Source organism: Phytophthora cinnamomi (assembly GCF_018691715.1).
Source record: "Phytophthora cinnamomi strain GKB4 chromosome Unknown Contig98, whole genome shotgun sequence".
Classification (NCBI taxonomy): domain Eukaryota; phylum Oomycota; class Peronosporomycetes; order Peronosporales; family Peronosporaceae; genus Phytophthora; species Phytophthora cinnamomi.
Genome location: NW_027151031.1, coordinates 413,423 through 483,955, shown reverse-complemented (window position 1 = coordinate 483,955; position 70,533 = coordinate 413,423). Strand labels below are relative to the sequence as shown.

Here is a 70,533-nt window from a genome sequence, read left to right as displayed (position 1 = left end):
GTCAACAGTCATTGGAGAAGCGGCGATAGCTACAATGCTGCGTACGCTATCGCCGACGGAGCAACATGATGTTGCTCTAGGATTCATCATGAAGGAGCAGCGTGATGCTGCTTCCTCGGTGACGGCGTCGTCAGGGACGACACCACATGCTCAATCATTGAAATTGAGCGTAAGCAATTACGTGGGAAGAGAGGGCGAGCCTCTCCTCCGATGGCTTGTCGAGCTCGACACAGCCATAGCGGCTCGACACATCGTCAACCCGCTGTCGAAGGTCGCGTTCGCCATGTCCTGCCTTGGCGGACGCGCAAGGAGTTGGGCGTATAGACGCCGACTCTCCGATCCTACGTGCTTCAGCACGTACGAAGTGTTCAAAGAGGAACTCAGACAAGCGTTTGAGCACCCGCAAAACGAGTTCCGGTCGAGGGCGGAGTTCCTCGACCTTCAGCAGGGTAAGCATCACGTTCATGCTTACGCGCAGCGCGCACGATACTTGGTCTCAAATATCGTGACCAATCCAATTGACGAGGCGACTAAGGTCGTCACGTTCATGAAGGGACTCAGAGATGGGCCCGTGAAGATCTATCTCGTCCGAGAGCACCTGAGTACTCTCGAAGCTGCAATCATCCTTCCCATGCAAGAGGAGGTTAGCCGGCGGTAGGCTAACCTCCACGCGAACGTACCGAGGCCGCAACCGCGCCCGGTAGTGAGGACGGGAGGCGCGGAACCAATGGACCTCTCGAACGCAACGGTTGCTGGCTACCAGCAGCAAGGAGACAATGTACGATGCTTCCGTTGCGGAAGGATCGGTCACTTTGCACGGGAGTGCACAGCTCCCATGCCCCCTGGGGGTGGCCGTCGTGGCGATGCTGGGCATCGCGCGGACCAACAAAAAACGCGAACATCCAGTAGGCGCGGGGCGCCCTACTGGTAATGCAGCCACGCGTGCCGACATCGGGCACGCGACACTGAGGACTGCAGCCCCCAGGAGACTAGCTCTCGCTGCAAAAAACAAGATGACAGGCCGAACCTAGTCATCTTGGAGGTTTACTCGAAGAGAGCGAGTGACTCTCTTCGAGCTTTGGTAGATTCAGGCGCGTCGAACAACTTTGTTCGACTACGGAGCCTGCCGAGACTTGACTTCGAGGAGGTAAATGTACCTCGAAGTCTTTTGGAAGTTCGATTGGCAACAGGTGCCATCGTGAAGACCGAGAAGCGCGTCGTGAACATGCGCTTCTCGTACAAACAACGAGTGTTTGTCGAACACTTTATCGTCCTGGACCTGGACGATAAGTTCGACGTTGTTATGGGCATGCCGTGGCTTGCACGGCATGACCCGGTAATAGACTGGAAGAAGCGCACGCTCGTGCGCTTCGGCCGCGACAGCGGAACAGAGAGCGATGGCCATGTTACCGCAGCGCACGCACCAGCAAGTGCGCGCGACTCGCCAGTCGAGACAGCGCTTAATGCCGCTGTCTCGGAGTGCCCAATGGATGCGCGAGGATGCGCACAAGAAGAATCCACGTCGGCAATGCTGCCGACGTCGGAAGGAAAAGATGTGTCGGTTCCGGGAACCAACTCTCGCGTTCAAGTACGCATGGGACAGTCCCTGACCCGAAGAGGTCAGCTCCGGGAGTCGACGCACCCTCGGTGATAAGTGGCTCCGCCAATAACTGACGTCGAGGTGACAAAGGCGTGTCAACTCCGGGGGTTGACACTGCAAACAGTACGGACGGTTGCAAACGTCCCGTACTGACGCAATTTGTTTGCTGTCGTGCGGCCGGGCTGCACGACGAAGCGTCATGCGGTCAAGCCGGGCTTGATACTGCGCGCCTGCGGACAGGGTCCGCCGGCGAACAACCGTCCATGGCCGGGCCTGGACCAGAAGAACCACCGTGCGGAGCCGGACTCCGCACAACAAGAAGACGGCGCATGCGAAAAACGCTACGCACGTCTCGGCCCCGGACCGAGACGCCACGAGAACAGTCTGCTGAGCAGACTGAGGCGGTGACGCCGGACGTCGAGACGCTAAGCGTCTTGACGCGCACCGATACTGGATTCCAGTGTCGTGAAATGAAACTCGCTAATCCTCCGACGACGGCGTCGGAGTTGACTTCGCTTCCAGTCATGAGATGGAAGCGCTTCACGCGCGACTTGCACGATGGACGTGTCGAGCAGGTCTGCGTTCTTTCGAACAGCGAAAGAACGGAGAGCGAGAGCGAAGAACTGAGAAAACTCGTCATGGAAAGTACCAGTGAGAGTGAAGACACTCTCAGTGCGAAGACGAAGCGAGAGCGCTTCGAGGAACAAGGTTGGGACTCGCTAAAGTCGAGTCCCTATTACGAATTGTTGAGGGAGTACAAAGACGTACTCCCGGAAGATATTCCTGCGGAGCTTCCACAGGATAAGGGCATTCAGCACGAGATTGATCTCGTGCCGGGCACGAAGTACTGTGTCACGCGGCAGTGGCCACTGCCGCGAGAACAAGTAAAAGCGATCGACGACTTCTTTGAAAGTCGTCGCAAAGCAGGACAAGTGCGGGAATCAAAGTCCCCGCACAGTGCTCCGACGTTCTGTGTCAAAAAGCCACAGGGCGGATGGCGCATCGTTCATGCGTATAACAAGCTGAACGATGCGGCGGTACCGGCGCAGACGCCGATACCGCGAAAAGATGTTATCATCGATTCGATGGCCGGGAGCACCGTTTACAGTGCTCTCTACTTGCGAGACGGATTCTATCAGATCCTAATGCGTGAGAGCGATGTCCCTCTCACGGCAGTGAGCACGCCAAGCGGCATGCTCTGGGCATGGCTAGTAATGCCACAGGGGCTTAAGAACGTCCCTGCGACTTTCAACAGGTGCGTAACGCACTTGTTGCGCTCGGTGCGCGACTTCGCGCCGAGCTACTTCGATGATGTGTTCATCCACAGCCGAGCTGTGGACGGGAAGACCGACGTAGAGATGCACAGGGTGCATCTCCGGAAGCTACTTGAGCTTATGCGAAAGCATAAGCTCTACGTGAACCTGAAGAAGTGGATCTTCGGGGCAAGCGAGATACCCGTTCTCGGGTGTCTCGTAGGGAAAAATGGTGTTTGCCCTGACCCGGAAAGGTCAGAGTGATTAATGAATGGCCAACGCCTTCAAGTGTCAAGGAACTGAGGCAGTTCCTTGGCTTGGTCACGTACTTGTGCAAGTACGTGGAGGATTACGCGGGCAAGATCCGCCCGCTGTCACAGCTCCTTAAGAAGGAAGCTGTGTGGAATTGGACAACCGATTGCCAGAAAGCATTCGATGCAGTCAAGCGGGGCTTGACTGAGGCACCAATCTTGGCAGTGGCTGACCAAGATCGTCCATTCCACGTCGTATGTGACGCATCCGACTTCGCGATCGGATGTGCATTGATGCAGCACGATCACGAGGACCGTGATCGTGTCGTCTACTACCAATCGCGTCAGCTGAAGCCAGCTGAGCGCAACTATCCGGTGCATGACAAGGAACTTGCCATGAAATACGCACTCGCAAAGTTCCGAGTGTATTTGCTTGACAGTAGACCATTTGTGGTCTACACCGACCATGCTTCACTGCGCACCGCAGTGAAGTCGCCACACATATCACAAAGAATGGCGAGATGGCTCTCATTCTTTGCGGATTACAACTTCCGGGTCGAGTACAAACCTGGAAGATTGAATGTAGTGGCCGACGCGTTATCACGTCGGCCAGACTACGCAGAAGCTGCTGACATCAATGCCATTGACGTCACACGATCGAGCAAACCCACATCGTCTCTGCTGGACGATGTGAAGGCCGCGTACGCGCACGACGCGGACACGAAGCTCTTGCTGGCCTATGGCACAGCACCTTCTGACAAGTCTCGTCAGAAGTTGCCCAAGCACCTTCGTGCGCGTGCACACCGCTTTCGAGTACACGACGGATTACTGCTTTATAATGCAGTCGACGACAACGCGGATCACGTTGTCGTGCCGAATGACCATGACCTGCGACTCAGGATCATGTACGAATATCATGATGCCCCGACTGCGGGACATCTCGGACGTGAGAAGACATACGTCCTTCTCACGCGCGACTTCTACTGGCACCACCAGTATAAGTGGGTGCGCAAGTACATCCGTGCTTGCGAGGTATGCCAACGCGTAAAGCCTGCACCATTCGCGCAGGCTCCGTTACAATCACTACCGACTCCGTCGGAGTGTTGGAAGTCCATGTCTTTGGACTTCGTCTTTGGTCTTTCCCCGGACAGCGGAGGGAATACCGGTGTTGTGATCTTCGTCGACCGCTTCAGCAAGATGGTGTATCTTGCTGCGGTGCCGGCAGAGGTGACCGCGAAGCAGACGGCCCGTCTGTTCGTCGACATGGTGTTCAAACACCATGGCATGCCGACCAACATCGTGTCGGACAGAGACCCGCGCTTCACAGCGCACTTGTGGCAAGAAGTGTTTACACTTCTTGGGAGCCAACTTTCAATGTCGACTGCGGATCATCCACCGACGTACGGCCAAACTGAGCGCGTGAATTGCGTGCTCGTCGACATTTTGAAGAGCTACGCTCACTCGTTCCAATACTGGAGCGAGTGCTTATCGATGGCAGAGTTTGCCATCAACAACTCGGTGCATGCCTCGACCGGGCATACACCGTTCTACGTGAATGTCATGCGGCATCCACGTCTACCGAGTTTACTCGGAGTGATGGCTCCCACTTTAAGTGGGGGGGGGTCTACGACTGCAGAACAGCAGCCGCAGAAAACCGCTGACACTTGCACAGTGTCAGCTGCAACAATGGACAAACCACATGAGTCTGCGCAGGGCGCAGACTCCCCCAACAACAAGGACAACGCCCACGGGTCTGCACAGGGCGCAGACACCGCGAAGAACCACGCAGAGGCCGGGCCTCTAGCGGAGAACGAGCTGAATGACTTCAGCTCGGATGCAATCAGTTTCATCACCAAAAGACAAGCCGTAATTCGGTTTGTCCAAGACACAATAGCAGCTTCTGTTGATCAACAGAAGCTGAACGCAGACAATGTGGGCAGAGGCAACACAAATGAATCCAAGTTAGTTCATTGGTTTTGTTAGCTACACAAAACCTGCCTAAACATGCCGTTTCGGATTTCGGAGCAAGCCAGCTTGCTCCGCGCTTCATCGGGCCGTTCACTGTGTTGGCACGACACGGCAACGCTTACACGCTAGACATGCCGTCTAGCATGCGCCTCCATCCGACCTTTAACGTCGGACGGCTGAAGCCATACCTGCAGCACGAGCCATCTAGCTTGGCTGACCCGAAGCCTCGGCAGGAGCCGAGGCAGAAGCGGAAGCCTTGGCCTCGGCGACGAGCAGCCTCTCCTCCAGCGCGCGGACGCGCTGGAGCAACTTCTCATCTGGGTCCCCAGCTCGACCTGGATGTTCGAGGCGGTCTGCGAGACCGCCGCGACTTGGGCCTTCTGGTTCGCCAGCTCCTGTTTCAGGGCGGCGAACTCGGCGCCCTGGAGACGCTCCACGGCGGTCACCCGGTCGTGGAGAGACGTGTACTGATCAGCCCGGGGCTGATCATACCCGGGGCGTGTTTCCACCCCCGCCACCGCCGATCCGTGACACCCGCGGCTCAACCCGCTGGATTGTTGAGCGGATTGTTGGCCATAGTATCCCAAAAACGAACCCTCAAGGGGCTCGTTTTCGTATTCGTTGGAGAGGATTCCTCCCCATCAAGAAACACGGAAGCCGCGGAACGTCTGCTGGAGGACGTTCCGGAAATGGTGAGGGCGTACAAGGAGTAGTACCCGCTGGCGCAGCGGAAGTAGTGTGAGCGCTACGGTCATCGCTAGCACCCGAACCCTCACGTGCTAAGAACTTAGCACGGAGCTCCTTGAGACTCTCGGGCACACGGAACGACGTGTACCCGTTCAGGTCGCGGTCGCTCAAGCGGACCGCGCCTGGGAAGCACTTCGTGCACTGAAAGCCCTCGGGCACAGCGCACGGCACATTTGCCTCCTCAGCAGCAACATGAAGTTGCTCCAGCTTTCCACGCTTCGAGTACGTCTCGAAGCGACCACGCGCTTGCTTAATCCGATCACGGTAAGCACTCGGCTTCTTGTTGAAGTTCTCAACAAAAGCATTCCAACTTTGACAAAGTGCCTGCCACTCGGGCACTTTGCTGCGAGAAGAGGTCTTCTTGCTTTGGAACCATCGGAGCTCATGGAAGAGTCCGATGTAATAATCGCACCTTTGATGTGTCTCCGCATCAAAGTGCAGCTCGGCAGCCACGGCGTCATCTTTGGTGGCGCTGCACACGTATAACGGCACCTCATTCGGAGGTACCGAGTTCCCATACCGGGCCGTGATCTCGGACGCGGACGGCATCCACGAATCGCACGCTGCGCCTGCAGCGCGCGGAGAGTCTTGAGCTTTGGAATCTCGCGCTTGAGTTGCAGCGCGCGGAGTACTGAGAGCCCCATCGGAAGCGAGTGGGGTATCACTCTCAGTTCGCGAACGCTTCGAACTCGAAGCGTCCGATTCGTCCCCTTCACGCGGGCGAATGTTCTTAGCATGAGGGTCGAGCGATTCGCTCGACACTGAGTCTTTGCGCTTTGAGGACGAGTCTTCCTCGTCCTCCATGTCTTCATCGTCGTCGTCGAAGTCGAAGACGTCGCCATACTTCGCCTTCTGGCGTTCGAAATAGTCATCGATGGAGATATAACTCTCCACCGACTTCGGAGTCTTCTTTTCTTGAGGCGCGCTCATCGTTGAATGAGCGCGGATTTCTTCTCCAAACGCGGAGAATTGACGAATGGTCAATTCCGAAGATTGACGTGCGGAGACCCCGCGCGTCTAACCTTAAGGGGGGGTGGTGTAACGGGGTTACAAGCACGAGTGGCTACAAGCCACTTGTGAATTTAACAGATAGGATATCTGTTAAAAGTTTTAGATACTTCCTCACCTTGGTGTACCAATTAGAGACGTGCATATTGGCGGGGCTCTGACAGCTAGACGCTGTCAACCCCTTTCATAGATGATAAACAGTTTTAGCAGATTTAGGAGGAAGATCAATTTACAAACAATACAGTTCTCATTTTACCTAATCTAAGTCACTTGGAGTCTTATCTGATTTAAATAATATTTGTGTATTCAAATATAAGTAACCTAAGTAATTACTAAGTAGTTACGCTTCCTCATACACGTAGCGCAACGCGTAAGCAAAAGTATTACGTCAAATTAGACCCACTACAACGTCGAACTTATTGTCCAGGTCCAGGACGATAAAGTGCTCGACAAACACGCGTTGTTTGTACGAGAAGCGCACGTTCACGACGCGCTTCTCAGTCTTCACGATGGCACCTGTTGCCAATCGAACTTCCAAAAGACTTCGAGGTACATTTACCTCCTCGAAGTCAAGTCTCGGCAGGCTCCGTAGTCGAACAAAGTTGTTCGACGCGCCTGAATCTACCAAAGCTCGAAGAGAGTCACTCGCTCTCTTCGAGTAAACCTCCAAGATGACTAGGTTCGGCCTGTCATCTTGTTTTTTGCAGCGAGAGCTAGTCTCCTGGGGGCTGCAGTCCTCAGTGTCGCGTGCCCGATGTCGGCACGCGTGGCTGCATTACCAGTAGGGCGCCCCGCGCCTACTGGATGTTCGTGTTTTTTGTTGGTCCGCGGCGATGCCCAGCATCGCCACGACGGCCACCCCCAGGGGGCATGAGAGCTGTGCACTCCCGTGCAAAGTGACCGATCCTTCCACAGCGGAAGCATCGTACATTGTCTCCTTGCTGCTGGTAGCCAGCAACCGTTGCGTTCGAGAGGTCCATTGGTTCCGCGCCTCCCGTCCTCACTACCGGGCGCGGTTGCGGCCTCGGTACGTTCGCGTGGAGGTTAGCCTACCGCCGGCTAACCTCCTCTTGCATGGGAAGGATGATTGCAGCTTCGAGAGTACTCAGGTGCTCTCGGACGAGATAGATCTTCACGGGCCCATCTCTGAGTCCCTTTATGAACGTGACGACCTTAGTCGCCTCGTAAATTGGATTGGTCACGATATTTGAGACCAAGTATCGTGCGCGCTGCGCGTAAGCATGAACGTGATGCTTACCCTGCTGAAGGTCGAGGAACTCCGCCCTCGACCGGAACTCGTTTTGCGGGTGCTCAAACGCTTGTCTGAGTTCCTCTTTGAACACTTCGTACGTGCTGAAGCACGTAGGATCGGAGAGTCGGCGTCTATACGCCCAACTCCTTGCGCGTCCGCCAAGGCAGGACATGGCGAACGCGACCTTCGACAGCGGGTTGACGATGCGTCGAGCCGCTATGGCTGTGTCGAGCTCGACAAGCCATCGGAGGAGAGGCTCGCCCTCTCTTCCCACGTAATTGCTTACGCTCAATTTCAATGATTGTGCCCATAATCAAAAGTTCGGCTCGGAACTTGGTTCTTGCACATCTCAAGGAGTTTTAGCCAATGAGGTCACATGAAACGCCATGTTTATGCGTCCCATAATGATGATTATTCTTGATATTGACCAGTAGGATAGCATTTAACGAATATAAACCGTGCAATGTTTTATTACGCTGTACAGCGTAAACAGAAAGGTATGCATTAGCAATTGACGTGGTAGTCCTTTGCCATCTCATTGGCAGACGGACGTCCACGGCACAACAGACCCAGGAGCAAGAGTGAACTCGTACACAGCCACCCACGAGGAGAAATGTGGGTTGATCTGATAACGCAGTTCCAGTTGAACAGCTCCACTTGCCAATGATGTCAATTTGCGGTCATTGAGTTCATCTCACAGAACAACTAGGAAGCAACATACAAAATCATGCAGCGGTTAGCTTTTCGAACATACTTCCTCGCCCACTCCACCTTACTCTGACGTAGTCGACAGCACTGGCCCCAGGAATACTGTTGTAGGGTTTCACAAAGTCAGCTTGGTCCAAGTCACCGATATACCTGTGAAACTTTGCATCAGCTTACCAACACAAACCTAGTCAAAGACAGCTACATGTAACATCCTACCACTGTTTCTTCGACCCTGGTTCTGCCATCCAGATGCTTACACGCGCATTCTTCAGCGTGAGGGCATAGCGATATGTCGGTGCAGGAGGTGGGGTAAACAGAGCAACTCTCTCCACTTCAGTGTCAGTCGTTGCCTCCATCGCGCAAGGTAACGAGGAGGTCTGAGGCGTCGCGAAGAGATCCAACTGCCAAGTCTTAACTGGGACAGGTAAAGTGGAAAGAGAATTAGAGGAATTGCATATTGCTGCCCTCCTCGAAAGCGTTCAAGTGGTTAGAAAAAAAAATGGTTATGTGATGCCATAGTAAGCAGTGTTCTCCTTTCGAGCGCTCCGTCGAAGTAGATCCAATTATCCCCTTAGTAAGTCTACGTGGACAACACTTGAATAAAAACATCATACCTGAGCGAGCTTGCCTTAGTTTTTCGAAAGTTGAGATACTGTATTAAACAAGCTACTTTTCGTTTCAAGCCCGGTCCGATCTATGAAACGCAGGTGCTGCTCGGGAGGTGAGCTGGACCAAGTACTGTACTTCTGAAGTACGACACTACAGGTGTCCCCGCTGATTCTGCAAAGGTGGGACAAAAAAAAACTGCGAGGTTACAATATCTGCACAGGTGGCGCATAGACGCTAATGTACTGCTTTTATAGACGCTAATGTACTGCCCAGTCAGCAAGTGCGTGGATGCTGGAAGATCGGTTGCCGGTCTGCTTGTGCTCCATCTCGCACACCATGGCCTTCTCACTCAGCGTCAGGCGCACGTATGCCTTCTTGTTAACTTTGGACTGGTTCGTCATGAGGACTTTAGGTAAATGGAGTTGGTTGTTGTGCACACTGCATGTCCTGCAAGATATAATGTTCATTGTGGGCCTTTCATTTTCTACCGTGATCTAGCAACTCGATGTTTCACGCAGAGAGACATTTTCCCGCAATGATCTTACTAATTCAGTACATCTCACCAGACAGCTGTGGCAAATCTTGTGCACTGGAAGACTCCCGCACACTCTGTGTTCGCGGTAGATAGCCGATGGCAGTTGCAGATTCAGCGGGGACACCTGTACAACTAAATTCAAGCCGCTCGTCAATTCGTTGCAGACGACGATGCATGACCAGGCAACGGAGTACAGACGGGGGCGTGAATAAGGAACGCCTGATATATAACAACTTTCGAGTGGTATGAGCCAATTAGAGCGTACAAATTGCCATTGATGGGACAAAATACTTGATTTAGTTAATTATGTTACTAATCTGTGTCCAGTTCCGGCGTGGCGCCAACAAGATTTGATGGTGTCGGCGTCCAGCGCATTCCACGCGTTGCTGCACCACGTGACTGCGTCCGATGTCACGATTACAAAGGGGTCCAGCTCGCAGCACAGTCTCCAGACTGCCTCGGCGTACAGCACCATCTCGACGAGGCAGGAGTCCAAGGCCACCATAGACGCCCGCGGCACCTTCTTGCGGCAGCGAAAGTCGACCGCAATGCGCTTGAGCGAGCTTTCGTTGTCCAGCATCCTCTTGACGGACGATTTACCCGGCGCCTTGTCCAGCGCAAACTTCTCCCGAGACCATTCTCCTAGCGTCGCGAGGCTCCACGTTGGCTCGTGGGTGCGCATTGCACAGAGGTCGAGCTGTTGCTGCTTGGTGAGGCGCATTCTTCGTGCTTGCCGCTCCATCGTGTTCGTGTCAAATTCGAATTTCCCGCCCAGATTCAAAACCCAGCTCTGCAGGCGATGGCCAATGTCAGTGCTTCAAGCACTTCCCTCTAGAATTACATAATATTAGTTTTTTAAGGTTATAGGATGACACCCGTTCCTTATTGGCGCCCCATTCTGTACTTCGAAGTGCTGACCGATATGGATTTGCTGATTGTACAGGTGTCCCCGCTGAATCTGCAAAGGTGGGACCAAAAAAAACTGCGAGGGTACAATATCTGCACAGGTTGCGCATAGACGCTAATGTACTGCTTTTATAGACACTAATGTACTGTTTTCAATGAAGAATGTTACGGATCAACATAGCTGAGTTTGCGCTAGATACGATGCCAGAATGCATCCAGCAGTTCCTGATAGTGGCCGGAGTTACAGCATTCCAAGCCTGTGACGCCCAACTTAAGGCTGTGTAGAGTGAGATCTTCTCCTGCGGCAACCCTACTCTATACCGATCAATGCTATCCTCGACCTTAATGCGCGTGAAGAGACTCTTGACGCACGCAATGATGCCCTGATCTAAGATATAATGTTTATTGTGGGCATTTCATTTTCTACCGTGATCTAGCAACTCGATGTTTCCCGCAGAGACATTTTCCCGCAATGATCTTACTAATTCAGTACATCTCACCAGACAGCTGTGGCAAATCTTCTGCACTGGCAGACTCCCGCACACTCTGTGTTCGCGGTAGATAGCCGATGGCAGTTGCAGATTCAGCGGGGACACCTGTAGTTACAGGAATCGAATACACAGCCATCGAGTAGTCCAATGGAGCCATATTCCTTGCTGTACCTGTACACACAGCTCAGCACACGAATTCGGAGTAAAAGACTTCGTACATTCGTACATATCCCAGGTTATCCAGTCGCTCCATTGCTTCTTCGATACCGGGTGCATTAGCCACGCACTGAAGCGGTTGTTCCGAAGTGCTAAGGCATCGAGATAAGTTTGCGCTGAGGGTGAATGTCGCCTTTCATATCGATGCCAACCACTGGTTTCATCTTCCCACTAAGCTCGTGGCAAGGCAGTTGGGGATAGCGCTTCTGGTGGTTTTCCTCGAACACAATTGAGGAATGTGCGGCTTCAGCAGGTTGCGCATCTGGGAAACGCATCGGTCATGTTGCTTTTCAAAGGTTGGTTCCAACGGTTGTGTGTCTTTGCTGGCAGCATACCAGCACTAACATCCCTGTGTATAAGGGCCCAAAGTGCAGGCGTCGCTGCTTCTCGCATCAAAAAGGGCACATGCTCCCTTGAACAAATACTACAGTACCTACTGTAGTACCTCAAGAATAAACCCCCCTGATTCACCCACATATTATGTGGGTGAATCAGGGGGGGTTATTCTTAATAACTATTACTAGTACAGTGCGACCCCCCGTTTTCGCGGCTGCTGACCTCTAATAAACTATTAGAAATAATACTCCGCACATTTGGAGGCGCTCGGATGATAGCTTTTGGGATAGGACTGGATTGCGCAAGTGGCGTGCACATCTCCGTTTTCAAAGATTTTCCCTGAATCAAGGGAGGGATGACACGTTCTCTGAGATTGACTTAAACTCGGGTGCATAGACCTTTTCATACCCCTGCTCTCATTAAACATTTCTGTGTCGTACAAATGTTGCGTCGCCCCTCCTGGTACACTACGCTGACACTAACTCAGAAACACGAACTTTGTCTTAGCGCCAACATGGTATAAGACTGTGGATCTCGTCTCCGCAATGAAGTGTTGCTCTGAGGGCTTTAAAAGATCTCCGATGAACTATTCGCAACTGCTGGTGCCGCACAGGCTTCATTTATAAGGTTAAGTGAAATACAGTATCAAATAGCAAATCATTTTAATGTCCATGGCATAGTTTATTACCCTCTCGTTTCTTTTATGGTCCACCCTCCGCGAAAACGGGGCGTCGCACTGTATATTATAATAGTCCACGAATAAAACCCACTCAGGACATTGGGTTTGAACTGAGCAACACCCAACCATATGGGCTTTAATTCGACGATTTGCGTTAGTAAAAGTGACAACGGAGCAACTGTGCATGTTGAATCCATATTGACTGCAGCATAAACAATATGGATTGAGGACCCAAGGCTGTCGCACACCCTTTTGCTGACGTTCAGACTTCTCACTTTGATATCAGTCCATTCACCTCACATCGAAGCTCACCTCCACCCTACGCTTCAGAGCCACCAAGAATCCCTCCAACATGGGATGATATCTCATGGCTCTAACCGTCCATTCCCAAGCGCCGAAGCTTCCCCGCTCCGCGAGCGTTAAAAAAAACTCTGGGATCACCTCGAGGAGCCTCACGCGCTCGCAACCGTGATCATTCGCCCGTTTTATATTCTCCAGAGCGGGAGCCGCGATGCCACGACACTTGCGGATTTTGCGTGTGTTAACCCTTTTAAGCTCAGCAGCTCGATGGTCAGGAAGGACAAGGCGGACTACACGCGGTGGCTGCACTCGTTGGGCGCGCTGCTGTTGACGGCGGGGACCTGCTCCGTTCTGTGGGAACTGACGGCGCTGCATGCGCACAATGCCTTGTTCACGGACCAGATGCGGCCCGAGCTGTTCGCGTTGCTGGCGCCAGAATCCGTGGCCAGCTCGACGGAATGGCGGGCCATCGACGGCAGCGCCAACGCCGAAGTCTCACCCGACGACCTGCTGCACCTGAGCTTCCTGGAGGCAGCCTGCCAGGTGGAGAACGACACGGTGTTGCCGTGGGTCTTCGCGGCCCCGGGCAACGCCGCGGACCGGTCGTTCCCGAACCCGCAGACCAGCACGTCGCTGCTGCATAGAGGAGACCCGAGACTGCCGGAAGAGCTCAAGCAGTGTCCCGACGTGGACATCTACCTACCGTCGGAAGCTCGCGGTCCTGCGGGCTGTGGGGCTATAGTGGGGCCGCTCAAGTACTTGCGGTCGAGACTGCTGCCCGACTGGGCGCTGGACGCAGAAGTGTACGACGTAGCAATGAGAGAGAAGACCAGCTACTACGAGCTGTGTCCCCAGACGCCCATGCTCTTCTTGTCGCCTGATCACCTGCTTAAGTTAGTGAACTCGGCAGCCTGGCCCAAGACCAAGCCGGTGTACCTCATGGCGCCGACGGTGGACTTCAGCACGAAGCCTGTGCCTCATGCAGTCAACTTTACCAGGTCGGTCTTGGAGCTGACGGACGTCGTGCTATGCAGAACTATGAGATGCGACCAGGACATCAAGCAGTTCTTGATGCGACGGGCTATTGAGAAGAGCGCGGAAGATGGGGACACGGCGGTGAAGAACACCCGCGTGCTCTACACGAGCCAGATCACTTCGGACCCGGTCACCTTCGCGCGTAAGATGCGGGACGGCGATCCGGTGCGGAACAACATGGCGGATTATATCTACACCCGCTTCGCCCATACGACGTGGAATGTGTCGTCCAAGACCACGCAGGACGTGTTCAGCTGCTGGACCAACCACAGAAACGAACTGCCGCCGCTGGATGTGTATTTGTTGCGAGCACTGCATGACAAGATTCAAAATGACGGCTCGAGATTGTACAAGCCGTTCCCTGGGGACAACGAGACGGTGCAGGTGGTAGATGCGATCACGTTTTCCAAGAGGTTCGGCGATGCATCGTTCTTCATATGCCCAACAGCTGAAGACGACTGTCTCGACCTCGCACGGGCTTCTGGCGGCGTTGTCGTAACGGCAGATGCGTATCCGATGAATGAGTTCGTATCGGAGCCATCCGAGGGCGTGGTGTTTCCCACTCAGCATTCGACGGCGGTACCTCAAGCCGAGTATCGGAGTCTGGTACCTGATGACTCATTGTTGTTGCCACCGCCACCAGCAAATTATCGCAGTTCGGATCTTTGCTCCGCTGTATTGAAGGTGCGATCCTCGTTGAATTTGAACGAGCACAAGAACATCGGCTCGCAGACGCGCCGTCGTTTCCACGAAGACGCTAAGTACTTTATGCTCAGCATACTCGAGCTTCAGGGCTTTACGCACCATGTGCAAAACCTTCGAGATCGGGTGCGTAGTGAAGAAGAGCTTCAGGCGCACCTTCGCCACCATGACTACAGTAGAGTTATGCAGTAAAAACCAACCATATAATACTACTACTACTAGTATACGAAGTTACTTGGATAAAGGATTAATCTCGTGGAGCGTCATACTCGCTAGCAAGTTGTCCAAAAATATCATTGGTGCACTTCGAGGGGCGAAATCGCTGAAGACTTCCGAGGTGCGTAAAAGTGAAGAAAAACTAATTTCGATGCTGGCGTGTGGAACCAGTTGTGTCAGAGCGAGAAGATGCTACGCTGCAACCTCGAATTCTTGCTCGTTGTCCAACACGCGTCCCCAGACATGTTTAACTTGTGGTCGCAACTTAAGCTTCACTACTAATGCTGGTGCATATATCCATAGTTTTCAAGGATTCGTGACGAGTAAATTGGCTGCGATGATTTCCTGTCTCCATGGGTCACCCAAGCAGTCAGCCGCTCCCCCTCAGCAGTTGAAAAGGTGTTTCTGACCTGGCATCAATCCACTCATTCGTTATCGACCTGCAGCACCTACAGCACCACAATCAAGTTCAACAGCTAGCCAACGCTCTGACCTTTCTCGAAAGCAGCGAGCCTCGCCCTACTAGCGCGGCTTCGTTTTTAGAAACACTGTAGCAACACAGTATGGTTTTCCCAAGTGTAAGAAGCTGCACTTGGTAGTGAGTCGCAGAGGGCCTTGTCATGAAGGGAGCGAGAGAACTCACCGTGAAGGTAGGTTGGTAATGAATAACTACATTAGAGTAAAACGAGGTTAGAAAAAAAAAGTGAAGCTGAAGAAAGCCACAAAGGAGGAAGGCAATTTCGACAAATGGAACGGAGTCACCGAAAATTGTCTTCATATCAGCAACGTAGTTCGGTTGGTATCGGATTCGTCCCGGGGAAGGCACAGTTCGCAAGATTTTTAGCTGAGTGAATACCGCTGATAACCGCAGTCATGATTTCGTTCAGGACGAGCCTAAGTAGCTGTCAAGACTCCAAGAAAGATAAGACTGACTAGCTGAATTACCATTTTGCACATACGACATAGATGGTTCCGTTACCGTTAATGACTTGTTAAGCGTAAAATTAAAGTGGGTAAGTATGCGACCGAAAAAGCGAGTTGGCAGAATTACAATAAAGAATTGTAGCCCCGTGTACTGTGTTCAAGTCGTGAAATAAATGGCTGTAGTTACCCGTGGACTTCATTATGACTGGTTAAGATGGCTAGGTCAGAATTCGAGAATGTAAACGGCATTTCTGCGGCAAGGTTTCACAATGGGAAATGGTCACTGCATTCACCAAGCCAAAGCCTCGGTGATTTCACTCAAAGGTCGAGGCTCTGTTAACAGCAATCCCCCCTCAGGCCCCACCTATCTGTCGATCACCCGACTGAGCACCAAATCTCCGCATCACGAATTTCGTCCGATGAACTGAGGAGACAGCCACACAAGATCGATCAACTTGCTCTGTTTTGTTTTGTTAATCTCACTGCAAAATCAGATATAATGCTGCCTCAAGACTAGGACGTGACATGCACGAACGGAGCTGTCAGCTCGGTCAACTTCAACTTCTGCTGGCCGTTCTCATTAAAATTGCTCGACTCCAGCCAGCGCTCGTACTCCTGCTCCAGACCGCCATTCCAGTCGCCATCAATGATAGAGAACCACGTCGTGTCACGGATGCGGCTTTTGTAGACAACTGCTTGGCGGAACAGCCCTTCGTACGTGAACCCGAACCGTGTAGCAGCTCCGCGTGAGGGAAGGCTGCAGCTGTCGCATTTCCACTCGTAGCGTCGATATCCGAGCTTGAAGGCGTTCGCAGCGAGAAGATACATGGCTTCGGCTGCTGCACAGGTCCGTTGCAGCCGTGACGTATAGTAATTGCGTCAGACCTCCATCACACCGTGACTCGGCTCGACACGCATGTACGCGATCATCCCGGCGGCGTGTCCGTCCACGACGACGGCGTAGATCTGCGGCTCGCGAGATTTCTCGGTGCTCAAGCAGTACTCCTCGAACTCATTGAAGCTCGAGAAGGGTCCGTTCAGCACGTACGTCCAGCTCGCGCCTTTCGGGTCGTCCGACTGGGCGTCCCAGTCTCGAGCGTGACGGACCGCACTCAATGGTTCGAGTTGGCAGTAGCGTCCTACCAAAGTCGAGTGGGGTGGAAATAGCGGAGAGGTCCAAGCTTGTACTGCAAACCCAACCGGTTGGCCGAGTTCATTGACAGCAGGCGAGTTGCCCTTGGGATTCGCTTGTGGCTCTGGCGTCTGCACAGTATCGTGGTGAAGTTCAGCACAAAATCAATAGAGAATGTGTGTTGAGGGAGCGCGAAACGTACTGGAGTTGATCGTCTGCGTGGTACAGCAAAAAAACGTAGAATGGTGACCAGTTCCTACGTGCGAAGCGAAGTCATCGCCTGTATTCACGGCTTATAACCTGCAAATGGAGCCGTGAGCTCCGACAGCTCCAGCTGTTGCCCACCACACGCATCGATGTTGCTCGGTTCCAGCCAACGCTCGAAAGCTTTCTTGAGACCGAAGTTGCAGCCTCCATCGAGGATCGAGAACAAGAGCACATCGCAGTTGCGATCCTTGTAGATCATGGCTTTGCGGAGCTTCCCCACGTACGCGAAACCGAGTTGAGTCGCAGCAGCACTCGACGCCAGACTGCAGCTATCGTACTTCCATCAAACCTCCGGTACCCGAGCTGGGATGCGTTCGCGACCAGTAGAACCATGGCTTTTGTGCAGCGCGGGTCTTCGGCAACTGGAGGGTAAAGTAAACATGTTTGACCTCGATAATGCCTTGACTTGGATCGATGTGCGTGTACGCTAGCATCCCTAGAGCTTACAACGACGTAGATTTGAGGGCGTCCCCCTAGCATCAGCAGGAGAGCGTGAAGAAGGGCGATGCTCGTGGATGTATTGCGTCCGTAGCGGCTGGCTGACAGCAAATTCGACGGCAAGACTCGATTGACCTGCAGATGCGAGTTGGTCAGTGTGGAGCGAAACCGCGAAAGGTGAAGCTCGTGGGTAGAACGAACTGCTCACGTCAATGTCAAAGTGTGGTTCGCTGACTTTGAACTGGGTGTTTGGCTGAGAAAAAGGTGGTTTGGAGAACAACATAGAAAGAATAGGAGCTGCGCGGGTATCACCAGGTCCACTAAAAAATGAACAGCTCGGTGAGTATGGTGGTTTATAGCAGCTGAAGTGTTCGAAGTACCTGATGAAGATCGAATAAGATGCAGTGGCTTCGCGTTCGCAAAAGCATGCGCACGAGAAAATGTGAAATAGCGGAGGAATTCTGCGTTAAAACAACGGACATGCCAAGTGGAGCAAACGGATTCCTGAGGTGGTGTTCGCTGGAAGGAAGATTATTTCCCGGGTCGTATACCGGTCGGGTCGGCCGAATGAGTCGTGTGATTTTGCCGACCAAATCATCAGGCCCGATCCGTACTAGTTAAGATATCGTGGACTCTGCACGTCGTACAACTCACAAGAAAATCATGCATTCAATATATCAGGGAGTCCCTAGTTCATGGCGTCCGCTACGCTCACTACATCTAGCCCCCTACCACGACGGTTCAACTGCTGAGCGCGCAGCGATGTCTGGTTAGTACGTTGTGCGCTTCATCTCGGCCACTACACGTTTGCAGCTTGGATCTCATCCTCATCTCCGCACTCACTAGGCTCAAATCAGTAGTCCGGAAACACCTCATCACTTGAGACGTCTTCTCCGTCGTCATGATTGCCTTCATTGCCGTCATTGCCCGTATCTCTAAATTCATCAGGGGAAGAATCGTCACTTTCTTCAAATTCTTCTTCGCTTTCAGAGTCATCACAAGCATCCGCTTCGGAGAAAGACACTGGTTCTGGGAGCTCTATACTTTCCTGAATCGCCCGCTGAGCGTTCTTCCTTCTCTTCGCGTTTAACCTGTTGCCTCTTCTTCGCCTACCTCGAGCTACATTTGTCAATTTTGCAACATAGTTCTGGGAAATGTCTCTGATGACTCGCACGAAAGTGGCAATGTTGGGGTGCGGAGAAGGGAATGCTTGGTTCAACTCCCTGTTAAACCGCTCAAGCGGGTTGTTGGTCCTGGCCACCAAACTGTTTTCGAGCCCAAACACATTCCACGCCTCGACATTGTAGCGATCGAGCCACGTTGCACGGAAATACCCCCAGAACTGCCTCCATTTCGAGCGTGTGTACGTCACGCCGGCCGCAGCACACCGATCACGTATAGTTCGCTTTACCCACCGAATTCCTTGTCGCGGCACTAGCTCTGGGTCGATTACGGTTAGGACGTCTAGAACTCCTTTCTGCATTGCGATTCGGATCTCTGCCTCTGGGATGTGGTATGTAGTTTTCATCCGTCCTCGCACTGCCTGTTTAAAGTGAAACAGGCAGCCGATCACCTCAGCGTTTGGGAACAGCTTTTCAACCGCGTTGATCAACGGCAGCTCAAAATCACACACAACATCACATGGGTTCAACTTCTCTGCGGTATCTTTGTGAATCAATTCCAGTGTGTCCAGGTACATATCTTGTGCCTTTGCTGTGCAAAGAACAAAGTAGACCGGAACAAATAAATCGCTTGCTTGATCATGCACCATAAGAACCATGCACTGCTTGAACTCAGTAGGTACACAGCGAAATGTGCCGTCCAAAAACAGGGAAACACCGTTGTATAAGAGGAGTTGCCGCAATTCCGGATGAGCCCAGCTGATAATTCGATCAGGCTTAGAGGTGGGGTCAGACTTTGGTCTTGACTGGTGGAACTGAAAAAAACTCAACGACTTGCCTTCGATCATTGAAAGGGGTGGCACCTCGACGCGTCCGAGAAGGAAGGCCCCATAATGCTTCTGACGAACACGGTAGACACGGCTCTTGACTTGTTCTTCGGTCAAGCCCTTTCGAATCACGTCATCGTCACGATAAAACTCAGCGCTCACTTGCTGCCACACATCATGGACTGACCTCGTCAAGTCACTGATCGAGTAGTTGTCAACCCAGATCTTCATTGCAGTCGTACAGTCAACCATAGAGGTTGCGGGCACCATGGGTTGCCTGCACGTGTGTGTATTCACCAACTCGTAATCACTCTCAGTAGGCCGAATCGCTATACGAGCTTTGCAACCCGTGCCACGATATACGCTGCATCGGAAAACGATCTTGCGGCTCGAAGCCCAGCCCCGAGTGTAGGAGAAGCCCCTGTGGTTGATCGTGGTAGACGAATTTTTCGTTGATGCCCTCCTTCCCGGTGGGCTTTCTCGGTTTTGATTCGGATTGTCCTGCCTCGTCATTTTGCTGACTACGCTGCCCGTATAAAGAAATTTGAGAAGTGAGCGTTTAATGTCACGGAGTGTGTACCGCATCATGTTGCGATGATAGCTTCGGATCGTGGATAAGATGGTATTTTCCAGGGTAATATCGGCTGTGCAGATGACAAGACGAGATAAGGTCCAGGTAAGACAGCCATAAGTAAGCTTGTGAACAGATTGCAGTCAGATGTTCGTCGCAATTGGTATAACTTCCACCAAAGAGCGAGCCTGAGCCTCAAAGTATCCGATCATCAGCGACCCCATCCACGACCATTAAAACATACGGCCCACTTACACAGACGACCTTCTCGACGACCCGACCAGTATACGACCCGGGAAATAGTCTACCCGCTGGAATGGGACCGGCAGTTAATTTGTCGTGTCGCAGTCGGCGGCAATTCTGAGAGAGTCAGGAGCATGATAACATGATAGCGTTGTGGGTATGACGCGATCATCACGTGGCTAAAGTGGTCGTGTAGCTGACTGAAGCCGCACGTGTGATGGCTTTTGATTTGTTGAAGATATCGAGACAAAGCTAGTTGTCTCTACGGTTGCACAAGACGGTCACGAGTGGTGGCCTTGGTGCAACTTCACGCGATGAATTGCGTTGACACTAAGTAGTTTACGATGTGTTATTAGATTGGAGTGTGATGCAAGTGTGACGACCTGGCGGTGGGGCGATGAATTCGAGAGACAAATTGTTGTTCTATCAACGGAAGTTTATCGCCAGAGAAGTACATCTTGTTACGTGTGCACACCTGTGAATCACAAACTATGGCTGAAGTGTTGTAGTCTATGGTTTCGAATTGATTGGAGCCGTTAGTGAAGTGAAGTGTTTCACAAGCATCGAGAGGCATACCTGGGAGGTGATGACACGTGAGTGTCGTTGGAATAGATGCGTCTGAGTAACGCAACTCAGCAACCCTGAATGTATTTCGCCTTGAACACCGAGTGGTGAAGTCAAGTCAAGGACGCGATGGTGATGGCAAATGAGAAGTTGCTCGTGTGCAGCACTGACACCATGCAGCGTCAGAAGTTGTGAAGATGTTTGTATGTTGTGACCTCTGCAACGTCCTGGTCAGGGCGTCAACGTAGAAAGTGACCAGATTTCATCATGCGAAGGTGCGAGTACGGCGAAGATTGTGTCTTGGCGTGGATATCGTATTGCAATATTTGGCGGAGGGTTGAACTGACATGGTACGAGCCCTAGGGAACGAATCCCTGTATTCAACAGCTTGTCGTCAGAACTACTGTGCTATCAACGGTGGTGTGGTCGCAAATGTTTGTCTATGTGGATAGTTTGTGTGAGCCACGATGGTTCGCATTGCTACTACAGCAGGCAACGTGGAGATTCGAGCGGGTCGATTGGCAGCACGAGCACGCGCGGAGGCTCTGTGTCCGTGTCGTCCGGCGAGGACGGCGTGGCGGGCTTGTCGAGCGGCGTTCGTCGCAGTGATGTGAGCGGCTCGGTGAGCGTACTCCGCGGATCTGTGAGTGCGTCTACTGGAGTTGCTGGGCAGCGGCAACGTTAGTCTGGCAAGCAATGAGAGGGGACGTGTTGAGCGACTCTGCGACGATCAGGAGCGGCGCGTTGGTGGATGTGATGTCGGGCGTGGTGACGGTGGCTTCCGGTTCAACGAAGGCGGCTAGCAGCAGCGACGTGTCTGTTGCTTTAGCTACATCGGCGGGTAGCGAGTCTGTGTCGGGTGCTCCTCGACAAGCGGTGCGGTGTCTAGCGGCACTAGGAGCGTCGGTTACCTCCAAAATGGGTCGTATACGGAACTGATCGATTTTATGATCCGACGGATGTCACAGCGATGATCGGGTGTGGGATCGGGAAACTAGTGATGGAGAGGGTCTCAGGGCAGGCAGTGCTGGGTGCTGAATCAGTCAGGAAATTGCGTCAAAGGGTTCACGTGACATGGAGGAGGGCGCTAGTGCGGTCGGGAAGGACGAGGAGGTGGGGGCCGCGGTGGTGGGTAGTGAGGGTGCCTCTCGAGCTGAAAACGTAGCAGAAGTACCTGAAGATGGCGACGGGCAAGCGGCCCAACAAGCTGAACTCACTGGCAGCAGCGCCCCGAGACGTGCTGAGCGTACGACGTGTTTCTTCAAGGGGTACAAGTACACTCGCGCTTGGGCTTCTTCGAGGAAGATAGTTTATCGGTGTTCTTAGTATCGAGCGGGCAGCTGTGGCAAAATGGAGTTTACGTTTGCATCAATGGGCCACTCGTGAGTCCGAACGCATACTTGCAGCGAGACAGTTGTAGCTAGCTCCGTCGCCAACGTAGAAGCTGAAATGAAGGCACAAGCTGACCTATTAACGATTGAGCATGCTGCATGGCCTGTGCGTCGAGTCTGGGAGCTGCTCCAGCGCCGCTTCTACTCAACGGACAATCCTGATGTCGTGCGCGGCCTGTCGGAGCAGCAAGTGATACGGCGCGTGCACCATGCAAGAAACCAGCATTATTCGGTCAACGTACACGGCTCTATCGAGATCCCACCGCTTTCGCTAGCGCTCAACGAGGCACTTACGTTTTTCCAATTTCACTGTATTACACGAAACCGTGACGACTTGACTAAGCCTACGCGTCTTCTGGGTTGGGCGCACCCTGCCTCCGTCGGGCAATAAAGCGTTACGCTATACCAGATAAGAAGTGCCTCATTGCCATGACGCAGGGTGTGTTAGACGCACTGACTGTGATTCAGCATGATCAAGTTGAACGCGGCATTAAGTGGGTACGGTGTGATATCAAGCGGCGATGCACTATAGTTGGGGTGGCCTATTCTGTAGGAAAATGGGAGAGAGTTCTGTATTTTGAGCGCACATGGCTTGAACAGTACTCCATTGAGGTCTGGAATGTGTTTGGGCTGGACAACGAACTAATCGCGAGGACTAACATTCCGCTCGAGCGGTTTAACCGCGAGTTAAACAGTAGACCTGTTCCCAACGCCTCATCCCTCTGTGGCGACATTCGTCACGGTGATTAAGACGATCTCACACGAGTATGTGCGTCGTTTTACTAACGTTCCTCGTGGCCGTTGCCGTTCCCGACGAGTTGCTAGCGAAGTAATCCAGCTTCCTGGAGCCATCGACATTCCTACCGACGAGGAGATGGCTGAGGAGGTGACTCCCTCCGACAGCGCCACTAGTTCAGGCGCCACTGTCACACTATAGACATTGTTCGGTAGCTACTAGCACGTTCCTATAATGCAGCAACTTCCCTAATACACACTTGATTCACCGTCAAATCGATCAGTTCACATGCCTGATCCGCATTCCTGATCGTGGACAAGATCAGGTCGGTATACGAACCAAAATAATTCTTCCGGAGCGTCTTGGGCGGCGTGATGCCGTAGGAGGACAGTGTTGTCTGTCGAAGCTGGTGGCGAGTGCCATCTAGCTATGGTCCATGAAGGGCTGAGCGGCGCGATGCCGTTGATAGACTGAGTTATCTGTCACAGGTGGTGGCGAGTGCCATCTACCGAGTGCTTAGTCGAGTATAGGTCCACGAAGGAATATGCCGTGGTTGGACTGGACAATCGCCCGAATCCGGTGACGAGTGTCATCTAGCGAGTGCACTGGTGGCTATTGTGTCCTTAACCGGACTGTGTGACGGAACGCCATAACGGTGGGCAAGTGATGCTACAAATACTGTTGGCTAATATCGACTAACGGGAGTTGATGAGTGTCAACAAGCTGTGCGTCGACAAGTGTGATCATTGTATCTACAAACGCTGACGAGTGAGTGACCGTGGTTTGGTCGCAATTTCGTTGGACAGCGTTACTGGCGAGTGCCAGTCAGCGTGATCCTGGTGCTTACACTGCCAAGTGTGGTTCAAGAGGATACGTCATAGTCATGAATTTGTGGAGACGAAGTTGACCAATATTGGCGTGATGACTATGTGCATTGACAAAAGTGCGTCGACGGTGACGAGTGTCGCTGAGCATTTTACCTGGGCCAATCTTACGAGGTTGGGTGAGGCTTGAGAGGGGACTGTAGTAGGATTTTTGGCGTGAAAGCCTCACGCAACGCTACAGTTGGCTGTGATAAGCAGTTGCTGCAGGGTAAGACTGTGACGTCTCTCCCAAGCTACAACTGGATACCTCACCAGGGCTGGTAGGTACACAGTGCCTAGCGTAGATAGTCCTTACTTTAGATTTTACTGTGCCTTGAGGAATACAATCGGCATAAGTGTTCTGGGAGTGCCAGCTCCCCTAATAGTGTCTTCACTGAGACCTACTACACAGTCGCTCACTAGGATGGCGATGCCGCAGTCCTCACACATAATCATTGTAAAACAATTTTATTGCAATGCACTTTGAAGTACGATACAGTGTTATTAACCCTTTCGCGAGCCACCTCTATTAACTATACAATAAAACTCTAAGCCATTTAATTGTAAAAGGTCGCAAAATTCGCCCTTTGACGAAATCACGGTATTGCGGTTCGCGTGTCTTATGGAATATAGTATCTACTGTGATTTCCGCTTTCACAGTGTGCGAAACTACATCTTGATATTTGTATTGGACATGATTACATGATGATTACGCCAAGCATCTTTTCTGATTTGTTGTAAATGATGGCTAATTTGCAATTGAAGTTTGGTAAAAGGTCGAAAAATGCGCCCTTTTAGTGAGGGTATTCGTACCTTGTTTTGTAAAACATCGTAACCCCCCCCCGGTACTGAGGCTTGATATCAAGCATGTGAAAAGGCCATAAACCGGTCGATTTGTCCGATTTGGTACTCGATGCACAGGGCTTGGGGTGCCAACGGTAGGAAGAAACGTCCATGTATCCTCCTTGAACATGACCAGTAATTCCCAGTGCCCTAGGGATGAGTGGTGGGTGAGGCCCACTGGATCATTCAAGAACTTTCAGGGTCGAGTGAAGATACCTGCGCGCGGAGTGACCCGGCGCGAGGCTGAAGCATTTCTGCGCCGTCTGGAGGGGAGGGAAGTCGCCGATCGGGAACGCCTCGTACGTGAGCACCGCGAATACGCCGACGGCACGCGGGATCGCGATGCAGACTTCGGGGAGGAAAAAGAGAACGACGACGCATCGCCAGCGCCTCAAACACCCGGCAGGCGACCGAGAATGACGGCGCCAGTGCCCAAGAATTCAATGGAACGGCCTCAAAAGAAAGGGGCGCTATCTAACTTGTACAATATGTTAGCGAAGTCGCCAAGACTGCGTGGGAAGGCGCCTGTGGCTGCCCTCGATGCTGAGAAGCTGGCCGAGAGAGCCGCGGAAGCTGAGTCGGAGTTGGGCGACGACAGAGATGAAGACTACAACGACGCGGCTGAGGAGATGCCAAATGATGACGCTGAGTACGTGGAGGCGACCACGCCACCAGCTACATCGCGCAGTAAACCCTCCCCAAAGCAACTGCAGAGGAAAGCCAGGCTGCAGAAAGCGGTGAACACCATTGGAAAAGGAAAGCAGAAGCGGCTGGATCGAGAACAGTGCAAGCGGTGAAGAGGGCACGCACAGGAAGCCCCCATGTTCTGGAAGAGAAGATGCATGCAGGTATGACGCATCGCATGATGCGCAATACGTTTCATGTTCTTACAATGTTGCGCGTGTATTTGTTCAGCGAGGCATCGTCAGACGCAGGCTATGAGATTGGCGGCACCTATCCTTCTCCAGCAGAGCCTTCACTCCAACTCGCTCAGCAGACGCCAGCTTGTTCATCTCCCTAAACGCCACTTCGGGCCGCAGCCGTCAGGTATAGTGATCACATCCTAGATATCAATCATGGTATAAGCCGAAATCCTAACTACATGCTACGTATGCATCATGTCTCGAATGGGCGCTCGATATGGCATCGCTAGGAGATGCACCAACAGGTCTTACCTCTTCTTCGATGCCTGGTGACACACAAGCAACTGAAGATGACGGCGCTCTGAATTTGGACTACGAAGACTCTGACGCTGGTTCTGTCGAGTGGTATGAAGAAATGGATGATGTCGTGCTTTCCAACGGTCTTCCGTTGTGTAGTGACGAGGATAGTGGCAGATGAGGAGAGCGCGGATGTGGATTTCCAGTCTGCTGAAGCATCTCCTGCACTCAGTCCTGTATCGTCAGCCAAAACAAGTCCAGTACCCCAGGCCGTGGCACGTGCTGACCAAGCACCTGCAGCTGCGCGCCGTGCAACAGCAGCACCAAAAAGAAGGAGCGTGAGCGATGGAAAGGCGCTATCGACAACTGGCGTCAAATCGAAGGGCAAGACTTGACCAAGCTGAAAAACGACTGTGTTGCGCTGAAGCGGATGCGGAAGGAAGGTTGGGAAACAGGTGCGAATTGTATTTTGAAGCGATATCACACATCTCCACTACTGACACATGCTCGATTATACTGCATATAGATCCGGCCAACTTTCCAACGCACGAAGCGTTTCCAGGGCTGTAAGACGGGGCGTATGGACCTACCACCGAAATCTTAGGATTGTCCGAGTCACCGCTAGAGCTGTCCATATTCTTTTTACCGCGTGGATTCTGGCTCGGGGTGGAGAAGGAATCGAACCGGTACTACGAGCAAACGCTGCCGGACACAATGGAGGCAAAATTTAGGACGCAGACGGGAGAGAATCGGCTCACATTGGACCAGATATATGCGAACGAGAAGCGTTTGCACACGAAGATTCGGGCTCACAAGATTCTACATTGCATTGGTCTACTCCTGGCGCGTATGCTATGTCCGCATACTAGGCGTCTGTCGGATCACTGGGCCACAAGTACCGTGGGCGCGATACCGACCGGTACGTTCGGCCGCATATTGCAGAGGGACCAATTCAGTCGCATCATGCGATATCTGCATTTTTCCAATAATCGAGCTGAAGAAGCTGCAATCGACAAGGCGTGCAAGGTTCGGCCGATTGTGGAAACTCGACATCGGACATTTAGACGCGGATACCAGACTCCGCCAATACTCTCTTTCGATGAGGCAACCACGGAGCAAGTTCAACCCCATGCGTCAATTCATGAAGTCAAACCCCACCGTTGGGGAACCAAGTTGCTCGTGACTTGCTGCGCGCAGACAGCATACTGCCTAAGGTGTGTTCAACGATCTACTGTACACGTCTGCACCGCGGAGCAGACGTGTTTTTTTTATTGTGAAGTCCCACATACTGTATATGATGCGAGTTGTGACGCTGTCTATGGTTTACTTACTTATGTCATCTTTGTGTCTATGTTGCCCATGCTGTACATATACAGGATCGAAGTTTATTGTGGGGAAAAAGAGCAAGGAGCACCCAACGACGCAACTCCTGCTGATGACAACGCAGGGCCTGCTGCAACGTTGCGAAACCTACATGCCGTGCTCCCTCCAAAACAGGATGGTGTTTACTATGCGGTAGTCACCGACCGCTTCTACACGTCGATCCAGATCGCCCTACAACTTCTAGAGCGCAATGTCTACTCAGTTGGCACCATCCAGACCAACAAGAAGGGCTTCCCCACGGCGCTCGTACAGGAAAAGTCGAAGCGCCCGAAGAACGTCCCCAGGGGTACTACGCAGATCGTATCAATGCCTCAAATGAACGCGATGGTGCGGTTCGACAACACCATTGTGTACATGTCGGGTTGCGGAACCAGCACTTCAATGTCAACATCTGGTACGTGCTGATGCTGACTAATATCATGCATATTGATGCTAACGGCATGTTGGATGTTTGATAATTAGAATGGCGACTCCCCCGTACCCAAGGCCAAACGGAAACTTTCCCCTCTCCGTCGGCAATGAAAGCGTATCACCGCTGGATGGGAGGAGTCGAAGGGCATGACCAATTGCGTCTGCAGCGCTACTCGCTGCAGTTGTCACTGCGCTTCCGCAAATATTACAAGCTCTAGCACTGTAACTGATCGACATGGCTATCGTCAACAGCTTCATCCTTTATCGCGAAGCGTGCAGGATGCGAGGCGATCCTTCTGCTGATCATCCCGGTTTCATTACGCAGTTGCACGCGCAGCTTTTGGCTGTCGGCCCTGCAGAATTCGCTGACACGGTACGCAATGGTTTGGAATTCCTTTTTTTCTATCTCTGATTTTGTAGGTACAAAGCTGTATTCGCCAGGACCTGTTGCACCCACGCGTGGTGATGCGAGCTCTACGGCTGGACGCAACCGCCTTGAGATGGACGACGAGTGGGTCAAGGTCAATGGAATTCGCAAACGGCGCCAACGGCAGTGGTGCAACGTCTGCACTATTCGCACTAAGTGTCAGATGACTCGGTTTTACTGTCCAAAATGCAGCAAGGGCTCCAAGCGGTAAGTGTTTCATGCTTAACATATATCATGCTAACGGTAAACTGGTGCTTGAAATCACGCTAATGTGTACTTGTGTGATAAAGTGCGCCAAAGCCATTATCCCAACAACGACTTGAGTTGCTACGAAATTTGGCACCAGCTTTGGCGTAACGGAAGTGAGCGCCCGCAGCCGCGTTGTGGTCGTGGAATCCAAATGAGGGCCCCAGGGAAGAAGCACACCAACGTAGATGAAGAAGATGAAGACACCGAGGACACGTGAGATCAACCCCAGCGATGGACCTGACGAAGCCCCGGGCGACGCTGCCGAGGAGAGACCCGCCGACGGCAGCGACGAGGAGGGTGGTGGCGCTGCCAACGAGAACGATGGTGGGGCTGGTAACGAGGAACACGACGGCGCTGGCGATGAGGATGGCGATCGCAAGGAGAAGCCCACTCGTGCTGGCGAGGCTGTTGGTGAAAATGAAAGCGGCATCGGCGAAGAGGCCGGAGATGATGCTGCGTAGGAGTAGGAACAAGGATGGTCTGGTCGTAAGTAATCGATCAGCAGTGCTTGCATTTCATGCGTTTCGCTCTCTTGTTCAATACACAATTTCGCATTCGTAGTCGTTTTGCACGCAGTGTAGCAACAAAGAGATCTCACTCCCAGTAAAAGGGCCAATGCCATATCCGCTATATCAAGCATGAGCTCTACAGATTTCATGCGTGACGCTGGATAAGCAGTATGTGGTCCCATAAAATGGGCGGTCGCAATGTATTCGTACAGATGTACGGTTTAGATACGGTTTCTGTACTTTTTGCAACTATACAAAATTCAAGTGTAAACTTTCTCTAACATGCTTGATATCAAGCATGTGAAAAAGTAGTCCGTACATAGAAAAAATAGTCTGTACATAGGAATTCTGGCGTCGTACCGGGGAGTTAACCCTTTGACTACCAGCCAGCTGGAGTGATTTATAGGTCCATAGGGACCCATAAGAGGTCTAATCGCAAGATGCGATTGGCCAAAACTAAAAGCTACGAGACGACGGCAAAGCACTGTACAACCTAACAGGTCTCCATGGACCTGTAAAATGCATTACCGCACGAGCCACAAACAGTTCGTGTGACCTGCCATAATTGTTTTCTCGTCTAGCTAGCAGCCCCGCCTCCCCTTCGTGGACAAAAGAACTTCGATGCGTTGTTCAATGTAGCCGACGACGACACGTGAGACTGGGAGACCGACATGGACCCTGGCCTGGAAGGGTGCGGAGCAGGTTCGAATGTATACGAGCTAATATTCAAATTCATACATCAGGCAACGCTACAGAATCCTAACCAAACTAGATAAGCTTACAGTGATAGCGTTATAGCAAGCCAGTGTGAATGTTACGCAGGATTGCATGTGCAGGAGTGCGAGCGGTTGGCGGATGTAGATTGAAACTGCTACTACATCTACTACATGGGGTGCTCGGCTAAGCACGCATACTTGGGATAATGCTATAACGGAATGACGCTGAGTCGAGAGCGCGCGGGCTCCGACGCCACCGCTCGGAGGTCAGCATCCTCAGTGGGCTCGCCGTGATGTCCACCCCAAACGGCTCCTACTTCCATAGACCATTGCCGTTGTAGCGACACTGACCAGGGCGCGACGGCATGTAGCTCGACCTCTCAAACTTTTGATTGGGAGTACCGTGAAGTAAACCACCGTCGCCACGTGTAAAAATTGGTGTTTTTGATTGGTCGTTTTTTCCCCTGTGCGTTGAATTGATTTGCTGGAGCCATAGGTCCAAGGAGACCCGTAAGAAATCTCTGGTAGTGAAAGGGTTAAAGGGCGAAAAATGCGCCCTCCCATCGCGAAACGGTTAATAACGGGATTAATCTGTTCCCCAGATTATCACGTACATGTAGCTTGAAAACGAGGCGGCTGGAATCTTCGACATCGTATGGTATCTTCGTTCTCTATTATGCGCATTCTCGCTGCAGTTTTGTCGTACAGTAATGCATCGCAGTTGTTTTGAGACGGTCCTGTAAACCAGAAGCGCTGACGCAGCATTTCACTCAGTTGTGGGGCACAAAGCTTGATGTATTGGCACTGCCTCATGTACGGGTGCGGCGAGGAGGGTAAAAATAACTCAAGGAACTCGTAGGCTTGTTGAGTCGAAGACAAATTATAGAATGATCAGAGTGTGGGTACTTCCGCAGAGGCTCTGACCTTCTTGCCCTGCCGTCCAGCCGTAGAAATGACTCGTGTTCAGCGCTGAATTCGGTGAAGACGGTGTGCAATGCACCGAGTCCGAGCCCTCACCCAACCGCGCAAAAAGTTACTTCCACTGGTTTACGGCATATAGTTTACGGTACGGTATTAGTATTATACATACTGGGTAGTCGTGGAGATCTTACCTCGCAGAGCAACTACATGCACCATAGTTCATTCTTCGATTCGTCGCCCCAGTGTTACATCATTACAAGTCGCAGTTCAAACCCAGTCTTCCAACACGATGCTTCGCAGTATTCCGCTCCTCTTCGCTGTCTTTCTCGGAACCACCAACGCTGGTCCGTGCGATATCTACAAGGCAGGCAACACGCCTTGTGTTGCTGCACACAGTACCGTCCGAGCGCTTCTGGACGAGTTCACGGGTCCCATGTACCAAGTCACGCGCGCCTCGGACTCGAAGAGGCTCGACATCAAGCCGTTGAAGGCCGGAGGTATTGCCGACGCAGCTTCGCAAGACAAGTTCTGCGAGGGCACCACGTGCGTCATCTCGATCATCTACGACCAGTCTGGCAAAGAGAACCACCTGACGTCGGCCCCTGCGGGAGGATGGAAGAAGACGCCAGACGACCCGGCCAACGCTAACCGCTTACCGCTTACCATCAACGGCCAAAAGGCTTACGCCGTGTGGATCGATGTTGGCAATGGCTACCGTAACGACAAGACCAACGGCATTGCGACGGGGGATGAAGCGGAAGCCATCTACATGGTGACGAACGGCACGCACTTCAACGACGGGTGCTGCTTTGACTACGGCAACGCCGAGATAGACAACAATGACGACGGTGATGCCACGATGGAGGCGCTGTACTTCGGTAACAGCCGCGGCTGGGGCTATGGCGAAGGCGCTGGTCCGTGGGTGATGACGGACCTCGAGAACGGCCTGTTCGGTTGTGCCTCGAAGGGCCAATGCCCGAACACCCCATCAGTCCAATCCCAGTTCGTGACTGCGATGCTCAAGGGCCGCTCGGGTGGCACTTTTGCGCTGAAGCAAGGCAATGCGCAGTCAGGGAAGCTCCAGACCACGTACGACGGCGCCCGCCCGCGTGGCTACGAGGTGATGAAAAAGCAAGGCGCTATCGTTCTCGGTATCGGTGGTGACAACAGCAACATCGGCGTCGGCAGCTTCTACGAGGGCGTCATGGTGAGTGGCAATCCCAGTGACGCTGTTGACGAGAAGGTTCAGGCGAACATTGTGGCTGCTGGGTATGGCCGTGGTTCTTTCGCTTGAGGAGCGGACACAAAGAATTCGTGTCCCTCATCCTCAACAATCTAGAACGCCTTTCGAGAGTGAAAGTACAAGAAGATTGAACATTAGAGCATGGTGGTTGACAAATAGTGTTCGCTTGCCAAGGTTGGGCGCATCCTATGCAGTAGACTGTGATTGGTTGTCATAAAAAACATTGAAATTAGTGCGGTGTCCGACAGAAATGGTCAAATGCAGCCTTCAAGTGCTGTAAACAATAACCTAGGTAGCTCTGTAGCACGCATAGGACGCGGCATGCACGAACGGAGCTGTCAGCTCGGTCAACTTCAACTTCTGCTGGCCGTTCTTATTAAAATTGCTCGACTCCAGCCAGCGCTCGTACGCCTGCTCCAGACCGCCATTCCAGTCGCCATCAATGATAGAGAACCACGTCGTGTCACGGATGCGGCTTTTGTAGACAACTGCTTGGCGGAACAGCCCTTCGTACGTGAACCCGAACCGTGTAGCAGCTCCGCGTGAGGGAAGGCTGCAGCTGTCGCATTTCCACTCGTAGCGTCGATATCCGAGCTTGAAGGCGTTCGCAGCGAGAAGATACATGGCTTCGGCTGCTGCACAGGTCCGTTGCAGCCGTGACGTATAGTAATTGCGTCAGACCTCCATCACACCGTGACTCGGCTCGACACGCATGTACGCGATCATCCCGGCGGCGTGTCCGTCCACGACGACGGCGTAGATCTGCGGCTCGCGAGATTTCTCGGTGCTCAAGCAGTACTCCTCGAACTCATTGAAGCTCGAGAAGGGTCCGTTCAGCACGTACGTCCAGCTCGCGCCTTTCGGGTCGTCCGACTGGGCGTCCCAGTCTCGAGCGTGACGGACCGCACTCAATGGTTCGAGTTGGCAGTAGCGTCCTACCAAAGTCGAGTGGGGTGGAAATAGCGGAGAGGTCCAAGCTTGTACTGCAAACCCAACCGGTTGGCCGAGTTCATTGACAGCAGGCGAGTTGCCCTTGGGATTCGCTTGTGGCTCTGGCGTCTGCACAGTATCGTGGTGAAGTTCAGCACAAAATCAATAGAGAATGTGTGTTGAGGGAGCGCGAAACGTACTGGAGTTGATCGTCTGCGTGGTACAGCAAAAAACGTAGAATGGTGACCAGTTCCTACGTGCGAAGCGAAGTCATCGCCTGTATTCACGGCTTATAACCTGCAAATGGAGCCGTGAGCTCCGACAGCTCCAGCTGTTGCCCACCACACGCATCGATGTTGCTCGGTTCCAGCCAACGCTCGAAAGCTTTCTTGAGACCGAAGTTGCAGCCTCCATCGAGGATCGAGAACAAGAGCATATCGCAGTTGCGATCCTTGTAGATCATGGCTTTGCGGAGCTTCCCCACGTATGCGAAACCGAGTTGAGTCGCAGCAGCACTCGACGCCAGACTGCAGCTATCGTACTTCCATCAAACTTCCGGTACCCGAGCTGGGATGCGTTCGCGACCAGTAGAACCATGGCTTTTGTGCAGCGCGGGTCTTCGGCAACTGGAGGGTAAAGTAAACATGTTCGACCTCGACAATGCCTTGACTTGGATCGATGTGCGTGTACGCTAGCATCCCTAGAGCTTACAACGACGTAGATTTGAGGGCGTCCCCCTATCGTGCCGAGGCGCCACTTCTTGGAGTCACCAGGTTCATTTAAAAGGTCAATTTGTCATGCGCACTTAACAAGCGATAAGGCAACATGTCGTTGGCGTGAGCATTGCAGAAGTAAGCCTGGAGATCTCCTCTCAGGTTGAGATTGTACAACAAAAGTTTGGGTCCGTCGGCATGGAGCTTGGTGATAGCGACAACAAGCGAGCTTGCCTTAGGTAAGAGAGCTCTAAGGGTGAAACTCACTGTGGTTGAAGCCAGTCGCTCACTAGGATGGCGATGCCGCAGTCCTCACACAATCATTGCAAAACAATTTTTAAAATTGTTTATTAAAATGCGATACAGTGTTATTAATAATAACACTGTATCGTATAATACTCCAGGGCGCATTAAAATTGTTAATAACTTATTAATAGGGATAGTAAATAGCAAGCCCCGGGGGAGGGGGGGGGGGGGGGGGGGAGAGTGGGCAGCCAGGCTCCTGGGCTCTTGAGGGGAGTCCGAAAAGTCGCGAGCCGGGGCTCCCGGGCTCCTTCGTTAAACAAATTAAGTGAAAGGAGCCCGCCCAAACTGTGAGAACGGGCTCCCCTCCTCTGGTGCTAAATGTTGGTGTTAAATTATTTCCGTGTGATTGGCTGCACTGAAGGTTCTTCAAGTTCAAGTCTAGAGGGCATAGGAACGAAAGCCATGCCAATAAGGACAGGGATGGAGAATCAACGACATTGGGGTACTCTCGGCGCGACAGTAGTTGCCTTAGCACATGCTTGATGCTTTGGGACCTTCAGAATGGCGATCTTCGAGCGCAATCAAGCGAAAGTCTCAGGAAGAAGTCTAGTCATTATGGCTTTCACACATTTTGGCCAAGTCGAGGTCTTAAACCGGGAATAAGATGGCGAGACTAGGTCTAGGGTGGGATTTACTATGACCTGTGCTAAAGTTAAAACTCAGATTAGAGGCAAGTTAGCTGTATTCCATGGCAGAGCCAGGGAATTGTGTTTTCCACTTCTGAATTGTACTTCCGGTATACCGGTGCATACCGGTACATTGGGAGTGACTACACCGCAGACCAACCGATGGACGCGTGGCGTTTTCCCTCACTTTGTCTTCAGACCAACAAGCAAGCAACAAAGATCCGCCTCTCCTCGTCCCTTATCGAACTGAGCTGATGGTCATTGCATAAGCTCCCATTAATGCAATGTCGTTGAACCCCCAATGTGGTGGAAAGCAGTCCTTAGAGGACGAGAAAGTCCGAATGCCGCCAATCACCCGGCCATTCGGGGGTTTTATTGCTTAAAATGACTTACTCCGAAGACTTAACGCTTACTTTTTGCTCTATGCGTACGACATTCCGGTACATATGGTATCTGTCGTGCTCGACATTGCAGAGCATACACTTCGGCGGTGGCTACTGTGGCGAGGCGGGTGAGCGCCTTTTGCCGCCCAGGTGTATATCACGATGCCACGGGGCCGCCCGTCGGGAGAATTACTCCTCCTTCCGGATTTCCCAATGGGGTTAGACTCCGATAGCAGCACTAGGTGCTCCAAACGGACGTGGCGTGTGACCTTGTGAATCCCTGTAGGTGTCGTTTATCTTCGATAGAACGAACTTCACCTGGTGAGTTGTCTTCACAATGATAAGGTCTTGGGTGTAGAGCGCTTACGTTACTTCAAACGTAGGTCTCCACGATTGGGGTTGATATCACAAGCAGATCCTTCCAGCCAAACCTTCAAAATCAGATAGTTAATATGCAGATATACAAATATACAGCCGGTACTTATTCTTTGGGGGGGGGCCTGAGCGGGGGGGGGGGGGGCGTACACTGGTCTACTGGAGTTTCTTCCGGACCACTGGTCGAGTCCGACAGCACCCTTCACTCACGCGCACCAGCTCCCACAAGGAGATAATTAGCTCCAGGCGGAAGACTTTCCAAAACGTTCAACTCCAAAAGGAGAACAACCTCTGGTCAGACAATATACAATCCTATCACACAGTAGTCAATCGATTGGATCCAGAGGTGACTACACACAACCTCCTAGAAACGCAGTTAATATGAAATGGGACCTCCGAACGAAGGACCAACAACTGGAATATGAAATAGGACAGGTCACCTCGGAGCGCGCGTCGCCCGATCACCGCCTAACTTGGTCTTAGCCTTTGGGAGAGTTCCACGACGCGTCCAAACGCAGGTCTTGTAGCTTAGGGCCGCCGGCAGGGTTAATCCCTCCGGTCGAGGCTTGTTCCTCTCGCTTACTTGACAGCACACCTCGTCCCTGGGGACGGGGAAGCACTTGCGCCCTTCTTGGCAAATTGAACTCTCTGATTATCTTTTCTTAGGCTACTCTATCCACTGTTCTCTCTGGAATCAGCTCTTTTATCTTGGTTTCACTATAGTCGGGGCGTGGCGTAATCACGTCGCGTGTCGAGCATGTCATGGATAGGGCAGGAATCTGGTCGGTGCATAACATATCATGGTCGGTCGTCTTGGTCGGTCGTTAACATCTTGGTCAGAGTATACTTGAAACGTGGAAGGTTTTTCTGGGTACAAATCAGGCTGGGACAGGGCGCGACCGGTCGCCCATCGAAGATCTTCGTCTGGAGCCTGGTGTCTGGAATCCTGCGTCCGGGGTCCGGAGGCCAGTGAGTCTGGAGTTCGACTTGACTTCACTATGGCGGGAGTCTGGACAATCTTGAGCGATCTTCTTCGGCTCTCTGTCTGGACTTGCTTGAGCCTTCTTTCTGGCTTGGGTCTTCGCTCTTCTCTTGTGCTCTTCCGTCGCATGTCTTACGGGCCTGTCGCTGGCCGGGCCACTGAGCAGAGACTTGGGCAATTTTTCTGGAGCCACTTCGTGTCACTACTGCGTTTTCAATCGACTGGTAATGTTGACAAGAAGATCAGAGAGAAGCATCGCACATCTCGATAGCCGCTCGAAGTACTCGACTTCGTCGACGACTATGTAAAAGCTCACCCCTGCTTTTATTTTGAAGAAATAAAAGCGTCCATCATGGAACGTTTCCCCCAGCTTGACAATGTTTCGGATGCTACTGTATGTCGAGTGCTTCGTTTTGATTTGGACTTGTCGAGGAAGAAGTTAACCAAGCGGGCTTGAGAAAATATTCATGAAGAGCAAAACCAATACTTGGCACGACTAGCTCCATTTTATTCATGCCCTGACCGACTTGTTTTCGCCGATGAAACCACGAAGGACGGGCGATCTATGCTGCGCCAACACGCCTGGTCACCTCGTGGCCAACCTGCGATTGTATCGTCTCCATTTTCACGTGGAAAACGGTTTTCGTTACTGGAAGCAACTGATATCACTGGGGGTTTTGCTTGGGGGCATATTGAAGGCACATTTACCGGACACATGTACCAGCGAGGAGCTCTTGTATGTTGCTATCTAAAGTGGTTTTGATCGCTAAAGTTATTCGGACCGACGTCCGTTTTGCAGTTTCATAATCTGATTTTAGCACCATGGTGATTATGCTCAAAGTCCGATTGAGAAGCCCTGATAGGGTGGCAAAATTAGTGAAAGCGGCAATACTCGTAACCAATCAGATAAGGTTGCGAAGAGCCTGTCGATATTTAAATTTAAATTAGAGGAGCCCAGGCTCCTCGTTCTCGTACTTAGCTGAGTGGAGCCCGAACCGGGGTCCGGCTCTTTGACGGCTTGGTCAATACCTGGTAGTGGACAACCACTAATAGTTGTTGTCAGAGTTGGATACAAGTCGCCAGAAAAATAACGAAAGGAAAATATTTCCGGTCGATCGGCAGCAGCAGCTCCAAAGGCCGAACAGGACCGGAATGACCACGTGCAAGCTGAAAATATGCTGCCGCATGGAGAAGGCCACCACTGAAGACTCCTGTGATGTCACCAGTTGCGAGCAGAGCATTCATAAGATCTGTCTATCCATTCTACTCGTGTCATTCGACGCCGAGGGCTCGTTTGATCGGGTTGTGTGCAGCAAGCGTTGCTGCAGCGCGATTCTAAAGTCGGAGCGCAAGGCCTCAGCGCAAGCAGTCGGAAAGAGTACCCCGACACAACGACTAAAGCTGCGCGCAGCTCTCGTAGCGCCTCCTGGCGCGCTGTCGGGCGTGGCATCCGAAATGCTGCTCCGCAGAGCAAAAAGGGGGTCAAAGCTCTCTTCTCGCGATTGGTCAATAAACATTTTGACAAAAAAAATTAGTTGCTGCTGCGGACATTGACAACTCCTAATAACGGGATCAATCTGTCTCCCAGATAATCGCTTAATCCAGTAGCTTGAAACGAGCCGGCTGGAATCGTCGACATCGTATGGTATCTTCGATCTTCGTGTTCCATTATAATAATAAGCGCATTTTAGCTGCAGTTTTGTCGTACAGCAAGGTCAGGTTTCTTATGTCGTCCGGCAAAGAATAATCAGCGTCGAGTATTTTGGGCCAAGTCCCCAGGCAGAGGGAGAGTGAAATTTAGACATTCGGGGAAAACGTGTTTGGGCAGGAACATGAAGACCCGATACTTGCTGTGCTCCAAGGCGACGACCTGGAAAAGAGCGAGGAAGACCTACGCGCGTTCCTCAGCACGTTCAAAGCGAAGGAGCTTCGCTCGACGTGCACTAAGCTGCACCTTGGGGATCAAAGGCGTGCGTGTCGCCTCCACTTCTCCATGGTTCCGCGTGCTTGTCCTTTTGTGAAAATTTACGCTGCTCGGCGAATATCAAGATACTGGGCGATGATGTCGCCCACCCCGGTCTAGTCGAGATCGCCTGATCGGAAACGCGCGCGCGCACGACTCTCGCCCAACGCAGGATCCTGAGGAGGAAGATAAAAAATCCACCCTAATGCATCCCAGTTGTTTTGAGACGGTCCTGTAAACCAGAAGCGTTGAAGCAGAGAAAAATGCACACTTTGAAAAGGAGCGTTGTTCGTATCATTGCATCAAGGTGAACCACATACCGTAAACCACAGGTTCATTATTACACCGAGGAATTTCCATAATACAGTAGAAAACTACTGATTTGTTTCCCTGCGAGCCAGTAGTTACTAAGTTCGTTCATCAAAGCGAATGTACTTAGCCGTGTAAGTTCGTTCGTCAAAGCAAATGTATATAGCCGTCACCCTAGTGCTTCGCCTACTTAGAAGCGTATGCGGTCAGCGCCGCCCGCGCCTTCCTCTCGTTGACTGGTACACCCAGATGAAGTCGACAGCTTCTCGCTCGAAACTCACTCGTTGTTGCCATGCGATGTTTTGCGAAGGCTCCCATGGGAGCTCGTGGTAGCCCGCCCACTGAATCAGATAGCAGACGCTTGTGTTAACCCATCGCTTTGCACAGATTCTGTCGACGTTGAATAGCGCACCACCACCACCACGGCGAGCACGGCCGTCGCTAGCGAAGAGTCCACCGCCTTGATGGCGTTGTTCGAGGAGGCCTCCACCAAATTGGCGGCCTTGGTCGGTATTTTCGCGCACGGACAACTCTAGGTTTTACGGAGCTGCCAAAAGCGTGACGCTGGCGCGGGTTTAATGGAGGTATCGGGCAAACTGACGAATGGTACAGCATGCTCAGTTGGTGAATGGCCAGTTACATTGCTAGAACGGTCCGTTATTACTTTGCCGGTGCAACCGTTTTTCTCCATACACGTTGATGAAGAATGGGCATTCCAGCTCGATGGCGGGGCTGTTGACGTAAAAAAAAATTGCATTCAACTCTGCTTTTTGCGTTTTGTATTACCTGGGTTGTTGGATTTGACGCCGGTCTGCTTGAAAAAAATCTGAAAACCGCACGGTAGTGCAAACTCCTTACGTACGGACCTAGCTGCTTTTCTGACGGAAATTCAGTGTCTGCAATGTTGCGGCGCTGATTGTACACAACACCGTACTTGGAGCCCGAGTTTTCAATTGCAACGTCCCTTCGTAGAACCCCCCGACACTACAGCAGCGTCGATATCGAATGCATTCAGGACGAAGCGAGCGTTGCCGAACGTTGATTGAGTTTTTGTCCTAGAGTCTGCCATTTTGGCAATGAAACAAACCGGTCGTGGGTTTTCGTAAGGAAGTGTTGCCTTTTCTATCGGTCTATGCGTATTTTGTAACTACGTTTAAATATAAACCAAGGGCGTGCAGACGGATTTCTCGTAGCTAAGTACGCATCAGGACATGATCGCACTTTGTGAACTTCTACTGTTTCTGGGGCAGTCATAATCACCTGGAAAACAAAACAGTAGTTTTCTACTGTATTATGGAATTTCCTCTCATTAGACCATTACAATGAACCCGTGGTTTACGGTATATAGTTTACGGTACGGTATTAGTATTATACATACTGGGTAGTGGTGCAGATCTTACCTCGCAGAGCAACTACATGCACTATAGTTCATTCTTCGATTCGTCGCCACAGTGTTACATACTTCAACTCGCACTTCAAACCCAGTCTTCCAACACGATGCTTCGCAGTATTCCGCTCCTCTTCGCTGTCTTTCTCGGAGCCACCAACGCTGGTCCGTGCGATATCTACAAGGCAGGCAACACGCCTTGTGTTGCTGCACACAGTACGGTCCGAGCGCTTCTGGACGAGTTCACGGGTCCCATGTACCAAGTCACGCGCGCCTCGGACTCGAAGAGGCTCGACATCAAGCCGTTGAAGGCCGGAGGTATTGCCGACGCAGCTTCGCAAGACAAGTTCTGCGAGGGCACCACGTGCGTCATCTCGATCATCTACGACCAGTCTGGCAAAGAGAACCACCTGACGTCGGCCCCTGCGGGAGGATGGAAGAAGACGCCAGACGACCCGGCCAACGCTAACCGGTTACCGCTTACCATCAACGGCCAAAAGGCTTACGCCGTGTGGATCGATATTGGCAATGGCTACCGTAACGACAAGACCAACGGCATTGCGACGGGGGATGAAGCGGAAGCCATCTACATGGTGACGAACGGCACGCACTTCAACGACGGGTGCTGCTTTGACTACGGCAACGCCGAGATAGACAACAATGACGACGGTGATGCCACGATGGAGGCGCTGTACTTCGGTAACAGCCGCGGCTGGGGCTATGGCGAAGGCGCTGGTCCGTGGGTGATGACGGACCTCGAGAACGGCCTGTTCGGTTGTGCCTCGAAGGGCCAATGCCCGAACACCCCATCAGTCCAATCCCAGTTCGTGACTGCGATGCTCAAGGGCCGCTCGGGTGGCACTTTTGCGCTGAAGCAAGGCAATGCGCAATCAGGGAAGCTCCAGACCACGTACGACGGCGCCCGCCCGCGTGGCTACGAGGTGATGAAAAAGCAAGGCGCTATCGTTCTCGGTATCGGTGGTGACAACAGCAACATCGGCATCGGCAGCTTCTACGAGGGCGTCATGGTGAGTGGCAATCCCAGCGACGCTGTTGACGAGAAGGTTCAGGCGAACATTGTGGCTGCTGGGTATGGCAGCGGTTCTTCCACTGAAGTCGTTGATACTCAGAACTCTGGTGCGACATCTGCTGCCTTGGGCACTGTCGGTGCTGAGGCGTCAACGAGCTCGAAAATGTCCGCTGGTTCCAGCGTGTTCGGTTCATCGCAGCAAAAGTGCAAGGGCAAGCCATAGTAGCCCTCAGGGCAGCTCTTGTGCGCTTTTGCGTAGGCACCACAGTACATGTACTCCATGTCGTAAACTTGTCGTCGACTGAAAACATCGCTTTTGAATGAGATGAGTGTGATGTCGCTTCAATTCCGTTTGGCGCATCAGATAAGTGGCGATCGGGGGGGGGGGGGGGGGGGGGGGGGTACTGAAAGCGTGGTTTTGAAAATGCTAAGTACTCAACCTAAAGTCCGTCCTTTCTTGTGCTCTAGACCAGCTACTCACTTCCTGTCCTCTCATTGGGTCGCTCAACAACTCTGGATTAAAATCCAGGGAACAGCATTCTATTCCTCTATTTATCACTGACATTGTCACCGCATTTCATGCTGGCCATTAGAATCAAATTGGCGCCATGCCACGCAGGTGTACGGCAATCTCGGCTGGCGAGAAGCTGAGAGTGCTATCGGCCTGGGCGGAATGCGGTGATATCAGTGCGGTAACCTCCAGTTGGGGTCATATACGGTACAGATCAGTTATAGGATCAGACAAACTTACTCTAGCAGTGATCAGGAAGTGATCAGACAGCTCATCTAGGTAAACAAACGAGTATTACTCTCCTCGATTAGGTCTACCCGCCTGCTATAGCACCTCCTCATTCAGCCCGCAAGGCTCCTCATCGGGCTCGGCAGCGCTGTCAGTTGGCAGCTCGACTGCTGCAGGCTCCTCATCCTCACAGTCATCAGCAATGTCATTTGGTATCTCAACCGCCACAGGTAGCTCAATTCGTTCGCGTGGTAGGTGGCGGGCACGCCCACGAGGAACGTCAGCAAGACGCTGTACATACTGTGCAGATAGCGTTTTAATGACACCCAATAGCTCGCCATACTAGGGCGAGGCTTAGGAAACTAACTATTGAGCTCCCTATTAAACCTCTCAAGAGGATTATTCGTCCGCGCAATGAGGTCGTTGTTTAGGCCGGCAACATTCCAGACACTCACATCGTAATACTCCAGCCACGTTCGCTGAAAATACCCCCAGAACCCTCGCCACTTAGCTTTCGAATAGGATATCCCAGCATAACCACAACGCTGGCGAATTTGACGCTTCACCCACTTGATAGCTTGCTCTATCAAACTATGCTCAACGACAGTCAACATGTTGACGACACCACGTGTCATAGCGATGCAGCACTCCTCCTCAGGAATCAGAAACCTTTTCATAGCACGTCTGAGCGCCTGCTCAAGGTGAAATAGACACCCCAGCACAACTGCGTTGGGAAATTGCGTCTGAATCGCTTCAATTAAGGCGCTCTCAAAGTCGCACACGACTTCGGCAGGCTCTAGTTGCTGATCTGTACCTTGCATTACAAAATGCACCATGTCCCAAAACGAATCGCCACTACGAGCAGTACTCAAAACGTATTAAACAGGTACAAAAAGTCCTGAAGCTCTGTCGTGTACCATCAAAATTACGCACTGTTTGTACCCTGGCGGTACACAGCGAAATGTACCGTCAACAAAAATCGTAGTTCCATTGTAGCGTAGGAGGTTGATAAGGAAAGGGTGCGCCCAGCCGATCAGTCGTGTAGGTTTGCTGAGATTCTCGCGGTTCATCGTGATATAATGAAACTGAAAGAACGAGACAGCTTCGTCCAATACCAATGAAAGTGGTGTAATTTCATTCGCTCCCTGTACATCTCCACTGAAGTGCCTGCTTCTTGCTTGGTAAACACGCCGAAGCACTTGGGTTTCAGACAACCCACGCACCACATGCTCATTATTCGCATCGTAAAACTCGTTGCGGAGGTCTTCCCAAATACGTGCGCAGGTAGCGCAACCTGATCAATTGCTAGCATGTCCGCTCTATCCCTCATCAGACCGGTGACATCCACAAGGCTACTACCAGCAGCATCAACCTGGCGATAGGTGTGAGGGCGTCCTGCCGTGTAGCCCATGGTACCGATGAAGAAAGCCATCGTGCCACGGCAACCTTGGCGCCAATGAGAAAAGCGGTAGGATATCTTCCTGGACGACGCCCACGCGCGGGTGTACTTGAAGCCGCGAAAGCAGCACGTGGTCTTCGCTTGCCGCACTTAGCCCCTCGGGCGACTTGATATGACGCTGGACAGCGTCCCCACGTCACCGGGAGGTTCAGCGTTGCCCGCGATAGACTGAGTAGGTGCCTTCATGTTACCGAATGAGCGCTACTTCATAGCGGTCCCGCAGGGGCCACCGTTCCACGTGGTCGCCTTAGGACAGTGCATTTTCAGATCTTACACCTGACCATTTCAAAACCTACATCTGTTCACAAAGCAGATCTGTACCGTATATGACCCCAACGAGGTTTTACCATCAGTGCAGTTATTGCCACATTATACCCGGGGTTTGATTCGATTGCGCAGGAGCAACGGCGCAAACTCATCTATCAGTGGCGCAAACGCCATGGGCCGCATGCAAAACAGTTAAGGGCCGACGCCAGAAGAAGGCCCGGCACTTCGGAAGCGGTACTACCCTCCCCATGGACGGTGAGAAGGGCCTAGTGGTTTGGATCAATGACTTGAGAGGGGAGGGCGTTCCTATGTCGACTGTGATGCTTCATTTGCAGGCATTAGATGTTGCTGCTACGTACGGTGTGGCTAATTTCGATGGACAAGGCGTGGGGCGAGCTGAACGCCCACACGATCGCCGCAGGTTACTAGAGGGCAGAGCTCGATGTGCCCGAGGTTCGGGTGGTTGCTAGCACATTAGTAGGTGAGCTAGCTAGCCTAAGCTTGATTGACCGCAGTGTCGGGCAAGTAGACGATGATAGAGATTTTACTTGTTGTGAGAACAGCGATAACATTCTCAACGAGTCGTAGGCATGAGCCTCGCACAATCATGCCTTTTTGATCTATTTTCTTTGCACTCCGGTATCAACAACATTGCTGTCAATAACAAACAAAGGAAGTCGGTATTGTGAAAACCGGTGATTTTGTCACTCCGTATAGCTCTTTAAATCAGGGCTGTGAGCAAAAACGATACCTGGTAATTTGTACTGAATAGGAAGTTAATGTGGGTACTAATATGAGTAAGTCGGCTTAAATAGGAGTTGGGAACTGGGCTCTGAAGCCATCTTGTCAGAACAGGAGAGAGACAGCGGAGACACGATGTATGCCACAGAATTTCGATGTAGAGCTGTGGTGATGTCCAATTTGACTCAGTTAAAGCCACCCAGTCCTGCTGAGTGGCGCCTTGACTTGGCTTAGCGTAGAGATAAGTATCAGGGCGCAACGTTCTAATATCGAAAGCAGCTAGCGCGGCTACGATGCGCTCTTCCGCTCTCGCGTTGAGGTCATCAAAGCTGCCCTCTGGATCGAAGCGAAACTCCGCGTCCTCGACACGGACGCTGGTTCTGCTCGTCCTGTTGATTCCTCCTATTTTGACTGATTCTTGGCTTGTGTTTGCATAGCCGCTTGCTCGGTGGATTTATTTGTGCGGACTTCCTCGGAATGCCGAGGTTGGAGCTGACATTTCAGCCTATTTTGAGACCAAATCGATTCCGACTCTAAAATAGCTTTGACGCGATGCTGCATAAGACCGATTATAATTAGGGGTACACAATTCTAAATAAGGGATGGGTCGAAATAAATAAGGGTTCCCGTCTCTAAATAAGGCACTAAATCAGCCGATTTACTATCCGATTAGACATTCTGAGTGTTTTTCACAATACATAACTTCAGGGTAAAATTGTTTTGCAATGATTGTGTGTGAGGACTGCGGCATCGCCATCCTATTGAGCGACTGACTTCAACCACAGTGAGTTTCACCATAAGCGCTCTCTTACCTAAGTTGTTGCCGCTATCACCAAGCTCCATGCCGACGGACCCAAATTTTTGCTGTACAATCTCAAGCTGAGAGGAGATCTCCAGGCTTAATTCTGCAATGCTCTTGCCGACGACATGTTGCCTTATCGCTTGTTAAGTGCGCATGACAAGTGGACCTTTTAAACGACCGTGGTGACTCCAAGTAGTAGCGCGTCCACACGAGAGGAGAGTGCCCTCAAGCCTACATCGTTGTAAGCTGTAGGGATCCTAGCGTACGCGCACATCGATCCAAGTCGATGCATTGTCGAGGTCGAACATGTTTACTTTACTCTCCAGTTGCCGAAGGCCCGCACTGCGACGGAAACCATGTTTCTACTGGTCACGAACGCATTCTAGCTCGGGTACCGGAGGTTGAATGGAAGTGCGATAGCTGTGATCTGGCGGCGAGTGCTGCTGCGATTCGACTTGGCGCTTCACTCATGAGGGAAACTCCGTCAAGCCATGGTCTACCAGGGCCGTGCTGTGGTTCCCCCATCATCGATGGCGACTGGAATGCCCGGTCTGAAGCATGTAGGCGCGCGAGTGCTGGCTGGAGCCGAGTAACTTCGATGGGAACGGCCAGCAGAAGTTGAAGTTATCGGTTGCCTTTTTTGCGGCTCTTATTCAGAACAGGTCTCGAATTTGATCATGTCTATTCTGTGACCAGATATCGAGACCTGAACGAAACAGTCATAGAAGTGGGTCTTGACATCGCATTTCTTCTTGTAGGTGCTTCATTTTCCTTCATGCTCTAACCACAGCTCGTAGTGCTTATTGTACGAATGACAGGGCTCATTGCTACCGGTAATATTGAACATACACAAGCTCAAGTTTCCACTGGCTCCACTTTATTGACCTTAGTTTCTACACATCCATGTTACTTGCTAGAAAGTGATACCTTCGCCGAGAGAGTATACGTTTCACGGCGGCGTGGTGATTTAGCACGGTTACCTGAAATGTCGTGAAGCATTTGCACGTGGCGTCGTGCAAGAGCTTCAATTCCGGCCACAAATATAGGAAGGCTTGGGTGGGTGGCAAATGCCCCATTCATCTCTCTGTTAAAGCGCTCGAGCGGGTTGTTGGTACGAGCAACGACTTGCTTACTCATCCCATCAACATTCCACAAGTCAGGGCTGTACCGACGCACCCACTGTCGATTAAAGTAGGCCCAGAAGCTTTCCCACGTATGATGGGAATACGTAACACCCCGTGCTACACACTTCTCACAAATCAGTTTGCGAACGTAAGCGGTTACCTGAACAGCCACCTTTTCCTTTTCGACGACGGCCAAAATGTCTAACCCTCCTGATGCCATCGCGATCTGAATTTCCGGGGGCGAAATACGAAGTTTCTTCATCTGCCGACCTAGTGCCTGTTTAAAATGGAAGTAACATCCACTCACCTTGGCATCGGGGAATTGGGTCAACACGGCCTTGATTAATCCTGTCTTAAAGTTGCATATTACGGTGGAGGGGTTGAGCTTTTGATCGGTGGCTTGAATCACGTGGTCAATCACATTCCAGTACATGTCAGACTCTTTCGAGCTGCACAGCACGTAGAAGACCGGTAGAAAGTAGTCCGAGGCTTGGTCGTGGACCATAATCACAACGCATTTGTGGAACGCACCTAAATGTGCCATCCACAAACATACTGACGCCCTTGTACTTCAGCTTGTCAATAATCTCAGGATGGCCCCAGCCTGATGAGGCGCTCAATCTTCGTACCGCTGTTCCCTTTATGAGCGTATACACGTGAAACTGGAAAGAAGCTCATAGTTGACCCTTGAACCAATGCCAAAGGTGGCACTTCGACGAGACTATGCGTTGACCCACCAAAGTACTCACGCCGCGTTCTGTACACGAGCTGGCGTACCTAGTCACGACTCAGGCCTTGCACAGCAACATTGTCGGCAGCGTAAAATGTACCACGTACACTTTCCCACACACGCTCGACTGGCATCACAAGGTTTCAGAGAACCAGCTCGTCGACGGCGTCCTTCATCTCTTTTCCACCTTACGAACGTTAGGTACAACATTGCCCTGCTGGCAAACATGAGCTCGAAATTCGTAAACGCCATTTGCTCCACAGTGAAATCCACTCTGCCCTTGCATTTTTCCTTGCGCCGATAAAACTTACAACGATAGGTAACCGTCCTAGATGATGTTCCAGCTTTGTGTACAGAAAACCATTCAATCGGATGACGGACTTAAATTTCGTGCGCTGTGGCTCGCCAGAAACCAACAAGCCGGCCAAGCAGGATGTTTGACTGTCAGGTGAAGTGAGGCAAGCTTGACTGGGGGGACGGCAGGTTACCATCAGCTGCGCAAGTCGACGAAGTTGGTGACACGGCAGCAATGGCGAGAGGGACGATGGAGTCGACGCTGGTACCATACCGGTAGATTATGGAGTCGTAGTCTTGCAGTGGAATCATGGCGATGACCACACATGCAGCGGTCGGTGCAATGACGGTCCTGGTGTGGTGCATGAACCGGAAGATGATGCCGGCGATGACGCGGGCGACGATGGTGTGGGGGCAGCCGTGAACCATGAAGAATGCGGTGGTGCAGCTGGGCTGGCAACTACCGGTGATGCCGAGACTGATGCATTCGGCGCTTGTGATCTAACCACTCCCAAGCTAAGCTGTTACTTGGTGCGAGGTCGTGCAGGTTCTTGCCGAACTACCTTCCGCACAGATCGGGTAGGCTTCGTCGTCTTGATCTTTGCCATGGAGGTCGGTAGCTATCGCTAGGTTGGTGCAAATAGGAAAGTGGAGCAAGATGAGGAAATGCACTAGTTCCTAGGCCAGTAAACGTGATCCAATCACTTGTTCAAAGAAAAAGTACACTATGATCAAATCCAAGACCTGCCCTAAATAAGACCTGTTTAAAAATCTACCGAAGTTGTCTTAGCTGACAGCTCCGTTCGTGCATACCACTCGCTAGGCGTGCTAAAGAGCTACCCAGGTTATTGTTTGCAGTGCCTGAAAGTTGCATTTTGAACATTTCTGTGGGACTTCTTGCTTATTTCAATGTTTTTAATGACAACCAAACACACTCTACCTCATAGAATGCATCCAACCTTAACAAGCGAAAACTATTTCTCAACGATCGTGCTCTGATTTTCAATCTTCTTATACTTTCGAGACAGTACAAGCCGTTACGTGAGGACAACGAGACGAGGGTGCAGGTGGCAGATTCCTACTTTCAGGTTGAGTTCTCTCGTTCCCTTCACGACAAGGCCCTCTGCGACTCAATACCGAGTGTAACTTCGTACCCCTGGAAAATCCATAGTGTTGCTACAGTATTTCTAATAACGAAGCCGCGCTAGTAGAGGGAGGCTCGCTGCTTTCGAGAAAGGTCAGAGCGTTGACTAGCTGTTGAACTTGATTGTGGTGCTGTAGGTGCCGCAGGTCGATAACGAATGAGTGAATTAATGCCAGGTCAGAAACACTTTTTCAACTGCTGAGGGGAAGTGACGAATACTTGAAAACTATGGATATATGCACCAGCATTATTGGTGGAGATTAAGTTGCGACCACAAGTTAAACATGTCTGAGGACGCGTGTTGGACAACGAGCAAGAATTCGAGGTTGCAGCGTAGCATCTTCTCGCTCTGGCACAACTGGTTCCACACGCCAGCATCGAAATTAGGTTTTCTTTACTTTTACGCACCTCGGGAGTCTTCAGTGATTTGGCCCCTCGAAGTGCACCAATGATATTTTTGGACAACTTGCTAGCGAGTATGACGCTCCACGAGATTAATCCTTTATCCAAGTAACTTCGTATACTAGTAGTAGTAGTATTATATGGTTGGTTTTTACTGCATAACTCTACTGTAGTCATGGTGGCGAAGGTGCACCTGAAGCTCTTCGTCACTACGCACCCGCTCTCGAAGGTTTTGCACATGGTGGGTAAAGCCCTGAAGCTCGAGCATACTACGCAAAAGGGACTTCACGTCTTCGTGGAAACGACGGCGCGTCTGTGAGCAAATGTTCTTGTGGTCGTTCAAATTCAACGAGGATCGAACCTTCAATACAGCGGAGCAAAGATCCGAACTGCGATAATTTGCTGGTGGCGGTGGCAACATCAACGAGTCATCAGGTACCAGTCTTCGATACTCGGCTTGAGGTACCGCCGTCGAATGCTGAGTGGGAAACACCACGCCCTCGGATGGTTCCGATACGAACTCATTCATCGGATACGCATCTGCCGTTACGACAACGCCGCCAGAAGCCCATGCGAGGTCGAGACAGTCGTCTTCTGCTGTTGCGCATATGAAGAACGATGCATCACCGAACATAATCTTGGAAAACGTGATCGTTGGCAATGAAGAATTACATTAGAGTAAATCGAGGTTAGATTCGTTGAGGGTGAGCCTGAGTACCTGTCATAACTCCAAGAAAGATAAGACTGACTGGCTGAATAACCATATTGCACATTACGACATGCGTGGTTTCGTTACCGTGAATGTCTTGTTAGCATTAAAGTTGGTAAGTATGCGACCGAAAAAGCGAGTTGAGCCGGATGAATAAGAGTTGACAGAACTATGATAAAGAATTGCAGTCCCGTGTTTACTGTTTCAAGTCGTGGAATTCGCAGTTCGAAGAACTGTCGTCTGGGGCTGTTTTTCGGATGCCACCAAGTAACATTGGTGCAACATTCTCCTACCCAGGAATGTCATCGAGTAACATAGGTGCAACACTGGAATACAGGACGGTTAAACATCAACAGCGCCTGCGGTCGTCCAGAGATCTACGACTACTTCGGCATTCGACAACTCGTGGGTCATGAGAGACGAGCTGTTCTCGTCGCTACAGAGTGTACCTTCATGACGCCGCCGCCGCCCGCTCACTACGTCCACCCTGCCGGTTTCTTCGTCTGGCTCATCGACGTCTCGTCGAAGAACCCGCTATTTGGGTCCGAGGAGAACTATCCCGCCTACAGATCACAGGAATAACATCTGCCTATGCACATTATCCTTAGCCAAGAACCGGATCCGTTTGGACCAGAGCTACTACTCTGTCGCTGTCCACCGTGAACTGCTTGTGCCCAAGCGCAAGCAGTCGAATTATCCATTTCGTCACTCCGTCGCCGACCTCTACACTCACGCCGAGTTCGGTCGTTTCGACGAATCTCTCCGCAGTACTTTCGCGTACTCTGTCGACCAGCAGTTCCGCAACGTAAAGGCGCTTCGGAACTCAATTCCGGACGCCGCAAATTCAACTGACAGGAATATCCTACAGAAATTGTCAAACCTGTTATTGGAGAAACTCGGAGAAACCTCGGAACTCCTTTCTACGTACCTCGATAGACAGATCGTGAGATACGCGGTCGAGCGTGCAAACAAGCGTCGTCGTCGCAACTAGTGGATGCCCAAGAGAACTTTCGAGGAAGCCTGCGACTACCTGGACACAGAAGAGACACAACTGCTTCCAGAGCAAAACGTAAATCATTTTTGCGGTCTTGTCCGCGACTCGATCAAACTGCTACACGACACCAAAGAAGAAATCTTCGAGCCGGTTCCGGACACCGTCCGTTCAGGCGATCTGAAAACTCGTCTTCAATCTTGCAACAAACGTATTTTCGACGCTCAAGTGGAGCTAGAAAACCAAGTCCACCACTTTAAGCTGACAGAGCTCACTCTTAAGAAACGACGCTTTGAGTAACTGAATTATTCTCTCTATCATGACTTCGTTAAATCCTCGAGGATGGTCTGCCGACACCATCACGCAGAAATTTATTGAAATGGTTGACTAGCAGCAACAGCTGCTCGAGGCCATGAATAAGCGTGAGGTTAAAGTGGAGGACATACGCCTACCACAATTTTACGGCAAGATGGGAGAGTCAGTGGATTTGTACTTTGAGCAGCTTGCTCAGTACTTGAAGCCAAATATATTGATTTGCAGAATGATGATCAAAGTTCTCGGATTTTGGCCATTACTACTGCAAATTTTATAGGAAATGCTGCCGCTTGGTACAAGCTGAACAAGCGGGAGATCAATCCCATGCAGGACCTGATCGCCAAGTTGACAGATGCGTTTGTGCCTCCAGATCTGCAAGAGCGTTTGCGAGATCAACTCTACGCTCTTAAGCAAAAGAATTGTCCAATTTGGAGGAATATTTATCTCGTTTCCGTGAATCTATAGTAAGCAAGGTGTAACTTTTACAACCGTTCCACCTTGCGCAGACGACGAGGAAGGCCAAGAATGCAGTGAAGAGGACTACGACAGCTGACATGCAGTGGACAGCGGCGACGGACGACAAGATGGCAGCAGCGAGGACGGACGCGAGGACAGCAGCGCGACGGAGACGGATGACGACGAACAAGACCCAAGGACTGAAGATGACAGCGGCGAGGAGTGGCAGCCATGGATGGTGTGCTAAGCCTACTGACTGCCGACGAAGTGTGGCAGCTGCGGAAGAGGAGACCGCGTTGCCTGAAGAGGCGCAAACCAAAGATCTAAGTGAGCGTGCGGCTGAGCGCGGCCGTGAACAGTCGCCGTTCACCCAGGTACATTCACAGGAGAAGCCGAAGGAGCAGCAGCAGCGGCAGTTCAAGATTTGCCTGGTGGAGCGCAAGCCACTGAGCAGGATAGAGTGTTGCCGGTCTGCTAACGCGCTAATACATTGCTGTTTGAACGCTTGAGATAGCCGCAGAGTTGATTCGACGTGAACCAAGGGGAGGCAGGTATCAGCAGCCCTGCAAGGAGGTGGCGGTATCAGCAGCCCGCGCGTAGAGTGTGACAGAGGCTAAGAGAGGTAGATTAGCCCCGGTGGTATCGTAGCCCTCCTCGCCCGGCACCTACACACACTCTTCGAGCCCTGCGGTGGACGTGATTGCGTAATCTGCACAGAGATAGCCGGCCAGTGGTCGTACATATTTCGTGTGTAGTGTATATCAAGAGGCAGCTTGCAGGTTCGCCCACCAGACACCGTCCCGCGGCCGCTGGACAAGACTGGCGTGAAGGAGCGTGAAACACAGAATCAACACGGTTGCTTACCCTATCATGCAAGTCACGGACATGAGTGAGTTGGACAAAATCACTTACTTCACCCGTGGATTAGTGATCCCACGCGTGAGGAAGTGCAATATCGTCGCTGTACGACCCGTGTCGCAGCAATGAAGATTGCATTGGAGTATGATCGATCCCATCACATTCGTGGGAAAAAACTTTCGCCCGTCGTTCGTTCCACAGGACCGGTCGCGCTCTAACGCAAACGACAATCACCATCAGCAGCAGCCCGCACCTGCTCGTGCGCAAGAGAACGAACCCGAACCAATGGAGATTGACTCCGGGAGTACCAGAGGAATCGTTGACCATCTTCATCTTCAATGAGATGTCGCTACTGCAAGAAAACTGGCCATGTGATTTAGCAATGCTTCAAGCTCAAGAACAAGGAGAAGTATGCTCGTCAAAACAAGCAAAACAGACACGAACAGTTTGCTGCAAACTTCAATGCTGCTTCTACTTCTTCGCATAACGCTGCTACGCAAGAGTCTACTGCAAAGTCAGATGACGAGGATGAGGTTGTTGAAGTGGAAGTGGGAGAGATCTCCACGTCCATCTTGTCACCTGTGCATCGTGAAAACGAGCTGATCCGTAAACAAGGAACTTGTGATGGAAAACCCGTCACCATCATGTTCGACAGTGGTGCCACGTGCAATGGCATTCGCCTTGGCCTAGTGGAGAATACCAAAACCTCTGGTGTATCTCAAGTCACTCGCTTCGATGGAACTTCAACGAAGGATCGTTCCGTGAAGAAAGGTGTCGCTACAATCCCGTTCGGTCGCTTTCGCTTCAAGAAAATGAAATTCATGGAGCGGCCACTGGGCACTGCCCAAGATGTTATTCTTGGAAAACCATGGTTTACCAAATTCCAACCATCGATTGATTGGCATTCACACGAGATCCTATTTCAACTTTTGCCAGAAGTACCACCTCCGCAAGTTAAGAGTGTAACTCCTGTGGTGTGGACTTCAAGCGTAAAGTCAAGAAGCACGCATACCAAGAAGTATTTCACGTCAAGATCTGTGCTGTGCCAGAGAGTACGGACATACCAGAACCAATTCGCGTTTTAGTCACCGTCTATCCTGATGTATAGGGGGTTACACGCACAAGTGGCTTCCGGATCGCATTGACGTCGCCGATGCAATGGAGCAGATTGAGAACATCAGCGATATTGAGCACACGCAAGGAAGGTCGAGTGTAATCGACGCAATGCAGTGATGCACATTATTTATGCGAACGGTCCAGCTCGAGTAATAAAGCTTCATTTTCCCCCTACCTAGTCTCTCGTCTGAAAGCCTAATATGTGAAACTATCTTCATGCGCTGTATCGTCATGCTGTAACGGGGTTCCACGCACCAGTGGCTACAAGCCACTTGTGATTTCAACAGATAAAATATCTATTAAAGGTTATAGATACTTCCTCACATTGGTGTAAGGTACACCAATGGATACATTGAAGTGACCACCACAATGAGTGGTCCACACATAACCCAAGATCCTATTGGTAGAAAGCAGCATCTTTCTACCAATTAGAGACGTGCGTATTGGCGGGGCTCTGACAGCCAGCCGCTGTCAACCTCTTTCATAGATGATAAACAGTTTTAGCAGATTTAGGAGGAAGATCAATTTACAAACAATGCAGCTCTCATTTTACCTAATCTAAGACACTTGGAGTCTTTATTTGATTTATATTATACTTGTGGACTCAAGTATAATTAAGTCAAGTTATTACTAAGCACTTACGCTTCCTCATACACGTAGCGCAACGTGTAAGCAAAAGTAGTGAGTCAAGTTAGACCCAATACACCTGTCGTCTTTTCCAACTCTCTGCCAGATGGATTTCCGCCATCACGCCGTGTGGATTTCGAACTCTACATGTGTACCGTTCCGCCCTTCCAAGGTTGAGCAAGATATGCTCGACCTCTTCGTTGCTGAAAAGCTCAAGAAAGGCTGGATCGAAGTTTTTGACTTCCGTGGGTGTCCAATATCTTTGGAATTCCCAAGAAGGATCCTGCTACTAGAGATCATTTGTCTCGGGCTAAGTGGTTACGCTCTGGAAATTCAACTTTGCCTATTCGTTGGGTCATCGACTATCGCTACGTGAACTCGCAGTCGATTGTTCCGAAAATTCCACTTCCACGCATCGACGAACTGTTCGATCAGATGGATGGCTGTGTGCTTTTCTCAGTTCTCGATTTGGCTCAAGGATATCACCAGATGCGTATCGCTCTTGCTAGCCGCAAGTATACCGCCTTCAGGACGCATGCCGAAACCTATCAGTGGTGTGTTGTACCTATGGGTTTAGCAGGATACCAGGTGTCTGGTCTCGCCTCATGAGAGTGCTCTTCGCTAAGTGTGACTTCATTGTTGTCTACGTGGACAATATTTGTGTTTTCTCCAAGAATGAACATGTGGAGCATTTGCGTACACTCTTCGACATTCCGCGTAGTAGTACTGCCACCTCTCGAAATGTCACTTTGGACAAACTGAAGTGAAATTCCTAGGTCATACGATTTCGGCCTAAGGACTTGCCGTTGATACTCGCAAAACGGAAGCGATTGCCAAATGGCCTATACTAGTCAACCAGAAGCAGTTGCAAAGCTTTCTGGGACTCGCACGTTACTATCGTCGCTTATTCGTGACTACGCTACACTCGCGTTGCCGCTTGGTCCTCTGGTAAAAAAAGAACATGTCTGGAGTTGGGGCCCAGAACAAACTCGAGCCTTTGAGGAGATCAAGTCGTCTCTACAACAAGCACCTGTTATTGAAGTTGCCTGACCACGCGAAACGCTCTACAAACGATGCCTCTGGCTATTGTGTTGGTGGCGTTCTCGCTCAAGTGCACGCAGGTCACGATCATCCGATCGCGTTCTTCTCGAAGAAGCTGGGACCTCACGAGATCAATTGGCCGACGCATGAAAAAGAACGCCTCGCTATCAAGCTAGCGTTGGAGAAATGGCGTCATTACGTGTATGGTCGCGAATTTGGCATTTTCACGGACATCAGCGCCTGCAAGTGGTTTTTGCACCACCCAAAAGGTTCGCCAAAATTGGCACGCTTTTTAACGTTTTTCGCGCAATTTATCTTCAAGCTGCACCACGTCAGGGTCACCTGAATGTGGTTGCAGATGCTTTATCTCGTCAACCTCAGGTTCGATGAACAGTGTCTCATTTCATCCGTGCAAACCGTGTTGCCAAGAGCGTGCTGCGAAGACTCTAACGTCTCACCGGTTTGTTGCTGGTTTCCGCAGTATCAATCAACAGTTGGTTCAACCACCCTCACTTACTCAATTTCGTGGGGAGGAAGATATGGAGGCAATTGCTGCTGGACAGTACACAGTCCGAAACTTGTCTCAGGCCTATCAACACGTACCACTGGACACTCAGCGTACGATTGCCGCCGTTGAGGCAGCTAAAGCCTCCAATGTGACGCAGCAATCTCAAAATTCGAGTTCGCTTGGTTGGTCTGATTCAGTTCGTAAAGAATTCCAAGATGGTTATCGCACTTGCCCAGACTATGCTGAACGTTTCAAGCATCCTGAAGAACCATTCGTAAAGAAAGATGTTCGTTTTTCCGCAAGTCGCAGACGATGATGTGTATATGTGTTCCCTACACCCGGGACAATCACCTTCGAACTTCCATCATCGAATGCTTTCACGATTCCAATGTTGCCGCTCATCCTGGAGTTCATCGAACATACCTTCGCATCTCACAATGGTATCATTGGCCAACTCTAGACCAAGATGTTCAAGAATATGTGCAAAGCTGTGAAACCCGCACACGCTGGAAGCACAGTAACGCTCGCAAGAATGGCAAAACGATCCCCATTCAGAGGCATGCGGGTCTGTCGTTTCCATGGACTTTTTCACAGGATTACCCGATTCTAACGGTTTTGATGCAATCATGACTGCTGTCGACAAGTTATCCAAGCACCCCAAATATCGTGCGTGCAACCGCACCGATGATGCACAAATTCCTGCATTCAACTTCTTTGATTGTGTCGTTCACCATCACGGTTTACCGTCGATTATCATCAGCGATCGAGATTCCAAGTTCGTCTCCAAGTTTTGGTCGTCTATGGCTAAGTTTATGGGAATTCGTCTTCACATGACAACCTCCCATCGTGCTCAAGCTGATGGACAGACTGAACGTCAGAATGTGATTCTAGAAGACGCTCTACGCTGCATGATATCGTATCACGAACGTGACTGCTCGGAACATCTAGGAACGATTGAGTATGTTCATGCTACTCTCGTTAGTGCATCTACTGTGTAACGGGGTTACACGTACAAGTGGCCGCAAGCCACTTTTGAATTTAACAGATAGGATACCTGTTAAAAGTTTTAGATACTTCCTCACCTTGGTGTAAGACACACCAATGGATACATTGAAGTGGGCCACCACAATGAGTGGTCCACACATACCCAAAGATCCTATTGGTAGAAAGCAGCATCTTTCTACCAATCAGAGTCATGCATATTAGCGAGGCTCTGATAGCCAGCCGCTGTCAACCCTTTCTTCAAATATAATTAACGTAAGTAATTACTAAGTACTTACGCTTCCTCATACACTTCGCGACGTGTAAGCTAAAGTAGTGAACCAAAGTAGGCCCACTACAGTCTCAAATATCGTGACCAATCCAATTGACGAGGCGACTAAGGTCGTCACGTTCATGAAGGGACTGAGAGATGGGCCCGTCAAGACCTATCTCTTCCGAGAGTACCCGAGTACTCTCGAAGCTGCGATTACTCTCGCAATGCAAGAAGGGTTTAGCCTGCGGCAGGCTAAACTGCATGCAAATGTGCCAAGGCCGCTACCGCGCCCGGTAGCGAGGCCGGGAGGTCCAGAACCAATGGACCTCTCGAATGCAACAACTGCTGGTTACCAGCAGCAGGGAGGTAACGTGCGATGCTTCCGTTGCGGAAGGATCGGTCACTATGCACGGGAGTGCACAGCTCCCATGCCCCCTGGAGGTGGCCGTCGTGGCGATGTTAGGCATCGCCGCGGACCAACAAAAAACGCGAACATCCAGTAGGCGCGGGGCGCCCTACTGGTAATGCAGTCGCGCGTGCCGACATCGGACACGCGACACTGAGGACTGCAGCCCCCAGTGAGACTAGCTCTCGCAGCAAGAAGCAAGATGATAGGACGAACCTAGTCATCTTGAAGGTTTACTCGAAGAGAGCGAGTGACTCTCTTCGAGCTTTGGTAGATTCAAGCGCGTCGAACAACTTTGTTCGACTACGATGCCTGCCAAGACTTGACTTCGAGGAGGTAAATGTACCTCGAAGTCTTCTGGAGGTACGACTGGCAACAGATGCCATCGTAAAAACCGAGAAGTGCGTCGTGAACGTGCGCTTCTCGTACAAACAACGTGTGTTTGTCGAACACTTTATCGTCCTGGACCTGGACGATAAGTTCGGCGTGGTAATGGGCATGTCGTGCAAGCCACGGCATGATCCGGTAATAGACTGGAGGAAGCGCACGCTCGTGCGCTTCGGTCGCGACAGCGGAACAGAGAGCGATGGCCCTATTACCGCAGCGCACGCACCAGCAGGTGCGCGCGGCTCACCAGTCGAGACAGCACTTTATGCCGCTGTCCCGGAGTGCCCAAGGAGTGCGCGAGGGCGCGCACAAGTGAGACCCACGTCGGCAATGCTGCCGACGTCGGAAGAAAAAGATGTGTTGGTTCCGGAAACCAACACCCACATTCAAGCGTGTAAGGGACAGTCCCTGACCCGAAGAGTTCAGGTCGACAACGACGCGTCGGCTCCGGGAGCCGACGCACCCTCGGTCATGAGGGGCTCCGCCAATAAATGGCGTCGAGGTGACGAAGGCGTGTCAACTCCGGGAGTTGACGCTGCAAACAGTGCAGACGGTTGCAAACGTACCGCACTGACGCAATTTGCATGCTGTCGTGCAGCCGGGCTGCACGACGAAGCGCCATGCGATCAAGCCGGGCTTGATATCGCGCGCCCGCAGACAGGGTCTGCCGGCGAAGGGACACGTTACCGTGCATCCTCCGACGGCGTCGGAGTTGACTTCGCTTCCAGCCATGATCTGGAAGCGCTTCATGCGCGACTTGCACGTTGGACGCATCGAGCAGGTCTGCGTGCTTTCGAACAGCGAAAGAACGGAGAGTGAGAGCGAAGAGCTGATGCAGCTCTTCATGGGAAGTACCACTGAGAGTGAAGACACCCTCAGTGCGAAGACGAAGCGAGGGCGCTGCGAGGAACAAGGTTGGGACTCGTTAAGGTCGAGTCCCTATTACGAATTATTGAGGGAGTACAAAGACGTACTCCCGGAAGAGATTCCTGCGGAGCTTCCGCAGGATAAGGGCATTCAGCACGAGATTGATCTCGTGCCGGGCACGAAGTACTGTGTCACGCGGTAGTGGTCACTGCCGCGAGAACAAGTAAAAGCGATCGACGACTTCTTTGAAAGTCGTCGCAAAGCAGGACAAGTGCGGGAATCAAAGTCCCCGCACAGTGCTCCGACGTTCTGTGTCAAAAAGCCACAGGGCGGATGGCGCATCGTTCATGCGTATAACAAGCTGATCGATGCGACGGTACCGGCGCAGACGCCGATACCACGAAAAGATGTCATCATCGATTCGATGGCCGGGAGCACCGTTTACAGTGCTCTCGACTTGCGAGATGGATTCTATCAAATCCTAATGCGTGAGAGCGATATTCCTCTCACGGCAGTGAGCACGCCAAGTGGCATGCTCTGGGAGTGGCTAGTAATGCCACAGGGACTCAAGAACGCCCCTGCGACTTTCAACAGGTGCGTGACGCACTTGTTGCGCTCGGTGCGCGACTTCGCGCCGAGCTACTTCGATGATGTGTTCATCCACAGCCGAGCTGTGGACGGGAAGACCGACGTAGAGATGCACAGGGTGCATCTCCGGAAGCTACTTGAGCTTATGCGAAAGCATAAGCTCTACGCGAACCTGAAGAAGTGTATCTTCGGGGCGAGCGAGATACCCGTCCTCGGGTGTCTCGTAGGAAAGAATGGTGTTCGCCCTGACCCGAAAAAGGTCAGAGTGATAAATGAATGGCCAACGCCTTCAAGTGTCAAGGAACTGAGGCAGTTCCTTGACTTGACCACGTACTTGTGCAAGTACGTGGAGGATTACGCGGGCAAGATTCGCCCGCTGTCACAACTTCTTAAGAACGAAGCTGTGTGGAATTGGACAGCTGATTGCCAAAAGGCATTCGATGCAGTCAAGCGGGGCTTGACTAAGGCGCCGATCTTGGCAATGGCTGACCATGATCGCCCATTTCACGTAGTATGTGACACATCCGATTTATCTATCGGATGTGCGTTGATGCAGCACGATCACGAGGGCCGTGATCGTGTCGTCTACTACCAATCGCGTCAGCTGAAGCTAGCGGAGCGCAACTATCCGGTGCATGACAAGGAACTCCTTGCCATGAAGTACGCACTCGCAAAGTTCCGAGTGTATTTGCTTGGAAATAGACCATTTGTGGTCTACACCGACCATGCTTCACTGCGCACCGCAGTGAAGTCGCCACACATATCACAAAGAATGGCGAGATGGCTCTAATTCTTTGCGGAGTATAACTTCCGGGTCGAATACAAACCCGGAAGATTTAATGTGGTGGCCGACGCGTTATCACGTCGGCCGGACTACGCAGAAGCTGCTGACGTCAATGCCATTGACGCCATGCGAACGAGCACACCCACGCCGTCTCTGTTGGACGACGTGAAGGCCGCGTACGCGCACGACGCGGACGCGAAACACTTGCTGGCCTATGGCACAACACCTTCTGACAAAGCTCGTCAGAAGTTGCCCAAGCACCTTCGTGCGCGTGCACACCGATATCGGGTGCACGACGGACTAGTGCTTCATAATGCAGTCGACGACAACGCGGTCCGCGTTGTCGTGTCAAATGATCATGACCTGCGACTCAGGATCATGTACGAATATGATGATGCCACGACTGCGGGACATCACGGACGTGAGAAGACATACGTCCTTCTCACGCGCGACTTCTGCTGGTACCACCAGTCTAAGTGGGTGCGCAAGTACATCCGTGCTTGCGAGGTATACCAACGTGTAAAGCCTGCGCCATTCGCGCAGGCTCCGTTACAATCACTACCGACTCCGTCAGAGTGTTGGAAGTCCATTTCTTTGGACTTCATCTAGGGTCTTCCCCTGGACAGCGGAGGGAACACCGGTGTTGTGGTCTTCGTCGACCGCTTCAGCAAGATGTACCATCTTGCTGCGGTGCCGGCAGAAGTGACCGCGAAACAGACGGCCCGTCTGTTCGTCGACATGGTGTTCAAACACCATGGCATGCCGACCGACATCGTGTCGGACAGAGACCCGCGCTTCACAGCGCACCTGTGGCAAGAAGTGCTTACACGTTTTGGGAGACAGCTTTCAATGTCGACTGCGGGTCATCCGCAGACGGACGGCCAAACCGAGCGCGTGAATCGCGTGCTCGTCGATATGTTGAAGAGCTACGCTCACTCGTTCCAATACTGGAGCGAGTGCTTATCGATGGCAGAGTTTGCCATCAATAACTCAGTGCATGCCTCGACCGGGTATACACCGTTCTACGTGAATGCCATGCGGCATCCACGTCTACCGAGTTTACTCGGAGTGAGGGCTCCCACTTTAAGTGGGGGAGGATCTACGACTGCAATACAGCAGCCGCAGAAAACCGCTGACACTTGCACAGTGTCGGCTGCAACAATGGACAAACCACATGAGTCTGCGCAGGGCGCAGACTCATCCACCAACAAGGCCAACGACCACGGGTCTGCGCAGGGCACAGATACCGCAAAGAACCACGCAGAGGCCGGGCCTCTAGCGATGAGCGAGCTGAATGACTTCAGCTCGGATGCAATCAATTTCATCACCAAAGACAAGCCGTAATTCGGTTTCTCCAAGACGAAATAGCAGCTTCTGTTGATCAACAGAAGCTGAACGCAGACAATGTGGGCAGAGGCAACACAAATGAATTCAAAGTTGGTTCATTGGTTTTGTTAGCTACTCAAAACCTGCCTAAACATGCAGTTTCGGATTTCGGAGCAAGCAAGCTTGCTCCGCGCTTCATCGGGCCGTTCACTGTGTTGGCACGGCACGGCAACGCTTACACGCTAGACATACCGTCTAGCATGCGCCTCCATCCGACCTTTTACGTCGGACGGCTGAAGCCATACCTGCAGCACGAGCCATCTAGCTCGACTGACCCGAAGCCTCGGCAGGAGCCGAGGCAGAAGCGCAGGACTTGGCCTCGGCGACGAGCAGCCTCTCCTCCAGCGTGTCCGCGCGCTGGAGCAACCCCTTCATCTGGGTCCCCAACTCGACCTGGATATTCGAGGCGGTCTGCGAGACCGCCGCGACTTGGGCCTTCTGGTTCGCCAGCTCCTGTTTCAGGGCGGCGAACTCAGCGCCCTGCAGACGCTCCACGGCGGTCACCCGGTCGTGGAGAGGCGCGTACTGATCAGCCCGGGGCTGATCATACCCAGGGCGTGTTCCCACCCCCGCCACCGCCGATCCGTGACGCCCGCGGCTCAACCCGCTGGATTGTTGAGCGGATTGTTGACCATAGTATCCCGAAAACGAACCCTCAAGGGGCTCGTTTTCGTATTCGTTGGAGAGGATTTCCTCCCATCGAGATACATGGGAGCCGCGGAACGTCTTGCTGGAGGACGTTCCGGAAATGGTGAGGGCGTACGAGGAGCAGTACGCGCTGGCACAGCGGAAGTAACACGAGCGCTGCGATCATCGCTAGCGCCCGAACCCTCACGTGCTAAGAACTTAGCACGGAGCTCTTTGAGACTCTCGGGCACACGGAACGACGTGTACCCGTTCAGGTCGCGGTCGCTCAAGCGGACCGCGCCTGGGAAGCCCTTCGTGCACTGAAAGCCCTCGGGCACAGCGCACGGCACATTCGCCTCCTCCGCAGCAACGTGGAGTTGCTCCAACTTTCCACCCTTCGAGTACGTCTCGAAGCGATCACGCGCTTGCTTAATCCGATCACGATAAGCACTCGGTTTCTTGTTGAAGTCTTCAACAAAGGCGTTCCAACTTTGACAAAGTGCCTGCCATTCGGGCACTTTGCTGCGAGAAGATGTCTTCTTGCTTTGAAACCATCGGAGCTCATGAAAGAGTCCGATGTAGTAATCGCGCCTTTGATGCGTTTCCGCATCAAAGTGCAGCTCGGCAGCCACAGCGTCATCTTTGATGGCGCTGCATACGTACAGCGGCACCTCATTCGGAGGTACCGAGTTCCGGTACCGGTCCGCGATCTCGGACGCGGACGGCATCCATGGGTCGCGCGCTGCAGGCGCAGCGCGCGGAGAGCTTTGAGCTTTGACATCACGCGCTGCAGCAGCAGCGCGCGGAGTACTGAGAGCCCCAGCGGAAGCGAGTGGGGTATCGCTCTCAGTTCGCGAACGCTTCGAGCTCGAAACGTCCGATTCGTCCCCTTCACGCGGACGAATGTTCTTGGCGTGAGGGTCGAGCGATTCGCTCGACACTGAGTCTTTGCGCTTTGAGGGCGAGTCCTCCTCGCCCTCCATATCTTCATTGTCGTCGTCGAAGTCGACGACGTCGCCGTACTTCGCCTTCTGGCGTTCGAAGTAGTCGTCGATAGAGAGATGACTCCCCACCGACTTTGAAGACTTCTTTTGAGGCGCGCTCATCGTTGAATGAGCGCGGATTTCTTCTCCAAACGCGGAGAATTGACGAATGGTCAATTCCGAAGATTGACGTGCGGAGACCCCGCGCGTCTAACCTTAAGAGGGGGATGGTGTAACGGGGTTACACGTACAAGTGGTCGCAAGCCAACTGTAAATTTAACAAATAGGATATCTGTTAAAAGTTATAGATACTTCCTCACATTGGTGTAAGACACACCAATGGATACATTGAAGTGGGCCATCACAATGAGTGGGCCACACAAACCCAAAGATCCTATTGGTAGAAAGCAGCATCTTTCTACCAATCAGAGACATGCATATTAGCGGGGCTCTGACAGCCAGCCGCTGCCAACCCCTTTCATAGATGATAAACAATTTTAGCAGATTTAGGAGGAAGATCAATTTACATACAATACAGTTCTCATTTTACCTAATCTAACACACTTGGAATCTTATCTGATTTAACTTAAATTTGTGTATTCAAATATATTTAACCTAAGTAATTACTAAGCACTTATGCTTCCTCATACACGTAGCGCGATGTGTAAGCTAAAGTAGTGAGTCAAGTTAGACCTCTACATACTGTTTTTTGCCATTTGAAGTTGATACTGGCCGCAAGGAACGCAACCCATTGAATCCACTCGACAACCCAAATATGATGAACCAAGTGCAACGTGGCGTTGCTGAATGTGCAAAACAGTTCAAGGAAAAACACCAAGAGATAATTGAAATCGCCAAGAAACAAGCCCAAGAACGTCAAAAGAAGTACTATGACAGGAAGAGATCATCGATCACGTTCAAAGCTGGAGATTTGGTCATGCTGAATACACGTCGTATCCCGTCGGGACATGTTACCCAGGACATTGAAGGAAAACGTGCTAAGCTCGCTGCTCGCAAAGTGGGACCACTTGATATCATTAAGATGGTTAACCCGAATGTTGCCAAATTTCAACTCCCGCGAAGCATGAAACGTCTGAATCGTACGTTTAACGTGGATGTTCTGAGTCCATAAATCGAAAACCCGCCTCGTTTCAAGACTCATTCTATTCCCAAGGCTTCTCGACTGATTATCGATGACGACAATGGTGATACATTGCTTGTCATCGAGAAACCGCTCCGAAAGCGCCAGTTTAACCGCAAACCAGAATGGCTTGTTAAGTGGCATGGATTACCTGACCATGAATCCACGTGTGAGCGCGAGAAGGACATCAAACATGGGTCGCACTGGAAGGTTCTCGTTAACGATTTCAAGAACCGCCAACGAGAAGTCAAGACCGGGAGGATGTAACGACGCACCAGCGTCATGGCCATCTACCAAGACGCTGAGGCGTCGAGTGCCACTCGTTCTAATTTCAACCACTAGGTTACCGTACTGGCGCACGTCTGGACACAGATAATCTACATGTTTGGACGAACATAATTAAAGAGTGCACAACTTCTACATTCATTCTTTTCACTAGGAATTACTATACACAGTTCAAATAAGACCTTGGACCGGTTCAGGTGAACCGCAGTCATTATCTACCTTCAAGATTCAACTTCATGGACTACGGAGAATCTAGTATAGTGAAACGCATATAATTACATAGGGTAACAAGGGAGTACCTCCTCGAGGTAGACCATAGCCGACAAACAACTAACCATTTCAATCTCACTTTCCATTTTACCAACTTCCGCTCGAGTCTCCATAAAGACTCTCAAACCTCCTCCTCCAAGACCTCACCTCACGACTCTTCGAGTTATCCTCCGTGGATCTTCGCTCTAGTCGTCTTCTTCCTCTGCGCCGTTTCGCCAGTCGCTACGTTATCGATGGGATGCCTGTTCGAGTTACTCAAATTTTCTACCAAAGGTACCGCTAATGGTACTTTGGGTACTCTAGAACATGTCGCCTTCTCTGCTAATATGGCCTTCAAAATTATTCATGACTAAAACGCTGGTATTGATGTGAAGATTGCCTCCAACCCACCACTTTACGTACTCGTCCGTATTGCTCGGGTCACCAATGCGGTCGCTATTCATGCAGACTCAGTTTCTCCAGTTTCCCACTTTTCTTCGACGCACAGGCGTACTCTAAGACTTCTATCGCTCTCTCCAAGTATGTCACTGGTGGGAAAAGATCTCTTCATTTGCAACAGCTCCCTATCATTTCTGCAGTCACTTCTACCATTTATAAAGTGCAAGGGGAGACACTGGAATCTATGGTTGTCTTCCAATGGAAATCGTCGGTCGGAATCACCGATAAGCCCCAGCAAACATACCTGTTGGTTTCTCGCGTCGTTTCTAGTTCGGCTTTCTCGACTTTTCTCCCTTTACTCCAACTCTTGCTCAGTGGCCCAAGCCTCCAACATCGGCATTGCAAGAAGAAAAACGGTTATGCGCTCTATCCGCTGTTTTGCAATCTTTTAATACCAATTAATATATTCCTTTTCAGTCTATATGTCGTTTGTTTCAACCTTCGAAATGCCCCCCCCCCCTCCACCACCCGGGTCCCCGAATAAATTGCTGCAGTTACCCGTGTACTTCATTGTGATGGGTCAAGACGGCTAGGTTAAAATTCGAGAATCATGTATGCGTAAACGGCATTTCTAAAAGTTGGGGCGGCAAGGTTTCGCACTTGGAAATGGTCACTGCATTCACCAAGTCAATGCATGGCTGATATCACTCGAAGGTCGAGGCTCTGTTAACAACTATCCCCCCCCCCCCCCCCCCCCCTCAGGCCCCGCTTACCTGTCGATCGCCCGACTCCGCATCATGAATTTTGCCCGATGAAAGGAGGAGAAAGTCCCACAAGATCGATCAACATGATTTACTGTGTTTTATTTATCGCTTTAATCCCGATTCATATCCGATTTACTGCTGTCGCAAGTTATGACGCAACGGAGATGCCAGGCTGGCCGTTCTCATTAAAGTTGCTCGGTTCCAGCCAGCGCTTGTACTTTAGACCGCCATTCCAGTCGCCATCGATGATGGAGAACCACGTCGTGTCACGGTTGCGGCCTTTGTACACAACCGCTTGGCGGAACAGCCCTTCGTACGTGAACCCGAACCGGGTAGCACCTCCGCGTGAGGGATGGTTGCAGCTGTCGCATTTCCACTCGTAACGTCGATATTCAAGCTTGAAAGCGTTCGCAGCGAGAAGATACATGGCTTCGGCTGCTGCACAGGTCCATTGCAGCCGTGACGTATAGTAAACGCGCCCGACCCCATCACACCGTGACTCGGGTCAACACGCACGTACGCGATCATCCCGACGGCGTGTCCGTCCTGGGCGTCCTAGAAGTCTGGAGCTTAGCGAACCGCGCTCAACTGTTCGAGTTGGCAGTAGCGTCCCATCAAAGTCGAGTGGGGTGGAAATGGCAGAGGGGTTCAGTCTTGCGCTGCAAACCCGACCGGTTGGTCGAGTTCATTGGCACCAGGCGAGTTACCCCTGGAATTCGCTCTAACGTTTTCTTCAGACCGAAGGTCCAGTCTCCATCGATGACGGAGAACCCCAGCACGATCCTGGTAGACCATGGCTTGGCGGAATTTCCCTCCTGCGTGATGCCGAGTTGTGTAGTAGTAGCACTCGACGCTAGGTTTTAGCTATCGCACTGCTATTCAAACCTCCGGTACCCGAGCTGCTATGAGCTAGCGATCAGTAGATAGATGGCTTCCGTCGTAGCGCAGGTCTTCGGCAATTGGCGAGAAAGTAAAAACGTCCGATCCCGACAACGCTACTACTCGGATCGATGCGCATGTACGCCAGCATTCTTACAGCTTTACAACGACGTAGATTTGAGGGCATTCCCTCTCATGTGGAGGCGCCACCTCTTGGAGTCACCATGGTCGTTTAAATGGTCCATTTGCCATGCGCAGTTAACAAGCCATAAGGCAACATGCCATCTGTGCTTGCATTGCAGGATTAATCCTGGAGATCTTCTCTCAGGTTGAGATTGTACAGCAGAAGTTTGGGCTTGTCGGCATGGAGCTTGGTGATAGCGACAACAAGCAAGCTTGCCTTAGGCAAGAGAGCTCTTAGGGTGATACCGCATTCCTCACACACAATCATTGCAAAACAATTTTAATGCACCCTTGAAGTATGATACATGGCAGCTGGAATCTTCGATATCGTATGGTAACTTCGTGCTCTACGCGCATTCTCGCTGCGGCTTTGTCGTAGGATAATGCATCGTACATTAGTTGTTTTGAGACGGTCCTGCAAACCTGAAACGTTGACGCAGAGAAAAATGCACACTATGAAAAGGAGTGGTGTTCGTAACATTGCATTGCATGATTTACAAGGTGAACTTATTAGTATTATACATACTGGGTGGCGGTGCAAAGCTTGCCTCCCAAAGTAGACGACTACTTGCACCATAGTTCATTCTTCGATACGTCGCCACAGAATTACATCATTAGAAGTCGCAGTTCCAACCCAGTCTTCTAACACGATGCTTCGCAGTATTCCACTCCTCTTCACTGTCTTTCTCGGAACCACCAACGCTGGTCCGTGCGATATCTATAAGGCAGGCAACACGCCTTGTGTCGCTGCACACAGTACGGTCCGAGCACTTCTGGACGAGTTCACGGGTCCCATGTACCAACTCACGCGCGCCTCGGACTCGAAGACGCTCGATATCAAGCCGTTGAAGGCCGGCGGTATTGCCGACGCAGCTTCGCAAGACAAGTTCTGCGAGGGCACCACGTGCGTCATCTCGATCATTTACGACCAGTCTGGCAAAGAGAACCACTTGACTTCGGCCCCTGCAGGAGGAAACAAGCCGACGCCAGATGACCCGGCCAACGCTAACAGTTTACCGCTTACCATCAACGGCCAAAAGGCTTACGCCGTGTGGATCGATGTTGGCAATGGCTACCGTAACGACAAGACCAACGGCATCGCGACGGGGGATGATGCGGAAGCCATCTACATGGTGACGAACGGCACGCACTTCAACGACGGGTGCTGTTTCGACTACGGCAACGCCGAGATCGACAACAACGACGACGGTGCTGCCACGATGGAGGCGCTGTACTTCGGTAACAGCCACGACTGGAGCTACGGCGAAGGCGCTGGTCCATGGGTGATGGCGGATCTCGAGAACGGCCTGTTCGGCTGTGCCTCGAATGGTCAATGTTCGAACACCCCATCAGTTCAATTCCAGTACGTGACTGCGATGCTCAAGGGCCGTTCGGGTGGCACCTTCGCGCTGAAGCAAGGCAATGCGCAGTCGGGGAAGCTCCAGACCACGTACGACGGCGCACGTCCGAGTGGCTACGAGGTGATGCAAAAGCAAGGCGCTATCATTCTCGGCATCGGTGGTGACAACAGCAACGCCGCCATCGGCAGCTTCTACGAGGGCGTCATGGTGAGTGGCAATCCCAGCGACGCTGTTGACGAAAAGGTTCAAGCGAACATTGTGGCTGCTGGGTATGGCAGTGGTTCTTTCACTGAAGTCGTTGATACTCAGAGCTCTGGTGCGACATCCGCTGCCTCGGATTCTATCGGTGCTGAGGCGTCAACGAGCTCGAAAATGTCTGCTGGTTCCAGTGTTATCGGTTCATCGCAGCAAAAGTGCAAGGGCAAGGCATAGTAGCCCACAGGGCAGCTCTTATGCGCATTTACGTAGGCATCACAGTGCATGTACTCCATGTCGTAAACTTGTCGTCGTCACCATCGCTTTTGAGTGAGTGGCTGGAAAAACAATTATTGCACTCATCAATATATTGTGATTGTTAGATGGAAATATTGATTGTGCTGCGGTGGCGAGATTGAGATTAAGGGGATTTGCCAATTTAGTGCACTTTTCAAAGGGCATCAGTCAAGGCGCGGTAGCCGAAAATCTACTATGAGTTTCAATGTGCAATATGCATGCCCAGACAGGTGTTTGTTTACTCTCTTTCACAGATTAATTCTGGTATGGAGAGGCTCTTATTGGGTAGTTTGGATGGATTGTATTGTGAAAAGCACTCAGAATGTCTAATCGGATAGTAAATCGGCTGATTTAGTGCCTTATTTAGAGACGGGAACCCTTATTTATGTCGATCCGTCCCTTATTTAGAATTGGGAACCCCTAATTATAATTGGTCTTATGCAGCATTGCGTCAAAGCCATTTTAGAGTCGGAATCGATTTGGTCTCTAAATAGGCTGAAATGTCAGGTCCAACCTCGGCATTCCGAGGAAGTCCGCACAAATAAATCCACCGAGCAAGCGGCTATGCAAACACTAGCCAAGATATCAGTCAAAATAGGAGGAATCAACAGGACGCGTCCGTGTCGAGGACGCGGAGTTTCGCTTCGACCCAGAGGGCAGCTTTGATGACCTCTACGCGAGAGCGGAAGAGCGCATCGTAGCCGCGCTAGCTACTTTCGATATTAGAACGTTGCGCCCTGATACTAATCTCTACGCTAAGCCAAGTCAAGTTGCCACTCAGCAGGGCTGGGTGGCTTTAACTGAGTCAAATTGGACTGCCGTTGTGGCCACGGTCCGATCCAACTTCCAGCGGCATCGCAAGGACACAGGGCCGCTCTGCTTGGAGCTATTCTCAGTTGCTGTCAGGGAAAATCAGGCAGGCGACACAACGTGGCGACGAAATTCTGCGGCATACATCGTGTCTCCGCTGTCTCTCTCCCTCACCACGCTGTTCTGACAAGATGGCTTTAGAGCCCAGTTCCCAACTCCTATTTAAGCTGACTTACTCAGATTAGCTCCCACATTAACTTCCTATTCAGTACAAATTACCACGTATCGTTTTTGCTCACAGCCCTGATTTACAGAGCTATACGGAGTGACAAAATCACCGGTTTTCACAATAGTGAATGGCCTATTCCCTGCTGATTGCCAGTTTAGTGCTCCTTTTTATCTTGGTATTTGTATGAACCAGCAATTCTCAAACTGGGACAGTGTTTCTTTCGTTCAGTGGTTAGGTAACCTATAATACACGATAAAAACGCAAACACATCAGTATTGAAAGGATATGTATCTTGGAAATAATTTGTCATTTCGACAGTGCTGACAGCTCAGTCGGTTAACGCCGCTGGCTTAATGAGGGCCCTACGGAAGCAGGGTTGTCGCGGGTTCGAGTCCCCTCGGACACGTTCATTCTCCGCACTGTTATAAAGGTACGATTATCTGCTCATCTGTGTGTGCAATTGACTTACAGTAACTAACATTGATTTGCCTGTCTTATCTCTTGACTAAGCTATTGCTTCAAACAGCGATTGCTCGGGTGCGCCTGGAGCATTTTCAACCTGCGTATGGACCGGTGTCAGTGAGGAACCATTTTGCCGTGCCTTTCGAGGCTTTGCTTGTAGGTTCTCTAGTAGTTCACGGGTTAGCAATCGCCCACCAACTGTCGCTGTCTTCCGCTTCCTGCCTATCGTGCGTGGTGGTGGGAGGACGAGAAGCTGTTGTTGGACGGTTTTCTTCACGTGAAGCCAACCAACTTGCTTAATCGACGCCGGCGCCGCTTCATAAAGCGCCTGCACCAGCCGCTACCAACGCCAGTGCCCGTAGTCATCTCAACGATCGTGCTGGCCTTGGCAATGATTTCCCCACGCTTGGCCGGCTTCCCGATAAGCTGTCGCCCCATTATCCACTGCGAGATGATCGGTCGCACTCGCAGCACTTCGTCTATGTGGAACAGGTAGTAGCGAGATGGTCACACATGCCCGAGCGTCGAGTAATAGAAACAAGTGTGCGATTCGAGAGAAAACTGATTGTGTCATTGTTGTTTAAGTTTTGTTGTAGGGGAAAGCACCTCGAGCCACAAAACCCCCGTTGATTACTCTTGACTACACCGACCGCAGCCTTAGAAGAATTCTGCACGCATGCAGAAGCAGTTCCCAGAAACCCGCAGGTATTATCCGGCAGAACACTATTAATTCTCTCATAGTCACAGGCATCATGGTCAAAGACCTCAACCACCACTCTCTACTTCAACAAGTACACTAGTCGGTACTCAACCAACTTCACCTTTCAAACATGCTGTAGTAACCAGAGTGACCACGGAACGCACTCAGCGTCTCGTACTCCCACTTCACTTTGGTTGCTCACCGTGCTTCATTCGTGT

The 70,533-nt window shown here is 51.6% G+C and overlaps 10 protein-coding genes across 10 annotated transcripts; 6 read left to right on the top strand and 4 right to left on the bottom strand.

Moving 5' to 3' along the window:
• Nucleotides 1–13,126: 13,126 nt before the first annotated feature.
• IUM83_16298 (NPP1 protein) lies at nt 13,127–14,788 on the top strand (the record flags this gene model as incomplete). Its single annotated transcript, XM_067941171.1, has 1 exon — nt 13,127–14,788. One exon carries the CDS (start codon nt 13,127–13,129, stop codon nt 14,786–14,788), a length of 1,662 nt encoding a protein of 553 aa, XP_067783590.1.
• A 1,461-nt stretch (nt 14,789–16,249) lies between these two features.
• On the bottom strand, nt 16,250–16,564 carry IUM83_16297 (NPP1 protein; the record flags this gene model as incomplete). The annotated part of the gene is made up of 1 exon (XM_067941170.1): nt 16,250–16,564. The coding sequence occupies one exon, from the start codon at nt 16,562–16,564 to the stop codon at nt 16,250–16,252; it is 315 nt and encodes a 104-aa protein (XP_067783587.1).
• A 51-nt stretch (nt 16,565–16,615) lies between these two features.
• On the bottom strand, nt 16,616–17,334 carry IUM83_16296 (Gcn5-related n-acetyltransferase; the record flags this gene model as incomplete). Its single annotated transcript, XM_067941169.1, has 2 exons — nt 16,616–16,875; nt 17,169–17,334. 2 exons carry the CDS (start codon nt 17,332–17,334, stop codon nt 16,616–16,618), a joined length of 426 nt encoding a protein of 141 aa, XP_067783591.1.
• A 7,814-nt stretch (nt 17,335–25,148) lies between these two features.
• Nucleotides 25,149–25,529, top strand: IUM83_16295 (Retrotransposable element; the record flags this gene model as incomplete). Its single annotated transcript, XM_067941168.1, has 1 exon — nt 25,149–25,529. One exon carries the CDS (start codon nt 25,149–25,151, stop codon nt 25,527–25,529), a length of 381 nt encoding a protein of 126 aa, XP_067783586.1.
• A 3,018-nt stretch (nt 25,530–28,547) lies between these two features.
• Nucleotides 28,548–28,823, top strand: IUM83_16294 (uncharacterized protein; the record flags this gene model as incomplete). Its single annotated transcript, XM_067941167.1, has 1 exon — nt 28,548–28,823. One exon carries the CDS (start codon nt 28,548–28,550, stop codon nt 28,821–28,823), a length of 276 nt encoding a protein of 91 aa, XP_067783585.1.
• Nucleotides 28,824–30,941: 2,118 nt separating this feature from the next.
• Nucleotides 30,942–31,802, top strand: IUM83_16293 (Alpha-L-arabinofuranosidase B; the record flags this gene model as incomplete). The annotated part of the gene is made up of 1 exon (XM_067941166.1): nt 30,942–31,802. The coding sequence occupies one exon, from the start codon at nt 30,942–30,944 to the stop codon at nt 31,800–31,802; it is 861 nt and encodes a 286-aa protein (XP_067783662.1).
• A 237-nt stretch (nt 31,803–32,039) lies between these two features.
• On the bottom strand, nt 32,040–32,375 carry IUM83_16292 (NPP1 protein; the record flags this gene model as incomplete). The annotated part of the gene is made up of 1 exon (XM_067941165.1): nt 32,040–32,375. One exon carries the CDS (start codon nt 32,373–32,375, stop codon nt 32,040–32,042), a length of 336 nt encoding a protein of 111 aa, XP_067783584.1.
• Nucleotides 32,376–32,426: 51 nt separating this feature from the next.
• IUM83_16291 (Gcn5-related n-acetyltransferase) lies at nt 32,427–33,144 on the bottom strand (the record flags this gene model as incomplete). The annotated part of the gene is made up of 2 exons (XM_067941164.1): nt 32,427–32,686; nt 32,979–33,144. The coding sequence occupies 2 exons, from the start codon at nt 33,142–33,144 to the stop codon at nt 32,427–32,429; spliced, it is 426 nt and encodes a 141-aa protein (XP_067783583.1).
• Nucleotides 33,145–39,979: 6,835 nt separating this feature from the next.
• On the top strand, nt 39,980–40,978 carry IUM83_16290 (Alpha-L-arabinofuranosidase B; the record flags this gene model as incomplete). Its single annotated transcript, XM_067941163.1, has 1 exon — nt 39,980–40,978. The coding sequence occupies one exon, from the start codon at nt 39,980–39,982 to the stop codon at nt 40,976–40,978; it is 999 nt and encodes a 332-aa protein (XP_067783582.1).
• A 26,077-nt stretch (nt 40,979–67,055) lies between these two features.
• Nucleotides 67,056–68,054, top strand: IUM83_16289 (alpha-L-arabinofuranosidase; the record flags this gene model as incomplete). The annotated part of the gene is made up of 1 exon (XM_067941162.1): nt 67,056–68,054. The coding sequence occupies one exon, from the start codon at nt 67,056–67,058 to the stop codon at nt 68,052–68,054; it is 999 nt and encodes a 332-aa protein (XP_067783655.1).
• Between the last annotated feature and the right edge of the window lie 2,479 nt (nt 68,055–70,533).